Consider the following 72,089-nt stretch of genomic DNA (forward strand, 5'->3'; position numbering starts at 1 on the left):
GCAATTTCCTTAAAAGTACTCAAATAAACTGCCTTTATTTAACCAAGGGACGCACTGTTTTGAATTGACTGCTGAAACTTTTAGAATGCTTAACCAGTACTCTGGGCAAATATCTATGACTGCCTCCAAGATGACCTCAATTGTGAATACACTTAGAATAAGATAAACGCACTTAGAAAATTCAGTTCTTTCTAAACATTAGCCGTCATATTTTAAACTGGCCACCATAACCATTTAAGAACCTTTTCAAATGACAGTGTTACATGTGTTTAATGAGACTCGATAGTTTGCAATGGAATAAATGTCTTTTTTAAAAACACCCTCAGGTTGGATTGTGTATAGTTTAGATATAGGAAAATTCACACTTTTTAGATATATAGCACCAAGGGTTTCCACAAATGGGATGCTTTTCTTGTGATTCCTACAGTTAGCAATTAGCACAGTGAAGACCTCCAGAACTGAATAGAGAGAAACAAGCTTGGAATCAATGATAATATAAAGCAAACATCTCTGCATGCGCTGTGTGCTCAGGCAGTGGGGTATGCCCTTTATATGCATAATCTCAGCTCCTTCTCCCATTTCTATGTGAAATTTTCTTTTACAAGTCTCTGTAGATGAGAAAACTGAAGCTTGGAGAAGTTTGAGTTTTTTGGCCAAGGTTACCTATTCAGGAGGTGGCAGGCTACCAAGCAGGGAGAAATTCCTGCCTCTGTCACTGAGTTGTTTTGAGATTTGGGGAAATTCCTTTGACCTTTTAGGGCTTTTCTCATTTGCATAAGGAGAAGGTCCTACTAGTCTTCTGGTCCCCCAGATGTCATTGGTTCCTTATCACAGAGAGCTCCACCATCTTGGATCTCAAGCGGAAGTAAAACATCTGACCATCTGTAGCCCCAGGGTTGACGGTCTCAGACAGCAACCTCAGAAGTTAAAGAAACGAGTAATAAAACCACACACAGTTGGACGGAGCTGTCTGCACCCAAGCAAATCTGGTTTCCTTGTCATCAGCAGTTGGCACGGGGCGAGGACAGTGCCATCTAGGGGAGGTCAGGAGGTCAGAGAAACAAATGGTGAGGAAGTCCATTCGGCCTCTGCCCAGCAGAACAATGGGGCCCCTGTCCTCTGCCCTGGCTTCTCTGGTCTTGTCACATCTTCACAGACCACGAATAAAGGGATTGGAGTTGGCCGAGCCACCCTCATTCTTTCAGTTCTCAGTTCTGTGGTTGCCAAACCATCCTCCGGCACATCACCCCAGTAGCTGTCTGCTCCCACGTCCCTCTCTCAAGTATGAAAGTTCGTTATTGCCCAGTCACCTCTGAGAATAGGGGGAACAGGAGACTGGAGAGCTGGAAGTAATGTGTGCCTCTTCCCTCTGCTTCAGTAGTGAGTCGGGAGACCTACTTTCGAGTTCTGACTCTGCCACCCAATGGCTGTGCACTGGGGCACTCCAGTATCTATTATGTATTTAATTGTTGTTTTTAAAAAGGGGGCTGAAGTCAGGAAGTAAACTGTATTTCCTCTGTAACAGTTTGTTTCTCTTTGGGGTGTTGATGCTGAAGGGTCTGGGGAAGAGTTTTGTTTCTTCCTGATCATTCTACATCTTGTGCTTCTCTGTGCCTTGTACTTTAGTGCAGCTTCTCGTCTCTGACCTTGCCAGGGGGCTTGAGGGATCGGAGTTCTCCCACCAGGGACTGAACCCAGGTACCCTGCAGTGGAAGTGGAGAGTCCTAACCACTGGACTGCCAAGACTTTCCCTAGAGCAGACTTTCATGTAGAACAACACAGCATCAAGCCATCTTGTCGTTATTCAGTCGCTAAGTCTTGTCCAGCTTGTGGCCACCCCGTGGACTGTGGGCTCCTCTCTCCTCCACTGTCTCCCACAGTTTGCTCCAACTCATGTCCACTGAGTGAATGATGCCATTCAACCATCTCATCCTCTGTCACCCCCTTCTCCTTTTGCCACCAATCTTTCCAATGAGTCGGTTCTTCACACATAAAAGCCTTGATGTGCTTAGTTGCTCAGTCGTGTCTGACTCTTTGCGACCCCGTGGACTATAGCCCACCAGGCCCCTCTGTCCATGGAATCCTTCAGGCAAGAATACTGGAGTGGGTAGCCATGCCCTCCTCCAGGGAATCTTGCTGACCCAGGAACTGAACCCTCCTCTCTTGCATTACACGCGGATTCTTTACCAGCCAAGCTACTGGGGAAGCCTTGAGTGAGTCCCAAAGCATGGCCTCCTGGCACATTTTGCTTGATGACACTCAGAGTAAAGGATGCTATTTGCACTGTGCATTGAGGATAAACAGAAAAAGCAGCCAGAGGGAATCCTCACTTCCCCAGGGGCTCCAATGTCCTAAAGACTCTTTCTACCCAGTCCCCTTGAAGCAACCTTCAGGGATAAGGGGATCATTACTTGATCACGCCTACAACATCTGTGTCCCAAGGTCCACTTCTTTTTTTTATGGTTTTTTAAAAAATATTTATTTGTCTGCACTGGGTCTTAGTTGTACCTTGTGGAATCTTGTTCCCTGACCAGGGATCAAACCTGGGCCTCCAGAATTGGGAGCACAGTCTTAGCCACTGGATCACCAGGGAAGTCCCCCAATGTCCACTTCTTAAAGAGCTGTTTTGAACTTTCATACAAATGGACAAATGTGATGAATGATCATGTTGATGTGAGTGAATCCTCTTGCCTTCCTTCAATAGTCACCACAGGGGACATTGCCAAGATTATATTATTTATAAAAATAGTACAAGGACATATCTGAACCAATGGTGAAAGTAGACTTGCTTTTGGTCACACAAAAGGGGGAGATTTGAGTTACACAGTTACTGATATTGGTTTGTTGATGCCAGAGCTTTGGACTGGAATCTTTGGAAATTCCCTTGGCCTTTCCCTTGTGGTTGCAATATGGCCACAGAGAACTGGAAAATGACATTAACACCCTGTTCCAAGCCAGTCTACAGAGTCTTTCCCAGTGCTCCAACTCCTCATCAAGGACAAAACTTTCCAGAGGCCCTAAGCAGTTTCCCTTATATGTCATTAGCCAGAACTGGGACACATGGGGAGCCTCTCCTGAGAGTAGGACTGAGAAAGCAAATATCCAACCTGTTTACTAGGATGCCAGGCAGGATGAAGAGGTTTTTGAAAAGTCAGTTAGTAGTGTCTGGCTTGTCATGCAGAGCATTTCTGGTTATAACTTAAAAGGAAAATCCAGTCTTCATTTCCCAATATTATCCAAGCAAACTGACTGCCTATTATTAAAATATATAAACAGAAAAAAAATTTTTTAATAACAGAGCATCTGTATTTCTACAACATCTGCCAATCCTGTCGATATTTGGCAGCTTGGTCCATAATGATTTGCTCAGATTTCCTAAAATTGGAATTCCCACTTTCCCTCCTGAATGTTCCAGGGTTCTTTCAAATGCCTTCATATCTTAAGGTCATGAGGTCCCTGAAAAACTGCTTCTAGCCCCTGCTCCATCTTGCTGTTCTTTTTCCTAATTGCTTCATACAGAGACTTCTGGTACATTTATAGCTCACCATCTTATTGGGAATCAGTCTTCAAGAAATGGGATATTAATGTTTTTATTATTTTAAAGTATATATAAAAATATTTAAAAATAATATTAGCGCTAATAAAAATGTTTATTAGTTTATTAAAAACATATTTTAACATTACATATGTGGTTTCATAAATCAAATATAGTAAAAAGCAGGAGTCTCCTGCCCCACCTTCGCCAACCTCAATTCCTACTTCCTGTCAGCAATTTTCTACTCATTTAGCTTTCTTTGTGTGTTTATATCTATATCCTAAATGACATCCTTAAATTGATATTTCTGGTTACTTTTTAATGTTAGAGTCCATCTGTTGACTGAAAATAGGAGAGAATTTGACTTCTTCATTCAGGCCGGCTCGTGTGCGCTAAGTCGCTTCAGTCGTGTTCAACTCTTTGTGACACTGCGGACCGTAGCCCGCCAGGCTCCTCTCCCATGGGATTCTCCTGGCAAGAGTACTGGAGTGGGTTGCCGTGTTCTCCTCCAGGGGATCTTCCCGACCCAGGGATTGAGCCCTCATCTCCTGCATCTCCTGCAGTGGCAGGCGGGTTCTTTACCCCCATTCATTCCTGCGCCTATTTTTCTCCTCTTTCTATCCTCACTATTGGTTATGTCACCTTCTTTTCTTTGAATGCTTTTTGACTTTAGCATTCTACTCTTGCCTTATTGTTGCAAAATGTCTCTTCTCTAACAACATAAATTATTGTACGCTTGCTCTATCTCCGTCTCTCAGGGTCTTCATTTGCTATATTTGCTCCTTTCAAAGGCTTCCTTGAAACATCTGTTGATTTTTGGATGTCCATTGCTGCCACTAAAAAGCTGACCTGCAGCTTTGTGTAAACAGAATTTATTCGGTGATTAGCATCACTATATTGTGGCAGATGGGGACCCACAAGAATCGGAATCTGTAGGTCTTCTCTCTTGGGTTGGCTGACTTCCCCAAAGAGGAATTCTCCAGTCTCCTGTTGGAGACTGAAAAACCAGCTTCCCAGGATTACAGGAACCCCGTGTGGGAAGAGCGCTGTAGGAATCACTGCTCAGTATGAAGACTGTCTGGAGAAGGCAGTAACAAGCCACTCCAGTACTCTTGCCTGGAAAATCCCATGGATGGAGGAGCCTGGTGGGCTGCAGTCCATGGGGTCGCTAGGAGTCGGACAGACTGAGAGGCTTCACTTTCACTTTTCACTTTCGTGCATTGGAGAAGGAAATGGCAACCCACTCCAGTGTTCTTGCCTGGAGAATCCCAGGAACAGGGGAGCCTGGTGGGCTGCCGTCTATGGGGTCGCACAGAGTCGGACACGACTGAAGCGACTTAGCAGCAACAGCATGAAGACTGTTAGTCTGCTTCAAAGGCATCTCCCCACCCCATCTCCTCCACTGAGCTTGGTGCCCCAGAGCTCAGAGTTTCTCTAGAATTTCCAAGAGCAGAGCTTCTGTGCTCTGTTTAGGTCAGCGATGCACAAGCTGCAGGATCCAGGACAGGGAATCTGAGAGTCTGCTTCTTCAAGAGACTGACCGTTGCTCTCTGCTTTTGGTCTCCTCCACACCTGACTTTTTGTTGTTTGTTTTGTTTTTGGCCACACCACTCGCCTTTTTGGATCTTAGTTCCCCTGACTAGGAATTGAACCTGGGCCCAGGCAGTGAAAGCACTGAGTCCTAAACGCTGGACTGCCAGGGAATTCCCCACACCCGACTTTTGACAGGCGGTGCCTCCCATACCTCGGGCTTTCCGAGATTCTGCAATGGGCATCAGGTGTTTTCTTACTGGGTATTCCCCCTCAACTCTCCCTGCCACTAAATTTCTGGTATTTTTGTTCTGCCTAATCAGTTACCACTTTCCCATCTGTTTTCCATTTTGCAAAATAGTGTTGACTTCACTTTCTCCTCTTACTCCTACCCTGTTCTCTTTAACTTCTTGACTTTTCACCATTTTTATTTTTTTTTTATTTCTCATGTCAGTATGGTTGGGGCTTCCCTGGTGGCTCAGAGGGTAACGCGTCTGCCTACAATGCGGGAGACCCGCATTTGATCCTTCTGTTGGGAAGATCCCCTGGGGAAGGAAATGACAACCCACTCCAGTACTCTTGCCTGGAAAATCCCATGGATGGAGAAGCCTGTTAGGCTACAGTCCATAAGGGTCTCAAAGAGTTGGACACAACTGAGCGACTTCACTTTCTTTTTCTTTCAGTATGTTTTCATGAAAGAATAAAGATTAACACAAGCATTCAATTTAAAGTATATTAAAAAGCAGAGACATTACTTTGCCAACCAAGGTCCGTCTAGTCAAGGCAATGGTTTTTCCCGTGGTCATGTATGGATGTGAGAGTTGGACTGTGAAGAAAGCTGATCGCCGAAGAATTGATGCTTTTGAACTGTGGTGTTGGAGAAGACTCTTGAGAGTCCCTTACACTGCAAGGAGATCCAACCAGTCCATTCTAGAGGAGATCAGTCCTGGATGTTCATTGGAGGGACTGATGCTAAAGATGAAGCTGCAATACTTTGGCCACCTCATGCGACGAGTTGACTCACTGGAAAAGACTCTGATGCTGGGAAAGGTTGGGGGCGGGAGGAGAAGGGGACGACGGAGAATGAGATGGCTGGATGGCATCACCGACTCTGTGGACATGAGTTTGAGTGAGCTCCGGGAGTTGGTGATGGACAGGGAGGCCTGGCGTGCTGTGATTCATGGGGTCGCGGAGAGTCGGACACGACTGAGCGACTGAACTGAACTGAACTGAACTGAATGTTTCATTTTCAGGTGTCCAATTTCAGCTGGGCATATGCCCACTTAGCTATTTATGAATATATCTGAGTGTGTGTATGTAGGAGGGCTTCCCAAGTGGTGTAGTGGGAAAGAATCCGTCTGCGATGCAGGAGATGCAAGAGAAGTGGGTTCGATCTCAGGGCCAGGAAGATCCCCTGGAGGAGGAAATGGTAGCTCACTCCAGTATTCCTGCCTGGAGAATCCCATGGACAGAGGAGCCTGGTGGACTACGGTCCATGGGGCTGAAGAGTTGGACACGGCTGAGCAAGTAAGCAGCAGCAGTATGTATTTAGAGACAAGAAAAATATATGTCTATATCTTGCATGAGAGGGAGACTATACCTTCCAGTTTCCCTTGTAGCCTGCTGTGCCAATATTGTGAAAGTGGAAATGATGTGTGTACAGCTGAGTCTTGGCCTTCATGTACAACTCTGTGCTTATCTGCCGTTTTTCCCATTGGCTAGAATGTGGATGAAGCAGCAGCCAACCTCATCATGCAGACAAGGATGAAACCCTAGGGGATGGCGGTCAAACAAACGGAAGCAACTTGGGTGTTTGAATGAATAGAGCCAGCATCCTGGGCCATTTACCTCCAGGCTATTATGTGAGAAAGAAATTAATTTCACATTGAGGCTTCTGTAATTTGAGGTCTCTTTGCTATGGTCACGCAGCCTGTACTCTAATGCAATCCCACTGACTGGTTCACAAAGCAGATCCATGGATAAGCTGCATATCCATTGCCTCGGGTTTTTAGAAATATACAGAATTGGGCTTCCCTGGTGGCTCAGTGGTAAAGAATCTGCCTGCCAATGCAGGAGACATGGGTTCCATCCCTGGTCTGGGAGGATCCCACGTGCGACAAAGCAACTAAGCCCGTGCCCCACAACTTTTGAGCCAGTGCTCTGGAGCCCAGGAAACACAACTACTAAAGCCTGCATGCCCTCGAGACAGTTGTCCACAACAAAAGGAGCCACTGCAATGAGAACCCCGCACACCTCAACTAGAGAGTAACCCCACTCGCCACAACTAGAGAAAATCTGTGAGAGCAACAAAGACCCAGCAAAGCCAAAAATAAAAACAAATAAAAGTTAAAAAAATTTTTAAAGGAAGGATCGGATTATTTAGATATGGGTATATTATATTGGTATTGTTGTTTAGTGGCTAAGTTGTGTCCAACTCTTTCATGAACCCATGGACTGTAGCCTGCCAGGCTCCTCTGTCCATGGGATTTCCCAGACAAAAACACTGGAACAGGTTACCTTTTCCTTCTCCAGGGAATCTTTCTGACCCAGGGATCAAACCTGCATCTCTTGCATTGGCAGGCAGACTCTTTACCAATGAGCCATCTGGGAAGCCCTAAAGGCTGAGTAAAGACTAAAAACCAATAGTACATATTATTATATTAGAATTATCTCATATTAAATCTATATGTACATATTTTAATATTTATATAGAAATACAGGCAACATAATTATAAAATTAACTATGAAGTTCAAAAGAGAATAGAAAATGAACATGTAACATTTTAGAGAATAATCATTAGATCAAGGCACCTAATACATCACTCTGCTGTTTTAACTAGTATCAGAAGGCAATGGCACCCCACTCCAGTACTCTTGCCTGGGAAATCCCATGGATGGAGGAGCCTGGTGGGCTGCAGTCCATGGGGTTGCAAAGAATTGGACATGACTGAGCAGCTTCACTTTCACTTTCCACTTTCATTCACTGGAGAAGGAAATGGCAACCCACTCCAGTGTTCTTGCCTGGAGAATCCCAGGGACAGGGGAGCCTGATGCACTGCTGTCTGCGGGGTCACACAGAGTCAGACACGACTGAAGCGACTTCGCAGCAGCAGCAGAGTAATTTTATCTCTGAAGTTTTACGAAGTTAATGCAAACAGACCTTTGAACAATTAGGCAAAATCTTTGTTATGGAAAGAAGAAAGTGTCAGTTGCTCAGTCATGTCCAACTCTTTGCAACCCCATGGACTGTAGCCCACAGGCTCCTCTGCCCATGGAATTCTCCAGGAAAGAATAGTGTCTATAATTTATATAGTTCCAGACTGTTCTAAAGTTTTCTCATGTAGAGTCTGATCCAGTTCTGCAGTCACTGCAGGGCAATTTGAAACAAAATATGTAAAATATATAAGGTTTCCTGACCTAGGAAATCAGCAATACAGATTTTCTGAATTAAAACTATCTGGTAAACTTCACTCTGTTCATGACAAAGAACAGGGTTGGGAAGCAAGTGTTTTTGTTATCTCAGGAAAATTAACATTGGCTTGATAGATTGAGCATGACGGCATTTTTCCAATAATCTGTACTCATGGTACGGGGCCTGTTTGCATTAGCACATGGTAAGCCTTCCAAAGTTGTTTGTACCCTCCTCTAACCCAGGGGACTGGGGTCCTTTTTTTGTATAACCCGGAAGCTAAGGATGATTTCCACAGTTTTAAATGGTTGGAGTAAGCTCAAAAGAAGAAGAAGATTTCAGGAATACTACATGAAATTCAAATTTCATTGCTCTCAAATGAAGTTGTATTGGAACACAGTCACATCGATCCAAGTACATTTTATCTGTGGCTGCTTTTTGCATTGTATGACTGAGTTGAGTATTGTGACCAATGACCTGCAAAGCCTAACATATTTACTGTCTCAGTCTTCAAATTTTGCTGACTCCTACTCCAGAGAGTAGAAAGTGAATACTCACTTTCCCAGGAAGATCCCCTGGAGAAGGAAACGGTAATCCACTCCAGTATTCTTGCCTGGAGAATCCCATGGACGGAGAAGCCTGGTTGGCTACAGTCCACGGGGTCGCATAGAGTCGGACACGACTGAGCGACAGAACGGAACGGAACGGAAGAGATAACTTGTAAGGGAGTGGGGGAGGGGGGATCATGTGAGCTAGTTCTGACCAATGAAATAGCCAGGAAAGTTTGCAAGAGGGGTTGTAGAAAGATAGTGCAGATTCTAATGAAGCAAAAGAAAAAGTTGGCACCTCTCTCCTTCTTCCTGACTTAAACACGGATGTGATGTCTGGAGCTGTGACAACATTTTTGTCACCGTGATGACACCAGCATGAGGTTGACGGCATTTTTATCTGTTATATTACTTTTTATGTTCAAAAATCTAATGCTTTCTTGGGTCTCTGGCATTGGAATTGATTTGAAGCAGCCTATGGTTTTTCTAAACCCAGTTTCAACAATTGTCAACAAGGGAAAGAATAACTTAGATGGATGTTTCCCATGAGAAACTTCATTCCTTTATGAATTTGATTGTGGTCACATTACCAGTTGAGGGGAGTTCAACTTTAGCCCAAGTTAAATCTGCCAAGGTACTTGGAGTGGGAAGGATATAAAATGTTTGAGAATCTGTGTTCCAAGATTAAATGTGCTCGTTTAACAGTGGCAAAGATGTAAAAGCATCAGTCATTGCTAATTCCTACTAATTCTGTAAAGAAGAGATAATTTTATTATTATAAGTGAATTGTAATTTGATTGCTAAGTCATGTTTGACTCTTTACAACCCCATGGACTGCAGCTCACAAGGTTTCCCTGTCCTTCACTATTTCCTGGAGTTTTCTAAAATTCATGTTCATTGAGTCAGTGATGCTATCTAACCATCACAGTATAAGTGAATACTCAGCTGGAATTTTATATTCTTATATTTAATTCTCCTTTTTATTGTTTCATAAGTCACTATTTAGATCATTAAATCTCTAGCAGAGTTATTCCATCCATAGCCCTTCCCAGAGCAAGGTAAAAACAAATAAGTATATAAGATTTATTATGAAATTATATTTATTTATTTATTTATTTTTGGGTGTGGTCTCTGCTTTATTTTTTTTTTTTTTTGAATAGAGGAAAATTTATGCGTCGAACCTGGACTGGTCACTTATGATAATATACATGCTACAATTCCATTCTCCCCAATCATTCCACCTTCACCCTCTCCCACAGAGTCCCAAAGACTGTTCTAAATGCCTATGTCTCTTTTGCAGTCTCTTATACATATTATACATATAATTTCATATTATGAAATTATATTTAAATTAAACAAAATATTTTAAAACTGAATATAAATATATAAATATTTATGTATTTGACACATACAAGGCAGAACAAAACAAAATATAAACTTTGAGCAAATGCTATGTAAAGATTAGGCATTTTCTGATGTTTCATACCTCTAAGAATACTATATCTTGAGTTTCAAAAGTCCCAGGGTCTAGGCAGCCATTCATTAAACTATTTTAGAAGTCCATAATAAGAGAAAATAATTTATCCTTGTGCTGAAGCTGAAGCTCCAATACTTTGGCCACCTGATGTGAGGAGTCGACTCATAAGAAAAGACCGTATGCTGGGAAAGACCGAAGGCAGGAGGAGAAGGGGACGACAGAGGATGAGATGAATTGAGCAAGCTTCGGGAGTTGGCGATGGACAGGGAAGCCTGGCACATTGCAGTTCACGGGGTCGCAAAGAATTGGACAGGACTGAACGACTGAACTGAGAAAGAGAAACTGAAGCTCAGAAAAGTTGGTCACAGTCACAGAGGCATTAATTTTGAGGCCACTTGGACAAAAGAGGGAATTAAGGGGAATGCATGACAAAAATCTCCCTCAAATGTGTGGTGACCTTCCAGAGCCTTAAGCCTATCATTCACACTGAATTCCCAGAGCTGGGAAATTGCAGAGTATCATAGGCTATGTAGCTAAGCTGGAATTATTCATTTTCCAAAAACTGGTTTTTCTTCCTTTTTTAAAAATACTTTTTATTGGAGTACAGTTGATTTACATGTTGTGTTAATTTCAAGTGTGCAGCAAAGTGAGTCAGTTACATACATATCTACTCTTAAAGATAGTTTTCCCATATAGGCCATTACAGAGTATTGAGTAAATTTCCCTGTGCTGTACAGTAGGTCCTTCTTGGTTACCTATTTTATATACCATAGTGTGTATATCTCAATCCCAATCTCCAAGTTTATCCCTCCTCCCCCATCCCCGTTCACCCCAGTAACCATAGGCAAAGATTGGTTTAAAAGTTGCTCTCTGCAGCATTAAAAAACAAAAGCCCTCCCTACTGTCCCTCTGACAGGCCAAGGAAACCACTAACTCTGCCTTGCAGCCGACCATGGCCAGCCACCCACTCGGCTTGGGGTTGAAGGGTTCTCACTGCTAAAACCAGGGAAGTCCCAGCAAACTGTGACAAGCAGGCCACTCTTCCGTGACTCCTCTGCCTGAGATTCCCCATTGTGCTCACCTAGATCATCCTCAACCTTGCAAGCCCAAGTCGATTCCATCCCCTCCATGTCTCCTCCCAGATCCCTCAGCCACAACTCATCTCTCTACATGGCCAAAGCTCTGGGCTGGTGTTCATCTTGTGACCTCTGCTTCCCTCTCTCTCTCCTGTAAGATTGTTGTTGTTGTTTAGTCACTAAGTCATGCCTGACTCTTTGTGACCCCAGGGACTGCAGCACGCCAGACTTCCCTGTCCTTCACTATCTCCCAGTTAGCTAACTCATGTCCATTGAGTCAGTGATGCTACCTAACCATCTCATCCTCTGTTGCTGCATTCTCCTTTTGCCCTCAATCCTTCCTAGCATCAGAGTCTTTTCCAATGAGTTGGCTCTTCGCATCAGGTGGCCAAAGTATTTGAGTTTCAGCTTCAGCATCAGTCCTTCCAATGAATATTCAGGGTTGATTTCCTTTAGGATTTGCTTTGATCCTGATTTGAGACTGGTTTAATCTCCTCTCTATAAGATACTTTCTTATTATAGCCCCCAAGAGGGCAAAACATATGTCTTGAGCTTTAGTTCTTTATACTGAGTCAGTGGTTGATCAACATTATCAGATTGACTGGGAAGATGTTCAGAACTGGGCCCCGAGCATCTTCCTCTATGCTGTACCCAGACTTCTTGCATTTGCTGGCAGAAGCACACCTTGAAGCCAGGGCCTTGGCCCCTCCACGAAAATCTCAGAATTGCCAGAAGACGCAGGAAATTCCAATTGAATCTAGTAACCACAAACAAAGCTGAAAGTAATTCTTCAGCAGATTCTTGCCAAATAATTCTGGCAGAGAATAACCCTGATGGAACTCAGTAATTTAGCAGAAAACACATTACATTCCCCAGATAGAGGATCAGACTGAAGTCACTGTGTCCCTCTGTTTCTAGAGCCCAGGGCAAAGAGAAATCACAGACAGGATGGAAGAGAAATTTCTCCTTTGAAATAATGGCCCTGGGGCAGTTTCTAAGCCTATCAAGATGTGGAAAGAAAAATAATATCTGCAATAAAGTCGGGCCAAAAGAATGTGGTAACAGTTTCAGAGTATTTCGAAAGTTCAGTACCGATAACTCCTTATGAAAACAGGTTTCTCAGGCCACAAATGACCACTCGGGTAAATGACCACTGCTTTGCAAAAGCTCTGTCATCTAAACATCTAAACTCAGCAGTTGTAGTCAAATTACCCTGATGGTTTGCATCATCAAACTCAACAATAACTGCATGAATACATAGTTCTAATGCTTACATTGCCTAGGCAGACTTAAACAGCATTTTATTATTCTGTTTTCACTTGACTATTTGATCTTTGGGCTAGTTGCTAATATCATCTGTCTACTTGGTTTAGTACTGAGGGGAAAAATAGGTTTTTAGGGTCTCCTCTAACTTCCAGCTAAGATTTTCAACTGTCTAGATACCTAAGTAAGAGACAGTGGATTCGTAATAGTAATCAGGTAAAGAAATAGCAAAGATCCTTATCCTGGTGGTCTGGTAGAGTTAATAAAAGGTGAACTGCTAATGAAGGAGTCAATCCTGACATCATCAGGAGAGGGTAAAGAGGAAGATAAACCTTCTTCTGGTGGGGCGTCATTTTTGAAATAACACTGTTCCTGTCACCTGTTACTGAAAGTCTCCAGGACAAGGACATGCCATGAAATGGAATGTGAATGTCCTTTAAAGTGAAATTTATCATCATGAGACATTCTCCTCCTCCATGCAGTCCTCCTCGCTTTCTTATTGACTCTTCCTTATTTTCATGGCCCTTGACCTGACCTCTGACAAAAAGGCAGTTTCTTGGATGCTCTTTGCAAGTTAACTTACACTTGTCTTTCTCTTCTTTTACTTTTCCCTGGATTACGGACAAAGTAGAAGCCATAAGCCATAAAGCTGAAAAAAACCTGAGTGACAGAGGAAGATAGAAAAGGGGAGGCATGTGGGTGGATGTCTGATCAAGGTCTTTCCCTGGCTGGGACGGTCACCCCCCACTCTGGAGCTGCAGTGCTATTCAGCTGAAGGTATGTGCTTGTCCTGAAACAACAGAGTGTGTTGCTTCCTCCAGGAACACTGGAGTGTCACTATGCTTTATCTCCTGTGTTTACTCATAATAATAACTTCACTAAGATGGCTGGATGGCATCACCGACTCAATGGACATGAGTTTGCGTGAACTCCGGGAGTTGGTGATGGACAAGGGAGGCCTGGCGGGCTGTGATTCATGGGGTCGCAAAGAGTCGGACACGACTGAGCGACTGAACTGAACTGAACTGAAGTTCAATCTACTATATATTATTTGAAGTCAACTCCATTTTAAAAAGTATAGCTAGTTTCCAGATGAATCACGTTTGCTCTTATTCCGAGTGATTTAAAATTTCCTTTCTGAGTATTATCTCAACAGCAGTAATGAAAAAAAAAAAATATATATATATATGCATCAATGTCTGTATCTATATCTATTTATCTATATAAGCCCTTCTGCAAGTTTCACTAAATGTAATATGACTTACATTCCACATGTATGGATACAATGTTATTTTAAAGTTAAGTGAATTTGAAATTACAAATTATGTGATCCTATTCTTAGAGAGTTGGTCCATCTAAGATCAAAGCCTTAGAAAGCATCACTACGAACAAAGCTAGTGGAGGTGATGGAATTCCAGTTGAGCTATTTCAAATCTTGAAAGATGATGCTGTAAAAGTGCTACATTCAATATGCCAGCAAATTTGGAAAACTCAGCAGTGGCCACAGGACTGGAAAAGGTCAGTCTTCATTCCAATCCCAAAGAAAGACACTGCCAAAGAATGCTCAAACTACCGCACAATTGCCCTCATCTCACACGCTAGTAAAGTAATGCTCAAAATTCTCCAAGCCAGGCTTCAGCAATATGTGAACCGTGAACTTCCAGATGTTCAAGCAGGTTTTAGAAAAGGCAGAGGCACCAGAGATCAAATTGCCAACATTTGCTGGATCATGGAGAAAGCAGGAGAGTTCCAGAAAAACATCCATTTCTGCTTCATTGACTATGCCAAAGCCTTTGACTGTATGGATCACAATAAACTGTGGAAAATTCTGAAAGAGATGGGAATACCACACTACCTGACCTGCCTCTTGAGAAACTTGTATGCAGGTCAGGAAGCAACAGTCAGAACTGGACATGGAACAACAGACTGGTTCCAAATAGGAAAAGGAGTATGTCAAGGCTGTATATTGTCACCCTACTTATTTAACTTATATGCAGAGTACATCATGAGGAACGCTGGGCTGGAAGAAGCACAAGCTGGAATCAAGATTGCCGGGAGAAAGATCAATAACCTCAGATATGCAGATGACACCACCCTTATGGTAGAAAGTGAAGAGGAACTCAAAAGCCTCTTGATGAAAGTGAAAGAGGAGAGTGAAAAGGTTGGCTTGAAGCTCAACATTCAGAAAACTAAGATCATGGCATCTGGTCCCATCACTTCATGGGAAATAGATGGAAAAACAGTGGAAACAGCGTCAGACTTTATTTTGGGGGGCTCCAAAATCACTGCGGATGCTGATTGCAGCCATGAAATTAAAAGACGCTTACTCCTTGGAAGGAAAGTTATGACCAACCTAGACAGTATATTAAAAAGCAGAGACATTACTTTGCCAACAAAGGTCCGTCTAGTCAAGGCTATGGTTTTTTCAGTGGTCATATATGGATGTGAGAGTTGGGCTGTGAAGAAAGCTGAGCACCGAAGAATTGATGCTTTCGAACTGTGGTGTTGGAGAAGACTCTTGATAGTCCCTTGGACTGCAAAGAGATCCAATCAGTCCATTCTAAAGGAGATTAGTCCTGGGTGTTCATTGGAAGGACTGATGCTGAAGCTGAAACTCCAATACTTTGGCCACCTCATGCGAAGAGTTGACTCACTGGAAAAGACTCTGATGCTGGGAGGGATTGGGGGTGGGAGGAGAAGGGGACGGCAGAGAATGAGATGGCTGGATGGCATCACCGATTCGATGGACATGAGTTTGAGTGAACTCCGGGAGTTGGTGATGGACAGGGAGGCCTGGCATGCTGTGATTCATGGGGTCACAAAGAGTCGGACACGACTGAGCGACTGAACTGAACTGAACTGAAGATCAGAGCATTCCTTTATTTCAGCATGACATGTAAAATGCGAAGTCAAATTTAAGATCAAGCCTCCTTCCCATTTTGAATTTTTAAAGATTTTGGTGAGCTGCAAAAGGCAAAGGAGAAGTCAAACAGGAGACACTTCTTAAATTTGGAACACATGGCAAAAATTTTAAAGTTATACTTAGGAAAACACATATACATACACACATGTGATAAATAAAGTGAATTTTAAAATAGTTTGGAAGGGGGAAGAAATAAACTAGGAGTTTGGGATTAACATATATACACTACTACTTGTAAAATAGATAACCAACAAGAGCTTCCTACATTGCACAGGGAACTATACTCAATATATTGTAATAACCTACAAAGAAAAATGATCTGAAAAAGTATATATATATGTTCATACATGTGTGTGTGTATGGCACGTATAACTGAATCACTTTGTTGTGCACCTGGAACTAATACAACACTGTAAAGCCACTTCAATTTAAAAATAATAAAATAAAATACAGTTTGAAAAAAGTGGCCTTTCCCTAGATAATGCTCGATGTAGTTTCCCACCCCCCCAAATCAAGACTTTTAATGAAATAAGTGTTCTTCATATAACATTTTAAACTTTGACAGCAAATACTAGTCCACTGATAAGCCTTTCTTAGTCCTTTCGATGGGCAGTACAACATTTTCCACCTCATAACAGGTCCCCAGGGTTGCTCTCAGCACTGAGAATGGCTCCATGCCCACTAGGTTAGGGGAGTGGCTTGGACATACAGATGACTTTAGAATAGAATCACAGCCAGGCAGACCAATAAGGAAACTCCACCATCAAATCCCACCTTCTCAGGTCACTTACAGAGTCACATGGTCAGCTGGAGACAGAGACAGCACACCCCAGGGCTCTTGAGTCCCACACCCAAATAGGCTCTGGCCAGAGGATGTGGTGTCATGTCCAAGCTCCACCACCTGCCATCAGGGTTGCCTGAGCAAAGCCCTTAGCTGCTCTGAGCCCCAGTTTCCTATGGGTTAAAAATAGTACCAATCCATAGGGCTATTTCAAGAGCTAAAGGCCATAATGCACATAAAGTACTTAGCCCTGAATCTGCTCCACTGGAGGTGATCAATAAATATTGATTGTTATCTTTATATGATAATATTTACTTAGTCTTCAGCTACAGTATTAATAAAATATTTGGAAAAATTAAAGTCAAAGCAGTATTTTACACTATAATAAAACAGCATGTCCTTTAGCCAATAAAATACTTTGAGTACTGGAAACACCTGTTTTGATAGGGAACACCAGAAACATCACAGGCCTTATAAATTTTGTCATCCAAGGTGCTGGCATCAAAGGGAGGCCATTTTATTTCTGACACATTAATAAAAGGAATTTTTGAGCTTCTTCCTTATTTTGGCAAATCTCTGATTTGAGTTTACAAAACATCTTTATTGAGACATAATTCACACACCATAGAGTTCACCTATTTGATATGTAGAGTTTAGGGGTTTTCAGAATATTCAGAGTTGTTCAACCATCACTACCATCCAATTTTAGAACATTTTCATCATCCAAAGAAGAAACCCATCACCCACTAGTGGTGATTCACTTGACTGGGAATCTATAAACTGCTTGACTAGTTTCTGAATACTTCTGGATCTGAGAAATTTCACACTTATTCCTACCACACGAGCGAGACCACAGCCGTTTCCTGGCTTGCTTCCTCTTCTCTCCCTGTTCTCTGCTCTTACCGCATCCTGCACACCTGCACTTTTCAGTTAGCCCTGCCCCTGTTTTCTGTTTTTTTTTCTTTTTGCTTTGTCTTTGGCTCCCATGAGCAGCACGGGCATCTTAGTTCCCCAAGAAAGTGTTAGTCACTCAGTTGTGTCCAATTCTTTGCCTGGACTGTAGCCCACCAGGCTCCTCTGTCCATGGAGTTCTCCAGGCAAGAATACTTGAGTGGGTTGCCATGCCCTTCTTCAGGGGATTTTCCCCACCCAGGGACTGAACCCAGGTCTCCGGCATTGCAGGCAGATTCTTTACCATCTGAGCCACCAGGGAAGCCCTCCAGGGATCAAATCCATGGCCCCTGCAGTAGAAGTGCAGAGTCTTAACCACTGGACCACCAGGGAAGTTCCTGTTTTGTTTTTCATCCCAAGTGAATTTGAAGGACTGACTCTTTAGTAGGAGAATTTGCAATGCTCACAGCTGTGTTACAATTATCCTGCTTATATTCAATCTCAAGGTCAAGTTAATTTAGCCTTGTCAAGGTGTGAACAAAGGAAAACCACTTCATCCAGGTGAAACACCACACTCACACAACTACAACTTGGGCATGAAACACATTTATTGGTCAAAACTTTACAAACAACTTTTAAAAAGCACACAGCCACATGTCCAACATAGAAAATATAAAAATTTATCATCTCCTATAGGATTTAACATGTAATAAATTGTTACTCCCTAGTATTGAATGATAGAGAGGAGGCAGTCTCAGAGACATTTCTCTGGTTTTTACTTAGAGACTTAAATTATTTCTTAAGAAACACCATAAGTAGAAGTCACTGCAATGCTGGAGAAATTTTGGTAGCACTCTGTGTTTTATAAATACCAGGAAAGTGAGACAATTGTTTGAACTCACCACATGTCTTGGGGGAACACAATCAAATGAGGAAAGTACAGGAAAAGTCAGGAGGTAAATCTGCATCTCCAGCTAAATGTCATCATGAAGACAGAAAAATGGCCAGGAAGGGACCACAGAGATAGAGCCAGAAGAAGCCTTGGAGACCATTCACTCCTAACTCCATTTACATAGGAACTCAACGATCCCAAGTCACTTAGTCAGTTAGTGGAAGGCCAGAGACTAAAGGGTGATTTGAACATGGAAGCCTGGAGAGTAGAAAAGAGTGGGATAGTTATTTCCTCTGGTTGTATCAATATGACTGCACCTCAGTAAATGAGGGCTTGAAATCCAACCAGAAAGACCTGAAACTCCCAATTGGTCTGCAAATAGAACAAGGGAGAATCATGCAAACCCTTGGGAATACAAGGAAAGTCAGATTTATCTTTATTCTTATTAGAGCCTAAGATAATTCTTAACCAGAATTTAAGAGCTATTAAAAAAAAAAAAAAAGCAGCTGTGACAACCCAGCTGGATGAGGCCAGAGCCAGAATGGACTCAGGGCTTGGAGCTGACCATGAGGTGACAGAAGCCCTGTTTGCACCTCTGAATAATGAGCTTGCTTTGGCCGCATTAACAATCACAACGCGGCTGATAGGGAAGATCTTTGCAGGGTCTGTCACTCACCCTGGGCCCAAGACACCTTGCCCCATCCTGCAGCTCCGATACATGAGGCTCCAGGGCCCAAGCTCGCTGTTGGAAACTTGGACTTTGCCCAGACACATCACCAAAATAGCTCTTGCAAAAGGGAAAAATCAACAATGTGGTGTACCAGCCTCAAGAAAGAAAACTGTTCTCCATCCCAACAAGACAGAGCTTGCTGCCGAGTTGTTAATCCCTTGCCTTAAGTGTATTTTTAATCCTACTCTACTTTTTTGGACACTTTTGGTTTCTAGGAGAATTCTTGGGTTTACTAAACAACAGTCACGGGACGGTGGTACCTCCTGTTCAACCTAGAACATGGATGGAGTCAGTTCCCGTCTGTATTCAGCCTCACTGGGGTTCAACTGCTCCATCTGCGGCAGGAGAAACTGACAGACTCTGCAGTCCCTTCTGGCTCTAATACTTGGCTCTCATGGCACCATCCATCCGACTTCCAGGTCAGTGCCTCAATCATTCATGCAGAAACAGCAGTAGTCTGCTCTCCTGGGGCCAGGATCAAAACATACACAACACAGAGATTCCACCACCTAGAAAATCCTCACCTAGGAAAGCCTATCTGTGGATTGAGATAACCTTCTTTTTCTCATATAATACATTAAGGCATCAGCTGATGGCATTTGGGAAAGATTAATTAAAATAACGAAAATACAAGTCATGAGAGAAATCCCTTAGTTTTAAATATAAAGAATTGCTTCTGCGTTTTCCATCCCAGAGAAACAGGAGCAACTACTTGGTTATATTGACGTTTGCCTTGTTTTTCTCCTTTAAAAAGATATACAAATTCTACTAGAAGGAACTCTCCTTAGCCACACAAATAGACATTTTATCATTTAATTTAAAAAACAAACATAAGAATTAACAACCTAGCACCACTGGGGAAAAAACTGACACATCCCATTAACACTGTCTCTTGTTTCAGAGGAAAAGAAGACAGATAATCTGCCCCAAACGTGTTTTCTGATTTATCACAAATTTGGCAATCTGCACCAGTGAGGTAGTTCAGAAGAGATGCAAAGTTACAGAAGTAAGGACACTGAATCTAGGCCCCACCTCCTGTGTGTCCCATAACAGAAATGGAACTTCTACTGGAAGTAGGGATTTTACTCTTAACCCTACACACACAGTAAAGGATCACTTATCGTCAGTGATTTACAGAGACTTTGTTTTCACAGTCATGGTGAAAGGTTTGTATAAATCATGGAGCTTCCCTCGCCCTGGTTCCCCTTGAAACAGAGCAAAACTGGCTGGCTTTCATAAGCACCAAAGCTCAGCCTTCAATGAGTGTAACAGACCCAGCTGGGTATAGACTTCTAGCTGCAGGACAAAGGAAATGACTCAGGCTGTACGTGGTGTCCAAAGGAAATGGGAGAAAGAAATGTCCAGATCAAACAGCATAAATGCACATTTTCTTAAGGCAACAGGCCCTTCCAGCGTCCTGGTTATTTTTCTTCTTGTTTTGCTATTTAAATTTTATGGGCATTTTACACATTAGATCTGGAGAAGGCAATGGCACTCCACTCCAGTACTCCAAGCCTTGTGTCCATTCTGGCTCTGGCTTCATCCAGCTGGGTTGTCACAGCTGCTTTTTTTTTTTTAAATAGCTCTTAAATTCTGGTTAAGAATTATCTTAGGCTCTAATAAGAATAAAGATAAATCTGACTTTCCTTGTATTCCCAAGGGTTTGCATGATTCTCCCTTGTTCTATTTGCAGACCAACTGGGAGTTTCAGGTCTTTCTGGTTGGATTTCAAGACCTCATTTACTGAGGTGCAGTCATATCGATACAATCAGAGAAAATAACTATCCCACTCTTTTCTAACTCTCCAGGCTTCCATGTTCAAATCAACCTTTAGTCTCTGGCCTTCCACTAATTGACTAAGTGACTTGGGATTGAGTTCCTATGTAAATGGAGTTAGGAGTGAATGGTCTCCAAGGCTTCTTCTGGCTCTATCTCTGTGGTCCCTCCCTGGCCATTTTTCTGTCTTCATGATGACATTTAGCTGGAGATGCAGATTTACCTCCTGACTTTTCCTGTACTTTCCTCATTTGATTGTGTCCCCCCAAGACATGTGGTGAGTTCAAACAATTGTCTCACTTTCCTGGTATTTATAAAACACAGAGTGCTACCAAAATTTCTCCAGCATTGCAGTGACTTCTACTTAAGGTGTTTCTTAAGAAATAATTTAAGTCTCTAAGTAAAAACCAGAGAAATGTCTCTGAGACTGCTTCCTTTCTATCATTCAATACTGCTACTGCTAAATCACTTCAGTCATGTCCGACTCTGTGTGACCCCATAGACGGAAGCCCACCAGGCTCCCCCATCCCTGGGATTCTCCAGGCAAGAACACTGGAGTGGGTTGCCATTTCCTTCTCCAATGTGTGAAAGTGAAAAGGAAAAGTGAAGTCGCTCAGTCATGTCTGACTCGTAGCGACCCCACGGACTGCAGCCCACCAGGCTCCTCCATCCATGGGATTTTTTAGGCAAGAGTACTGGAGTGGCTTGCCATTGCCTTCTCCGATCATTCAATACTAGGGAGTAACAATTCATTACATGTTCTTTGTGCTATACAGTAGATTCTCACTGCTTATCAATTTTACACATAGCAGTGTATATACCAGAGAAGGCAATGGCACCCCACTCCAGTACTCTTGCCTGGAAAATCTCATGGATGAAGGAGCCTGGTAGTCTGCAGTCCATGGGGTCGCTAAGAGTCGGACACGACTGAGCGACTTCACTTTCACTTTTCACTTTCATGCACTGGAGAAGGAAATGGCAACCCACTCCAGTGTTCTTGCCTGGAGAATCCCAGGGACGGAGGAGCCTGGTGGGCTGCCGTCTATGGGGTCACACAGAGTCGGACATGACTGAAGGGACTTAACAGCAGCAGCAACACATTAGATCAGCACCTTTAAATTGAAGAGATCTCCATCAAATCATACTATAGAATACAAAATATTGCTCACATTGTGTTGTAGAAAAAATTCCTATCAAAATATTCCCTTCCCATCTGTAGGACTATATGGGACTTAAAACTATGCTTTGAGTTTAAGAAACGGCTTCTGGCCTGGCTGAATTAAGACCTCTGGAGACCCTAAGAAAGGAAGAGATAAACTCCCTAATACACATCTAAAAATAAGATTTTATGTGTGCCAAAATTAAAGAGACTGATGTCTAGATTCTTTAAATAGCAAAATTCTAGGTAAATTAATCAGAGCAGACATAAATTATCTCCTTCTCAAAGTGGGTCTTTTCTTAGAATAGGTTTCATCTTCTGGTATAACTTTAAAAATTCCTCACATTATGGCAAAGTTTGTTTGTGTGTTCACCTAGAAATACATCCATTAAACAAGCATTTATTTCATGTGTACTAAGTGTCATAAGTGGACTCAGGCCCACAGGAGACATCCATGAACAGGAAGGACAAGGTTCCCACTCTTGGACCTGACATTTTGGTTTAGGGAGAATCACCCAACCCGAGTCAACCGTGAACTGGTCACATCTCACCAGAAAAGACACTTTCTCTCAGAGCTTGTCTTACTTGAAGAAGCTGTAAGGGGAGAAAATTAAAACCCATGTATTACCATGAAAACCTTTTGGAATTTCAATAGCTTGTGTGTGTGTTAGTCACTCAGTTATGTCTAACTCTTTGCCACCCCATGGAGTGTAGCCCACAAGGCTCCTCTGTTCATGGGATTCTCCAGGCAAGAATACTGGAGTGGGTTGCCATTCCCTTTTCCAGGGGATCTGCCTGACCCAGGGATCAAACCTAAGTTTCCAGCATTGCAGGCAGATTCTTTACCATCTGAGACATTAGGGAAGCCCCTCAAAATCTTAAAACCCATCAAAAGCATGTTTTCCAAAAGACCTCCTTATCTGTAGCAAATGAGCATATTTCTAAACAAATGACAATGATGAATATTTCTGAGTAGGATGAGAAAAGAGAAGAAATGCTCTCATCCACATGGGTTTCCATATGGTGGATTCATCTTATTTCCAAAACAGCATAAGAATTCTGCAGTGTTATATAAAAATGCATTGGTTGATATGACCTAAAGGATCAAATGATCTAAGTGTTAAAAGTAATATTATTCACTAACAAATGGTCTGTTCAAGCAGGAAAAAAAAAAATGATCTTCTCCAGCTCTATTCGGGAAATTATTTTACACACTTGCTCATAAATGCCCCAGCTGTGCTGAACAACACCTGTCACACTCAGTGAAAACACCACATTAAATTACTGTGATAGTCAATAAAAGGGTCTAATTAGCTTTTAAAGCTGTTATTGTTTTTAAGCACATGAATAATTCTAAACCTTTTCTTAACTTGTAAAACAATTTTTACCTTCCTACTTAAAGACACTTAAAAGGCTTATCATCACCTCTGACCTTCCCCTATAGTCACCCACTGGATTATTATTTACCACAGATAAATATCAACATCTGTCACCATACATAATATTTTACAGTTGCAAATTTGATTCCATTGTCAAAGAAAAAATTTTATTTAGAATATCTTTTCTTTCAATGGGTTGTTCTCTCACTCTCTTGCATGTCTTCTAAGATGACAGTTATTTAAAAATGAGAGTTTTATTTTCTGGAATACCATACTTCCCTTTGTGTTCTTCAAATAATTTTCTCAGCTCCTCCATGTAGGTCTGATGCAACTCCTCAATCTGCTCTGAGGTTGGGTGCAGGGTCTGATGAACAGGGATTGGCCGGCCAACTGCAAAAAACAAAGAATGCATCGTTAAGTAAGAAACCAAAACCACTCCACCACGGACTACCACCTCTAATGGACAGCTCTAGAAAGATCTTCCAATCAGAAGCTGTCAGGCCTGCCAGCTCCCATCCCTTCTTCATTTTACTGGCTGCCTGCAGTGGTCACACCATCTCTTCTGGTGACAAATAAAGAGACTTCCTTCTCCGCACGTGCTGGATTGTCAGGGCACTGGTGGTTTTGACTTGAAGTCAAATGAACTACTGTGCTGGCTGCAGCTGTGGGGCGCAAGCACATGGCTGTGTGTGCACGTCACCAGCTCTCTCCCTCTGGTACAGCTGACAGCCAGACCACAGTGCTCTATTTTCACTGCCCGGGGAAGTCTTGACTCATGAGCCATCAACCCTCTAATCTGGCTCTTTGTAATGTCATCCTAAAAAATGAAAAGAATATACATCTTCACTGCCAAGTCTCTGGACTAGAAAACACACCTAATCACAAGGGTCCCACTGTGTGTAACAGCACAAAACAAAACCAAACAAAAAATCTTCATAGAGAAAATTATTAAACAAATCACAGACCATTCATTCAACGGAATTCTAGGCAGCAGTTTTTTTTGAAAACTGAAATAATATTTTTGAAACCATGTATGGTGACAGATATTAAATAGACTTACTGTGGTGATCCTTTTACAATATACACAAATATCAAACTAACACTTGAAACTAATCTGTTATATGCAATTACATAGCTTAATGTAAAAAAATGAAATATATATGTGTTCATACACATATGCAAAAGTTTAAAATGCAGGAGGAAGGGGAAAGTTGTAAAATAATAATATATCATAATCCTATTTGTTGAAAATGTTCTATATCTAGGTGTGTTATAAGCTTTTAGTCTACTAAGAAAGTCAGCCAAGAGACACTGCTAGCCCTTACATGGAGGGAAGAAGGGAGAGCTGGGGGACTTATATTTTATCTGCATTGTGTCAATTTTCTACAATGAGAAGGCACTAGTATTACCTGTATAAATAAAAAACGGACTAATTCTTTTAAGCCTAGCATTTATATAATAAATAACTTTTACCTCACTTGTCTCAGATTTTTAAAGACTAGATACACGTGGCTCTGCCACCTGCTCTTCAGTCCTCTCTGCTGTGCATTGAGCCCTCTGCTGGCCTGATGCTGCTACTAATGCCAAGAGTTGCAAATGTACAGGATGGTCAACGTCAATGGCTGAGCAGCAAACTGCTTATTACTTTTCGTCAGCTTTGGCATGAGGTCTGCTGCTAAGTCACTTCAGTCGTGTCCGACTCTGTGCGACCCCATAGACAGCAGCCGACCAGGCTCCGCCGTCCCTGGGATTCTCCAGGCAAGAACACTGGAGTGGGTTGCCATTTCCTTCTCCAATGTGTGAAAGTGAAAAGAGAAAGTGAAGTCGCTCAGTCGTGTCCGACCCTGAGCGACCCCACAGACTGCAGCCTACCAGGCTCCTCCGTCCATGGGATTGGGGCTGTAATAACAGAATGGCACTTGCAGGGCTTCCTTTGCCTAAGTGGAGTCTCCTCATGCTACCTCCAAGGCTCAATCCATGTCAGTAACAAAGCGTGATTAGTTAAAAAGAAACCAGAGAAAGAGGAAGTGATAAATAATAGCAGAAAGAAGTATGATAACAGTATGGGAGGTTAGGGAGTTCAAGGAAGGGAATGATACAGACACAAACACACACATATGTATCATAATGCATCATATATTAAGATCTATATCTATATTTATATACAAGGTTATATATAATCTATCCATCGTGTGTGTGTGTGTGTATCCTCACTGCAACATTAGTATTCTCAAATTCCTATATTTTTAGCTAGATATAGCCTCAAGAAGCTCATATAGAGTTTTCCTCGAAAGCCTGGATGTCAAACATATATAGTAAGCATCAGTCCTTTGTGATTCAACATAACAGTATCACCGTCAGTTGTGGTTGCCTTTCCCCCCACCCCCACATGGTTTGTGAGATCTTAGCTCCCCAACTAGGAACTGAACCCAGGTCCAGGGCAGTGAAAGCACCAAGTCCTAACCAGTGGGCCACCAGGGAACTCCCATGTCAGTTGTGGTTGAAATACAGACTAGGAGAGGCTGAAAATTGATGCAAACAGGGGCTGGTGTTGCACAAGAGGCACCAGGCTAGACCACATCCAGGGCTAACTCCCCAGCAGGTTCACCCAGCTAGTAAGTAACTTCCTCTCTGACCTTAATTTTCATATGTATATGTATCGGATAAATCAAAGCTATGATTTTTCCAGCAGTCATGTATAGATGTGAGAGTTGAACCACAAAGGCTGAGTGCCAAAGAATTGATGCTTTTGAATTGTGGTGCTGGAAAAGACTCTTGAGAGTCCTTTGGATAGCAAAGAGATCAAACCAGTCAATCCTAAAGGAAATCAACCCTGAATATTCATTGGAAGGACTGATGCTGGAGCTGAAGCTCCAATAATTTGGCCACTTGATGTGAAGAACTGACTCACTGGAAAAGACCCTGATGCTGGGAAAGATTAAGGGTAGGAGGAGAAGGACAGGGACAGAGGCTCCAGGAGACAGTGAAGGACAGGGAAGCCTGGCGTGCTGCAGTCCATTGAGTTGCAAAGAGTCAGACATGACTTGGTGACTGAACAACAATAGGATACAAGAATAGGTGATCTTGAGGCTTCCTTCTAGCTCTAAGGCTCCCTTCATGGCTCAGACAGTAAAGAATCTGCCTGCAATGCAGGAGGTCCAGGTTCAATCCCTGGGTCAGGAAGATCGCCTGGAGAAGGGAATGGCTACCCACTCCAGTATTCTTGCCTGAGGAATCCCATGGACAGAGGAGCCTGGCAGGTTATAGTCCATAAGAAGGCAAAGAGTCAGACACGACTGGACAACTAAGCACACACACATTTCTAGCTCTAATCTTTGTTGTTGTTTGATTCCCCACCCCCCAAAAAACCTGAGAAATTCACATGCATAGTGAGAAATCTACCTGTAAATCTACTAGCAAATTTGTGGTTTCATAGAAATGGTTTGTTTTCTAGTGAAATTATCACAGAGAGAGATTAAATGCAACTATCCTGGGTGGGAGGGGGATTTATGGTGACACCGGGTCTAAGTGGTCTGAGAAGATGAAGTCTTTCACTTTGCTCCTAGATTACTCAGATTGTTGTTCAGTCTCTAAGTTGTATCAGACCCTTTTTGTGATTCCATGGGCTGTAGCCTACCAGGCTCCTCTGTCTATGGGATTACCCAGGCAAAAATACTGGAATGAGTTGCCATCTCCTTCTCCAGGGGATCTCCCTAACCCAGGGATCAAACCCACGTTTCTTGCATTGGAAGGCAGATTCTTTACCACTGAGCCACCTGGGAAGCACTTACTTCAATTAGGACTTGTGAATTCTGAATTATTGAGTCCTATGGCAACCCACTCCAGTGTTCTTGCCTGGAGAATCCCAGGGACAGGGGAGCCTGGTGGGCTGCCATCAATGGGGTCGCACAGAGTCGGACACGACTGGAGCAACTTAGCAGCAGCAGCAGCCTACAGTTCATTTCAATCCTGTTCTTTTCCTACTAATAATTTTATTATACTTCAAAGAGCTCGAATATACCCACATACATTGAATTTATCATCGTAAGACTTTTCCCTTTAAATTGTGATTGTCTTTTTCTTATTTAACCTCTGAAGAAAATGAGATGCTGAACATTTCCAAACTTCATACACACATACACAAAAACAAACAGAAACCGAAGGGAATTAAGATTTAAACCCAACACTTTTGCCCCTCATTACTAAACTAATCCAAAATTGGATTGGAGAGTAAGAAACCTTTCTAATTACTTTTTAGGGATAAGAACAGAGGTAACAAAAGAAAAACTTGCAAATCTGAGAAGCACCTTCGGAGCCCTAGAAGATCAGAATTCCCTCTTTTCAGAAAAAGGAGATTTTTACTACTAAGGAGAAGAAAGCTGTTTCAACATAAGACTGGGTTAGTTGCAGACTGCTGCATGACTCCCTCTTTATAACACAAAGGAAAAACCAGCTGCATCAGTTTATTCTGGAGGTAGAATTCATTGCCCTGGAAAAAATCAGCTAAAATCTACTTGTGGCAGAGTTGGGAATCAACTCTCATTTGTGTTTTGGTACTTTTAATAGCTGGCATGCTCCTTTGTTCCATTTTCCAATTCCATCAAACAGTTCAGGATTAGTTATGTCTTTATTGCCTTACGTAGCAGTCTTGCTCTAATTTCTGTGATACTGTGCTGTATTTCCCTAGATGAAGAATAAGCAACTTCATGAGTTGTTGTATTTTCAGCTGGAAAAGAGCTTGGAGATGTCCATTATTTTCTTCTCATTGAGGCAGAGAGTAGATCTTTCACAATAAGGAGTCTTTGTTCTGTTTTTCTGTGATTATGAAAATTCTGTTGAGTTTCTCTCTCTAATGATCTCAACATAGGAATTCTTTTTTCTTTTTATGCTACACAGCCATACACTAGAGAGAGAGCAGGCAGAGAGCTGGGCAGAGTGGGGTTGGGAAGAGTCAAAACCTGGGTTCAAGAACAACCTTTGGCTTATAATGGAGTCTCATGCCCAATGTAGGCGTCTGTGTGTGTGTATGCATATATATACACATACAGACATAAACATACATTTACATTTACTGAGCACTTAATATGTTGATCGGGGCACCATACCAATCCCCTTATTACTATCTCTCAGGTGGCACAGTGGTAAAGAATCTACTTTCCAATGTAAGAGAAGCAAGAGATGCAGGTTTGATTTCTGGGTCAGGAAGATCCCCTGGAGAAGGAAATGGCAACCCACTCTAGTATTCTTGCTGGAAAATTCCACGGACAGAGGAGCCTGGTAGGCTACAATCCATGGGGTTGCAAAGAGTCAGACAGTACTGAGAGACTGAGCACAACAACAACAATCCCTACTTTATAATTAAAATTTAAATTAGGTTCCTCTTTCTTTCTATTGGGTTGGCCAAAAAGTTTGTTCAGGTTTTTCAGTACGATGTTATGGAAAACCTTAAAGAACTTTTTGGCCAACCCGATATTTCAGAAAAATCCCTTAGCCTTTTTATCCCTCATAGTAGAATAACTATTTGAAACGAAATGGACTACTTTTGTCTTCAAGTGGGCTCCAAATCAGTTTTATTTAAATAAGGTACATTCCTTTCTCTAACTTTTTTTATAAAAAAATAATTCAAACTTATATAAAAAATAATACAATAAGCACTTGCATGCCCTTCCTCTAGACTCACCAATTTCAAACATTTTACACATACACATACACAGTATGTATATAGATATACACATGTATTATTATTTTGGTTTTTGTAGAACCATTTGAGAATAAGTCATAGACATCATTGACTCGATCATGCTCACGCCATAAAGACAAAGAAAAACTGCTCATCCCATAAAGACAAAGAAAATTTTAAAAACTAATCCAGTTTAAAGTAGACTAATGAAACGACTGAACTGAACTGAATGAAACGTGAAAATTAAATGCAATGTATGATCCTGCTTTGGGAAAAAATACTGCCCTTCACCAAAACCCACAACTAAAAAGAAAGTGATTGTGGCAACTGATGAAATTTGAATACGGAGTGTACACAGTTAATAGCATTTAACTGATGTTAAATTCCTGTATCCTACCGATACTATGAAAGAGAATAATCTTGTTCTTAAGAGAAATACATAAAGTAATGAGGGACAAATGGTCATGTTGTCTGCACTTACTTAAATAGTTCAGTGATAACAATAGTATAAAGTGTATTTGTGATATTATTAGAGAGAGAAAAAAAACTGTAGCAAAAATGTTAACACACGGTGCGTCTAGGAGAAAGGAACACAGGAGTTCATTCTACTACTCATGAGATTTTTCTGAGCATTTGAAATTTTTCAACGTGAAATTTTAAAATTAAAACCAACATCTACTACAACACATGAAATTTCCTCTTTTAAATATCAAGTTTCCCTTGTATTTTACTTTCTTGCCCAAACAACTTTCCATCACATTACTGGTACTGGCTCTACAACTTGAACTTATTAGTAAATTGAGGGACTTTCCTGGTGGTCCAGTGGTTAAGACTTTGCCTTCCAGTGCAGGGGGTGAGAATTTGATCCCTGGTCAGGAAGCTAAGATCCCACAAACCTCACAACCAAAAAACCAAAAACATAAAAACAGAAGCAATATTTTAACAAAGTCAATAAAGACTTTCAAAATGATCCACATCAAAAAAATCTTAAGAAAAATAACACACGTGTGTGCATGCTCAGTCATGTCCGACTCTTTGTGTACTGTAGCCCAGCAGGCTCCTCTCTTCATGGGATTTCCCAAGCAAGAATACTGGAGTGGGTTGCCGTTTCCTTCTCCAGGGGATCTTCCTGACCCAGAAATCGACCTCACATCTCCTGTATTACCTGGCTGGTTCTTTACCACTGAGCCACCTGGGAAATTGATTTAAAAATTTTTGTTACTATGTACTTGTTTGATTTCTGAAAACTTGAGAATTACAATCAGACAGGCCTCACTAAAGACTAGTTTGTTGATTCACAAATGTGTCCTGAGCTCCTGCCCTGAGAGCACTGGGGACACAGCAAACAGAGTAAAATTCCTGTCGCCTGGAGCTCCATGAGGCAGAAACAAAGAAAAGGCAACATTCTTGCAAGGAACTGGGACTGTTTACAGCTGTTCTTGAAGTCTAAACTCACTTCCTTTCTCTCTCCCCATTGTCATGATATATGGGACATTGAAATCAGCTTCTATTACTATGTAATAAAATACAACATATGTAAACAGTCTATCCTACTTTGACAAACTGATAACTCAGATAAAATGTGTAAATGACATACTACTTGTGACACATGTACAGAAAATACATGGTGGTTTCTTTATAAATTATGTCCAATGAGAATGACCCATGAAAAATCATATCATATAATTTCCCTCATATCCCCCAAAATACCAGTGACCATACTTTGCACATAAGGGATCAAAACTAATATTATGACAAAAAAATGGAACCATTTATCTTGAAAAATATAACTGCAAGCTTATCTCAGTATTCCTATTACACTGATTAATCAACTGTTAACATTCCATTTGAGTTAAAAACAGCATTTTAAAATATGTCATGTGACTGCATGAGAAATGCAAAGCGTTATAAACTGATGGCAGTAAATTCCCATTCCATGGGGATAGATCTAAAAAAATGCTGGAATTTCATTTAACGGGCCATTCATGGTGACATTATTACTTCCATTTCATATGTGTATCTAGTTTGGCTAATCTGCTATTAGCAATCGACTCAGCACTTTCTCCTTTTCCACTCTCCAAACCCCTTTTCAACCTCAGGAGCAATTACTTTCCTCCTCTGTTCTTCTATTAACATGGTCGTTACCCTCCTCCCCCATCTCAATGCCCCCAAAACCCAAACATGCCATTTTTAAAAGGAAAATCAGTCTGTGAGAGAGTGTTCAGTTGATGTAGTCATGTCTGACCCTTTGTGTCTCTCTAGACTGTAGCCTGCCAGGCTCCTCTGAGATTCTCCAGGCAAGAATAGTGGAATGGGTTGCCATGCACTCCTCCAGGAGATCTTCCCAACTGAGGGACTGAACCCACATCTCCTGCATCGCAGGCAGATTCTTCACCCACTCAGCCACCTGGGAAGCCCTATATTAGAACACATATAAATATACCTAGTTGGGGAAAAAAATGCTTTGTGGGTAGAAACTGATGCCTGTGTGAACTAAACATGATGAAGACATCTATTATACACAAAATTTCACAAGAGACTCTGATGTAATGTATTCAAAGACTTGTTATGTTATCATCTTCTAGTACAGAGAAATAGATTCATCATAGTGTATTAGAAGCTCTGCTTCTAAAATTGGATTCTATTTGGAGTGCAACAACAATATTTTTGAGAGTAGTTGATTCCCATTCAAATGGAAAACACAGTCATTTCATAAATAAAAAGCATACTGTAAAGGAAGGTCAAATAACACCGATAGGACTATTACTTTAGGAAGGTCTTACTCAAAGCTACTTCAGTAACAATAGACATAGCTCAAAGTAAGATAATCCTTTCGCTCAGTTTAACAAGCCTCCAGTATTTGAGGTACATACCAACAGTGTGAATGGGCTTCCTATAGGGCATCAGGCCAAAACTGTACTGAAAAATTCCTCTGGCGTGGAACAGTGGCAAAGCAAATCCCATGATCTTCTGTAGTTTCTCCTGCACATTCCGAAGCCATGATCCTTCGGGGTTGCTAACTTGTTTAAATAGTTCATTTTCCCCAAAAGAAAACACTGGCACCAAATAAGCACTGGAAATAAAAGGAGGAAGAATAAGCATTTTCAATGAAAAGGATTTAAATATTTCATTTAGCTCAGCTGGCCTGCAACAGATTCCTCACGATTGTTTCATGTCCCCAAGCCTCCATGGAGTGCTGAGTTTATGTTCCATGTATTGCAACTGACTTACTCCTGAAGTCCTTTGGAGAGGTACCTCAGCAGTCTTAGTGATTTGTGGAATTTTATTCTATAGAAAATCAAGGTTCCAGGAAGGTTCCTTTTCATTTATGGTTTTGGCCCTGGTTCATTTGTTCATTTGGTTGGAAATCTATACTGTGCCTATGAAATTTTGTATTTTGCTTGTTCTGCTCTTATAGACAAGTTGAATGGCTGGATGCCATGACACTGAGTTATCTTACAGGGAAGGTTGTCTTCTATTTCCCATAAATATTCACATCTGTATTCATCGGAAGGTCAGTGACGAGGTCTGTCTTTAAGGGCCAGAAAAATTTCTTCTTTGAGTTCACTTAATAATGGGTTAGCTTCCCTGACCCAGTTGCCTGAAATGAAAAGCCACTTACCCGTGGGTCAGAGCAATTTTCACAAATCCCTTCCGCTGGCGGATGAACAGAGTGAACTTTCCAGGATGGGCATCCAGTGATTCCTCTGCGCCCCCAAGCACAATCACTGAGATGTTTCCACCTCCCTCTTTGCTTAACACGTGGGACACACTTTTCTTGGAAACAGAGACTGGCCCTTAGTGAATAAAACAGAAGGTGAGAACTAATTGCCCTTTAACATTCTGATCTTAAGAATCTATGGCAACAGTCCCCATCCTTTTTGGCACCAGGGACTGGTTTCATGGAAGACAATTTTTCCATGGGCTGGGGGGGAATCAGGGGTGGTTTGGGGATGATTCAAGTGCATTCAGACTGGTTCCAAATAGGAAAAGGAGTCCGTCAAGGCTGTATACTGTCACCCTGCTTATTTAACTTTTACGCAGAGTACATCATGAGAAACGCTGGGCTGGATGAAGCACAAGCTGGAATCAAGATTGCCGGGAGAAATATCAGTAACCTCAGATATGCAGATGACGCCACCCTTAAGGCAGAAAGTGAAGAAAAACTAAAGAGCCTCTTGATGAAAGTGAAAGAGGAGAGTGAGAAAGCTGGCTTAAAGCTCAGCATTCAGAAAACTAAGATCATGGCAATCGGTCCCATCACTTCATGGCAAACAGATGGGGAAACAGTGGAAACAGTGGCAGACTATTTTTGGGGGCTCCAAAATCACTGCAGATGGTGACTGCAGCCAGGAAATCAAAAGACGCTTACTCCTTGGAAGGAACGTTATGATCAACTTAGATAGCACATTAAAAAGCAGAGACATTACCTTGCCAACAAAAGTCCATCTAGTCAAATCTATGGTTTTTCCATTAGTCATATATGGATGTGAGAGTTGGACTATAAAGAAAGCTGAGTACCAAAGAATTGATGCTTTTGAACTGTGGTGTTGAAGAAGACTCTTGAGAGTCCCTTGGACTGCAAGGAGATCCAACAAGTCCATCCTAAAGGAGATCCCTGAGTGCTCATTGGAAGGACTGATGTTAAAGCTGAAACTCTAATACCTTGGCTACCTGATGCAAAGAACTGACTCAATGGAAAAGACCCTGATGCTGGGAAAGATTGACAGCAGGAAGAGAAGGGGACGATAGAGGATGAGATGGTTAGATGGCATCACTAAATCAATGGACATGAGTTTGGGTAAACTCCAGGAGCTGGTGATGGACAAGGAGGTCTGGCGTGCTTTGGTCCATGGTGTTACAAAGAGTTGGACACGATTAAGTGACTGAACTGAGCTGACTGAACATTTATTGTGCACTTTATTTATAGTATTATTACATCAGCTCCATTTCAGATCATCAGACATTAGAACCCAGAAGATGAGGACCTCTGATTTACGGCACTAGCAAATATTAAACAAAATTTCCTACACTGCTTACTATGTGGGCACAATTGCACTCATCTCACACACTAGTAAAGTCATGCTCAAAATTCTCCAAGCCAGGCTTCAGCAATATGTGAACTGTGAACTCCCAGATGTTCAAGCAGGTTTTAGAAAAGGCAGAGGCACCAGAGATCAAATTGCCAACATCCGCTGGATCATGGAGAAAGCAAGAGAGTTCCAGAAGAGCATCTATTTCTGCTTCATTGACTATGCCAAAGCCTTTGACTGTGTGGATCACAATAAACTGTGGAACATTCTGAAAGAGATGGGAATCCCAGACCACCTGACCTGCCTCTTGAGAAACCTGTATGCAGGTCAGGAGGCAACAGTCAGAACTGGACATGGAACAACAGACTGGTTCCAAATAGGAAAAGGAGTGTGTCAAGGCTGTATATTGTCACCCTGCTTATTTAACTTATATGCAGAGTACATCATGAGGAACGCTGGGCTGGAAGAAGCACAAGCTGGAATTAAGATTGCTGGGAGAAATATCAATAACCTCAGATATGCAGATGACACCACCCTTATGGCAGAAAGTGAAGAGGAACTCAAAAGCCTCTTGATGAAAGTGAAAGAGGAGAGTGAGAAAGTCGGCTTGAAACTCAACATTCACAAAACTAAGATCATGGCATCTGGTCCCATCACTTCATGGGAAATAGATGGAAAAACCTTGGAAACAGTGTCAGACTTTATTTTTGGGGGCTCCAAAATCACTGCAGATGCTGATTGCAGCCATGAAATTAAAAGACGCTTACTCCTTGGAAGGAAAGTTATGACCAACCTTGATAATATATTAAAAAGCAGAGACATTACTTTGCCAACAAAGGTCCATCTAGTTAAGGCTATGGTCTTTCCCGTGGTCATGTATGGATGTGAGAGTTGGACTGTGAAGAAAGCTGATGGCCGAAGAATTGATGCTTTTGAACTGTGGTGTTGGAGAAGACTCTTGAGAGTCCCTTATACTGCAAGGAGATCCAACCAGTCCATTCTAAGGGAGATCGATCCTGGGTGTTCATTGGAAGGACTGATGCTAAAGCTGAAACTGCAATACTTTGGCCACCTCATGCGACAAGTTGACTCACTGGAAAAGACTCTGATGCTGGGAAAGGTTGGGGGCGGGAGGAGAAGGGGACAACCGAGAATGTGATGGCTGGATGGCATCACTGACTCTGTGGGCATGAGTTTCAGTAAACGCCGGGAGTTGGTGATGGACAGGGAGGCCTGGCGTGCTGTGATTCATGGGGTCGCGGAGAGTCGGACACAACTGAGCGACTGAACTGAACTGATGTGGGTTTATAATTTTTCCATAGCCAAATTTTTGATAATAGATTCCATTAATAAGATCTAACATTTTGGCAGGTGATGGGTTAGGTCTTTAAAATGTCACTTGATTATTACTAAGTCTCCAGTTATTTGAGTAAGTTATGTACTGCTGAATTCTACAGACTCCACTCAAACTGCATTTTAAGTAAAAGGTGTCTCCTGAAGTTGTTCAGTGCACAGCCTGCACAGCTGTATGTGGTAGTCGTGATCATTACCCTGGCAGATCCTTGCTCAGAACCAAACAATATACCCTCCAAGAGGTTGCACTGATCTTTTGCACACCAATGATTTGTTTTCAGGTATTCTATATGGATTTTTATTTCTCAAGTATGGATTTATAATGTAAATGGTTTCAAAAAAAATTGAGACATCTGACAAATAACCTGTATCAATGGCTAAATCTGTGCATGATTCCAAAATGTCTAGTTTGACTTGGTGGTAAATTGTTTAAGACATAAGTTACATAACTGTTCAGTCTTTATATGAGGCTTTCCCATGTAAAAATAAGTTTAAAGACTCCTTTTCAGATTTTAAAAGCACAATGTACTCTTGGAGGAAAATACTATGAACTCTTGAAGAAAAAGAATAAAGATGAAAACACAAACAACTTGTGACCCATAATTCAGAGACAGTCCCCTCTTAATGTCTTATTGTTTCCTTCCATTCTTGATTTTATCCTTTTTTACTTTAGTCATAAAAGAATGTGCTAGCTTTATCAAGACATAGCACTTCATCTCTTAAAGGAAATAACATGCTCATTTTACTGTGTATTTCTATTGCTGGGGGAATATAAAATAAAGACAGGATTCTGAAAAACCAGCTACTCTCTGCAGAGAAGAAGCAGAGGAGAGTGGGTTAGAGGGTGGAGAGCCTGGGCACTGAGGGGTGTGAACTCTCGCTGAGTTCAGGGCACGGCCGTTCTTCTATGCGCGCCCTGAATGGGCGCGGAGGCATCACTTCCACTGAACAGAGCCCCTTGGATTTTCAGACACCTGGCAGTCCTCTCTTGACTCTGTCCATTTCTCAGTTTCCTCCTGAGGCGTCCCTTCTTCAGACCATGCTTAAAAGTTGGTATTTCTCAGGGCTGTTAGAGACTAAATGTTTATATTCCTCCAAAATTCATATGTTGAAACTCGAACCCCTAATAGGATGGTATTAAGACGTGGGGCCTTTGGGAGATAATTAGTTCATAAGAGTGGAGGCCTCCTGAATGGGATTAATGTTTTTTATTCTTTATTTATCTATTCTAATTAATGAATTTGGCTGTTCAGGATCTTAGTTGCAGCACTCAGGATCTTTAGTTGTGGTATGAGAACCCTTATACGCCACATGCAGGATCTTGTTCCCTTCAGTTCAGTTCAGTTCAGTCGCTCAGTTGTGTCCGACTCTTTGTGACTCCATGAATCACAGCACGCCAGGCCTCCCTGTCCATCACCAACTCCCGGAGTTCACTCAAACTCATGTCCATCGAGTCAGTGATGCCATCCAGCCATCTCATTCTCTGTCGTCCCTGTCTCCTCCCGCCCCCAATCCTTCCCAGCATCAGACTCTTTTCCAGTGAGTCAACTCGTCGCATGAGGTGGCCAAAGTATTGGAGTTTCAGCTTCAGCATCAGTCCTTCCAATGAACACCCAGGATTGATCTCCTTTAGAATGGACTGGTTGGATCTCCTTGCAGTCCAAGGGACTCTCAAGAGTCTTTTCCAGCACCCCTTCAGTTCAGTTCAGTTCAGTCGCTCAGTTGTGTCCAACTCTCTGCGACCCCATGAATCACAGCACGCCAGGCCTCCCTGTCCATCACCAACTCCCGGAGTTCACCCAAACTCATGTCCATAGAGTCAGTGATGCCATCCAGCCATCTCATTCTCTGTCGTCCCTGTCTCCTCCCGCCCCCAATCCTTCCCAGCATCAGACTCTTTTCCAGTGAGTCAACTCGTCGCATGAGGTGGCCAAAGTATTGGAGTTTCAGCTTCAGCATCAGTCCTTCCAATGAACACCCAGGATTGATCTCCTTTAGAATGGACTGGTTGGATCTCCTTGCAGTCCAAGGGACTCTCAAGAGTCTTTTCCAGCACCCCTTCAGTTCAGTTCAGTTCAGTCGCTCAGTTGTGTCCAACTCTCTGCGACCCCATGAATCACAGCACGCCAGGCCTCCCTGTCCATCACCAACTCCCGGAGTTCACCCAAACTCATGTCCATAGAGTCGGTGATGCCATCCAGCCATCTCATTCTCTGTCATCCCCTTCTCCTCCCCCCTTACCAAGGATCAAACCCAGGACCCCTGCATTGGGAGCGTGGAGTCTTAGCCACTGGCCACCAGGGAAGTCCCAGGATGAATGTTCTGACAGGAAGAGGACAAACCTAGTTTGTTCTCTCTTTCCACCATGTGAAGATACAACAAGATGGCTATCTGCAAACCAGCACATGGGCCATCACCAGACATCAGATCGTCCCAGCCTTCAGACTGCGAGAAATAAACTTCTGTTGTCAAGCTAATCAGTCTACAGTATTCTTTTATGGCAGCTGATGTCTTTAACCTCATCTCTCCACAAGGATTCAACCACCACTTGTGTGCCGAGTTCTCCCAAACCCATCTCCAGGGAGTTTTTCTCCTGAGGCCCAGGCCTACACCTCCTGTCATTCAAAGGATATTTCTACCTCACCAGCTTAGAGACACCTCAAACTCCATGCTTCCCAACCCAGTGCCTGAAATTCTTCCACAAAGTTGTTTCTCTCCCAATATTATTTATCAAAGCGATTGGGACTATCATCTATCCAGTCCCCCAAGTCAGAATGTAGGCTCCTTCCATATACAGTCCCCTCTTTTCAGCCACCATGTTCATTCATCACTCACTCATTCATTCAAAAACACTGAACATCTGCTACAGGTAGGACATTGTGCTAGATGCTGATAAGACAATGAAACACAACTGCTGCCCTCATGAGGCTGAATCAGTCACTAAATATCATTGCACTGTGTGTGTGCTCAGTCATGTCCAACTCTTTGCAACCCCATGGACTGTAGCCCACCAGGCTCCTCCAGGCAAGAATCCTGGAGTGGGGTGCCATTTCCTCCTCCAGGGTATCTTCTCAACCTAGAGATTGAACCTGCTTCTCTTGAGTCTCCTGCATCAGCAGGTGAATTCTCTACCACTGAGCCCCCTGGGAACCCCAAGTTTTGTCAACTCTATCAACTATTTTTCATATTGATTCCTTGTTCTCTAGTTCCACTACCACAGCCACTGTGCCAGTTTAGCCCTTATCACTTGTCCCTTGATGACTGAAATAGGCCCTTTCATCTTCAGTCTCCAGGCTCATCTCTAACTTATCTCCAAGCTGCTGCCTATATGACTTACTGTGCAAAATCCTATCAGGTCCCTACTTTGTTCAAATCCCTCACAAGTTCCTCATGGCTAAGCTACAAGAAAAAAAATCTAAAGTGTATATATTATAGATAAGGCTGCTATGATCTGATCTCAACTGCCTGCTCACCCTTAATGAGTAGACATAAAACCTTGAAACACATCGTGTACTCCAGCCAACATCTGCTGAGTAGAGATTTACCAAAATGCACCAAGAGGAATGGCATGGACATAGGACTTGCAAAGACTTATAGCCACAGAAATCTTGGTAAGAGTAAAATACCATCAGCAGAGGATTTCTGAAATGCAATGGGTTACTTAGGACTTCCTAAGGTAGAGAATCTCAGTGGTAAAGAATCCACCTGCCAATGCTGGAGACGTGGGTTCAATCCCTGGGTTGGGAAGATCCCCTGGAGAAGGAAATGGCAACCCACTCCAATATTCTTGCCTGGAGAGTCCAATGGACAGAGGAGCCTAGCATGCTGCAGTCTATAGGGTCGCAAAGAGTTGAACACAACTTAGCGACCAAACAAGAACAATGGGTTCCTTACTAAGTGAGGTCTGGGGCACATGGCTGTCTGTCTTTCCCCCTCAGAGAGGCAGCCACCAAGGCAGGCGCAGAGTAGAGGGGCAGCTTTGGACCAGGGGCAGTTCTAGGAGGCCAGTTCTATGAAGGGATGAGAACTCCCTAAACTTAGAGACAAGGACAGTCCAAACTTTCCCTGGCTACAAGTTTGGATGTTTTTATTTAGCTTTAGGACATTACAGGTGACAGCAACAGGGAAGATCTCATGATGTCATGAGCCAGTGACAGTAGACCAGCTTCATCTCAAATGCCAGTTCTAGAAAACAACAGTGGGACCACGTGGACAAAGACCCTCTCATTGGTTATTTGTAGTTGACATGGCCTCCGAGAGGGTACACCTACCTCTCTCCTGCCACAAATTTGCCACACCTGCTTCCAAGTATACTACCCAAACCCACCTGTGGCTATACTTCGAATCAGCAAACCGTATAATGTAAATAGGGCTTGCCTACTGGCTCAGATGGTAAAGAATCTGCCTGTAATGCCTGAGATCTGGGTTTGATCCCTGAGTTGGGATCCCCTGAAAAAGGGAATGGCTATCCACTCCAGTATTCTTGCCTAGGAAATCCCATGGACAGAGGCGTCTGGCAGGCCACAGTCCATGGGGTCACAAAGAGTAGGACATGATTGAGTGACTAACACACACACCTAATGTAAATATATTTCTGTGATTTTTTGAAATTAAAAAAAAAAAAACTTTTCCTTTTAACTTTCTTCCTTTTATAAAACTCTAACCCAGCATCTGCAAAAGAGGAAAGAAGGGATTTTTTTTCCCCACTTAGTTCAGGAGATGGGGGATAGTGCGCCCTCTAGTGGCCAGATGCAGAGACAGCCTAAGCTGGACACAGCCCAGGGTTACATGTGTGAAGGTCCATAAACAGAACCTGGAAACCCAGGCAAGGATGTTTAGTGATTTCCAACAAGCTATCTAATGACAACAGAGAGTTGAGAAATTAATAAGAAGTAATCAAAACCTGGAAGACCATGAGCAATTCTAACTCTGAATAAGTTCTGATCCTGAAATTACAATTTTCCCAAGAGATTATCCATTTTTCATTATGTCCAAGAAATGCAAAGACAATAATAATTAACCTACACAATGATCATAAACATAAAGCTCTTTGTAAGTTACTATAGCTGACGCTTAGTAAATTGGTCAAGTTGGAAAACCAAATAAATTGAGCCTACTTATTAAGTTGAAATAAGAGCTATTAACACAATCTTAGACTTCTGGACACACTCATATAATATCTTTACAGAACTTTTACTGAATTTTATTTTCAGAATTGGGAGAATTATGGTTTCCCTAATCTGAAAGTCTTCCACTAGTTCAGAGTAGCAGAGTAAAATTTCTGAGCCAAGTTGTGCTTAATCTGGGAGGAAAAAGATAGCAGATTCAGTGTGTTTAGCTTATAAATTGCCATTATTCCAATACACATTGGAGTACATTTTCAATTTCTAATATTCATAAAAGCAGACAAAGCACCTCTCCAAAGGTACCATTTATTACTTACTTGCTCCAAGCATGATTATTTCTTTCTCATCTGGATACACAAAATGCATTCATTAATTTATACTTTCATTGAATTAACGTCTATTGGACATTCCTAAATCCCAAGTACTATGCTAGATACTATGCTAGTTACTTACAGAATTATGGGAGTGAAAAATACATAGTCTTGTGGCTCAGACAGTAAAGAATCTGCCTGCAGTACAGGAGACCCAGGGTCAGGAAGATCCCCTGGAGAAGGAAATAAGGAATTGGCAACCCACTCCAGTATTCTTGCCTGGAGAATCCCATGGACAGAGAAGCCTGGCGGACTACAGTCCACGGGGTCGCAAAGAGCCAGGTACGACTAGGCGACTAACACTTTCTTTCTGTCTTCCTGGTGTTTCCAGTCCGGTGGGGGAAAGCAAGAACCATCCAAACAGCATATGAAGTGTGAGACAGGGATAAAGACACAGAGTTGTACTCTAAGAAACCATAAACCTGGTTGGCTTCAGAGAGAACATTTCGTGTGGTCCTGCCACCCCAGAACACTGTGGAAACAGTGATCTGCCTTCACTTACCACTACTCATCAGATATTCCCGGAAGAGCGGACACCGGAACCAATACGGCAGCACGTGAAGATAGGAGGTAAAGCCGGGAAACAGCTCCTTGAAGTCGGAATAATTTGTACAAAAGTTTCCAAAGGCTCCAACCACAAGCACTCCATGGGGGTGAAACCCAAATATGTAGTTGTGACTCGGATCCAAGTCCCAGGTTTTGATGAGCTACAGTGTGTTTATGTTGACATAAAAAAATAAAGTGTTACCCGATTAGTTTCCAATAAGAAACAAAAGGACGCAGTTCTACATTCAAGAGGAAATGGGAAACTTGACTCGTTTTAGTTTCCTGGGATGGTGTGTGTTAGTCTCTTAGTCATGTCGCACTCTTTGCGACCCTACTGATTACAGCCCACCAGGCTCCTCCATCCATGCAAGAATACTGGAGTGGTTTGCCATTCCCTTCTTCAAGGGATCTGCCTGATCTAGGGATGAACCCAAGTCTCTCCCATTGCAGTTTCTTCACCATCTGAGCCACCAGGGAAACCCTCCCTGGGGTAGACCTGTATTCACATTTTTCAACTGTGTCCTGAGCCCTTCACACACAGCCTTTTAAATTTTGTCAATTTAGCTTAGACTCCATTTAGTAACTTGGGCTGAATGTCAGGCTCTCTTTCTCTAAAAAGGAAAAAGCTTGAAAAATATGTGATAAAAACACATTTGCATGTTTTTCTCAGCTCAAAACCATACTATGTAAAACAGTTCTACTCACATGAATTGGAAAATAGTCCTTAAAGTACCTCCAAATGGTCCAGCTTCTGACCCATTCGGATCTTCTGCCTCCTTGCTCTGGGGTTTGCCAGTCAAAGTAAAGCCATGTCAAGTAAGGGAGGTAGAGGAACCAGTAGTTGCGTATGATCAGGAACACGATAATTACGAGGCATACCTGAGCTGTAAGAAAGGGGAAGACCTCAGGAACTGGGGTCCGTTAGAATCTGCCCACTGTACATGCAATCACTGGTTCAAGGTGGTGGTGTTGTTGTTCAGTCGCTAAGTTGCAGCCGACTCTTTGTGACCCCCTGGACTGCAGCATGCCAGGCTCCTCTGTCCTCCACTACCTCCCAGAGTTTGTTCAAATTCATGTCCATTGAGTCAGTGTTGCCATCCAACCAACTCATCCTCCGTTGCCCCCTTCTCCTCTTGCCCTCAATCTTTCCCAGCATCAGGGTCTTTTCCAGGGAATCAGTTCTTTGCATTAGGTGGCCCAAGGTAGGAGGATCTAATACGTACAAAGTAAGTTTAACTGAGCCTCCATTCAACTGAGGCAATGTGACAAGACAGGAATGGTATAGTATGACTTAGCATTTCCTGGATGTATAGTATATGGAAACTTCAATGTTATGGGCTTCACCAAAATATTTTTAAGTTTAATCCTCATATAGCCACAACATCATAGAAGCAGCTGGAACATTCCTAATGTCGTTTCTTTCTTTTTTTCCTGGGCTTCAATTTCTTTGCTTTTTAAAAGTCTAGAAAGCAATTTTTCACAAAAGGGTATAATTTAGAAATGAGATACATTTTTTAGCTTTTTATTGTCACATATAGTTGATTACCAATGTTGTGTTAATTTCAGGTGTGCGGCAAAGTGATTCAGTCACACATATACGCGTCTGCATGCTTGTGCGTGCTTGCTAAGCTGCTTCAGTTGTGTCCAACTCTTTGCAATCCTATGGACCACAGCCCACCAGGCTCCTCTGTCCATGCAATTCTCCAGATGAGAATACTGGAGTGGGTTGCCACTTCCTCCTTCAGGGGATCTTTCCAACCCAGGGATAGAACCCTCATCTCTTATGTCTCCCACACTGGCAGGCAGGTTCTTTGCCACTAGCACCACCTAGGAAGCCCAATACTTGTGTCTATTCTTTTTTCAAATGCTTTCCCTTTTTAGTTTATTACATAATACTGAGCTAATGTAGTTTTTATAGTAGGGAAAATTGCAGCTTAAGGACGTTAAGTGAATTGCTCAAGACACACAAATTGTAAGTGGCTGACCCATGCAAATTCAAGGTCCATTCTCAAAGCCCATGACCCTACACCACCACCCCACTGCACCCCCAACGTGGAGGAGCTGTCATTGACAAGACGGATGCAGAAGAGTTCCTACTACAAGTGTTCACCTTGATTGAGCCGTTATTCATCATATGCCCATGAAAAGGGCACATTCCACTGAGAAATTTCATTTTCAGGAACTCTATTGGCAGAGATAGAAATAAAATAGGAGAAACTCTGTGCCTTAGCTCACCTACCACTTCTTGCAACATTTCTAATTATTTGTGCACCTAATGACGTAGACTCAAATAGATAAAGCAAGATCTGATAAAACTTGACCTAGGCAATAGTGACAAGAATATTTGCCTTTAAGTAATACATTAAGCTAACCTACACATTTTCTTTTTATGTCGATGCTGTGCATGCATGCAAAGTCACTTCAGCCATATCTGATTCTTTGTGACCCTGTGGACTGTAGTCCACCAGGCTCCTCTGTCCATGAAATTATCCAGGCAAGAATACTGGAGTGGGTTGCCATGCCCTCCTCCAGGGGATCTTCCCAACCCAGGGGTCAAACCTGTGTCTGTCTCCTGCATTGGCAGGTGGGTTTTCTTTACCAGTGGCGCCACCTGGGAAGCCCACATGTCTATGTTGTGTGTCAGATTTTTTTTTAATTATAAAAAGGAAAAGATATCAATGGGGAAGAACACAAAGACTTAAAGCCTGGCACAGAGTAAATGCTCAAAAAATGCCAGCCATTGCTACTACTCTAAGGAGGATCATTGCCTCTTCCTTCTTTATTACGTGCTGAGTCACTAATCTCGTGCCGACTTTATCTCCCAGTTCCTATCCATTCTCAACTTTGTCCCAGTGGTTGGGGCTCCACACTTGCCCTGCCACAGTATGACCAAAAAAAATTAATAAACAAAAGGAGAACAATAAGAATAATAAAAGAACATGATGGTGAGAGCAGCTGTTTTGCCCCTTTCCTATTCTCCCGGTTCTGTTCCCTTCTAACCTTAAAAGAAACTAATTATAGGAATGAGATCACTAAGCCATTGAAACTAACTCCAGACTTAGGCTGTTCTGAATGCACACCATGCTTTGCCTAACCTGTTGACTCTTTCCCTAGATAAAAAGAAGTGGAAATGAAGAATTATACAGTTAACAAAAAGACTAGCTCTCTGCCCCCAAGCAATACTGCAGGCAGATCATACAGGCAAGATAGTATCTGAAGAGTCAGCCAGCCTGTGCTCATGAAGAATGATGTAGAACTCAACCTCCTGCCTGGATGATTCACTGGTATGCTTCCCTCTCCCACATTTTCCCCTTTAAAAATCATCATGGCTGAGCACAATCTTCAGAGCTGGTCTCTGGACATGAATCCACTTTCTCCTAGGTGGCTGGCTTTCCTTATTAAAGAAGCTTTCCTTTCTACTGACATTTGTCTCTTGAATTATTGGCTTACCAGCTGAACCCAGGTTTGGTAAAAGTGGCATATAGGAAACTCCCAAATAAATGTTACTTATCAACCACCATTAACTATTTGAGACCTTTATAAATACCAGTTTCATATGGCTCAATCCAGTTTTTTATTTATTTCCCAGTGCATGTATTATCTTGACAAAATTTTTAAAAACAGGTAAATAGGAGGAAAGGAATATGACAAAACATTTACAATAGGTATCTCTGGGTGAGAAAATGGACTTTCTCTAGTCTCTTCTAAAAGTTCTTCTATGGTTTCTAATTTTTCTAATAACTAGCATGAATTATCTTATAATCAACACTTCTTTTTAAAATTAAATGATTCCACTAAAGGGAAAAAAAGTAAACAAAACACTGCAGAATAAGTCTACTTATGTAAGAATATTTTCATCTTTAACATGATTTTATTAAATTACCATGAACAAATCTCATCAGAAAAACACTGTGAAAACTTGTGGAAGTTTATTTATTTGCAATAAATAGTGACCAGTGACCAATATTAAGAAATTATTTAAAATATTTAACTTGTATGGGTATCACTTCCATTCATATCTAAGTTTTCATTTGCCCCATAAAAACTATTTCTATACTTATTTTAGCCATTTAACATAGTATAGAGAAAGAAGGGAAGTCAGAGGCAAGCAAATCCTTTAGCACATCACATTCTTTTCCTTTTTATTCCTGAGGCATTGTGTTTCAAAACATCAATTAGTGCCATCTGCTGAGTATAAGACTGTAATTTTAACATTCCTCTAATTTTTAAAATTCTTGCTTTAAGAAAACGTGACTTCCAGAGTGTTTTAGGATGAGGATGGTGCTAAAATGCAAATCTAAGAACCCCTCAAAGAATTTTGCAGCCTAGTATTCCTCATATGTGGGTCTGCTCCATACTGCCTTTAAAAAGTATCGACTTATAAGGATTCACACTTTTCTTGGTTAAAGATGAATTCATTATTGGAACATTTTCTTTGCCTAATGAAGTCAAATTATAACAAGAATTGAGTTGAAACCAGTCCCATTTTCCTACTATTTAAGAAAGCTTAAGAAGCTTAAGGACAAAAGAAACATAAATAATTTGTATAGCTACAAATTAAAAACCACAAAGATAATCCATGATAGAAGAGGCAAATAGTGTTCATGCAAGTCCAAGAATCTAGTCCAAATCACTAGAGTGAACATTAAAACGTGCTCCCTCAAAATCTTCTAGATTAAGGGAGGCTAAAAAGATGTAATTTAATACATGTAGATTCTTTTGCTATAAAGGACATTAGTGGGGCAATTGGTGAAATATGAATAGGGCCCCTGGATTAGGTCACAGTTCAGTTCAGTTGCTCAGTCATGTCCGACTCTTTGCTACCCAATGGACTGCAACACGCCAGGCCTCCCTGTCCATCACCAACTCCAGAGTTGACTCAAACTCATGTCCATTGAGTTGGTGATGCCATCCAACCATCTCATCCTCTGTCGTCCCTTTCTCTTCCTGCCTTCAATCTTTCCCAGCATCAGGGTCTTTTCAAATGAGTCAGTCAGGTCACAGTACAGCATCACTATTATTTTTTGGATTTGGACACAATCACAGAAAACTAACCAATCTGATCACATGGATCATAGTCTTATCTAACTCAATGAAACTATGAACCATGCTATGTAGGGCCACTCAAGACAGATGGGTCACGGTGGAGAGTTCTGAGAAAATGTGGTCCACTGGAGAAGGGAATGACAAACCACTTCAGCATTCTTGCCTTGAGAACCCCATGAACAGTATGAAGAGGCAAAAAGATGTGACACTGAAAGATGAACTCCCCCGGTTGGTAGGTGCCCAATATGCTACTGGAGAAGAGTGGAGAAATAACTCTACAAAGAATGAAGAGGCTGAGCCAAAGCAGAAGCAATGCACAGTTGTGGATGTAACTGGTGATGGAAGTAAAGCCTGATGCTGTAAAGAACAATATTGCACAGGAACCTGGAATGTTAGGTCCATGAATCAAAGTAAATTGGCAGTGGTCAAACAGGAGATGTTGAGTGTGAACATTGACATTTTAGGAATCAGTGAGCTAAAATGGACCCAAATGGGTGAATTTAATTCAGATGACCATTACATCTACTACTGTGGGCAAGAATCCCTTAGAAGAAATGGAGTAGCCATCATGGTCAGCAAGAGTCTGCAGTACGTGGGTGCAATCTCAAAAACAACAGAATGATCTCAGTTCACTTCCAAGGCAAACCATTCAATATCACAGTAAACCAAGTCTATACTCCAACCACTAATGCCAAAGATGCTGAAGTTAAGTGGTTCTATTAAGACCTACCACTAACATCAAAAAAAGATGTCTTTTCATCATAGGGGACTGGAATGCAAAAGCAGGAAGTCAATAGATACACCTGGAAAAACAGGCAAGTGTAGCCTTGGAGTACAAAATGAACCAGGACAAAGGCTAACAGAATTTTGCCAAGAGAACACACTGGTCACAGCAAACACCCTCTTCCAAAAACACAAGAGAACACTCTACACATGGACATCACCAGATGGTCAATACCGAGATCAGACTGATTATATGCTTTGCAGCCAAAGATGAAGAAGCTCTTTTCAGTCAGTAAAAACAAGACCAGGAGCTGACTGTGGCTCAGATCATGAACTCCTTATTGACAAATTCAGACTTAAATTGAAGAAAGTAGGGAAAACCACTAGACCATTCAGTTCAGTTCAGTCGCCCAGTCGTCTCCGACTCTTTGCAACCCCATGAACCACAGCATGCCAGGTCTCCCTGTCCATCACCAACTGCTGGAGTCTACCCAAACCTATGTCCATTGAGTCAGTGATGCCATCCAACCACCTCATCCTCTATTATCCCCTTCTCTTCCTGCCTTCAATCTTTCCCAGCATCGGGGTCTTTTCCAATGAGTCAGCTCTTCTCATTAGGTGGCCAAAGGATTGGAGTTTCAGCTTCAACATCACTCCTTCCAATGAACACTCAGGACTGATCTCCTTGAGGATGGAGTTTTCCAAATTTCCTGGCATATTGAGTGCAGCACTTTCACAGCATCATCTTTTAAGATTTGAAATAGCTCAACTGGAATTCCATCACCTCCACTAGCTTTGTTTGTAATGATGCTTCCTAAGGTCCACATGACTTCGCATTCCAGAATGTCTGGCTCTAGGTGAGTGATCACACCATTGTGGTTATCTGGGTCATGAAGATCTTTTTTGTACAGTTCTTCTGTGTATTGGATCTCCTTACAGTCCAAGGGACTCTCAGGAGTCTTCTCCAACACCACAGTTCAAAAGCATCAATTCTTCGGTGCTCAGCTTTCTTTATAGTCCAACTCTCACATCCATACATGACTACTGGAAAAACCATAGCCTTGACTAGACGGACCTTTGTTAACAAAGTAATGTCTCTGCTTTTTAATATGCTGTCTAGGTTGGTCATAACTTTCCTTCCAAGGAGACCATTCAGGTATGACCTAAATCAAATCCTTATGATTATACAGTGGAAGTGACAAAAAGATTCAAGAGTCTAGATCTGATAGAGTGCCTGAAGAACTATGGATGGAGGTTTATGACACTGTACAGGAGGCAGTGATCAAGTCCATCCCCAAGAAAAAGAAATGCAGAAAGGCAAAACGGTTGTCTGAGGAGGCCTTACAAATAACTATGAAAGAAGAGAAGCGAAAAGCAAAGGAGAAAAGGAAAGATATGAGTATCTGAATGCAGAGTTCCAAAGAATAGCAAGGAGGGATAAGAAAGCCTTCCTCAGTGATCAGTGCAAAGAAATAGAGGAAAACAATAGAATGGGAAAGACTAGCGATATCTTCAAGAAAATTAGAGATATCAAGGGAACATTTCATGCAAAGATGGGCTCAATAAAGGACAGAAATGGTATGGACCTAATAGAAGAAGAAGATATTAAGAGGTGGCAAGAATACACAGAAGAACTGTACAAAAAAGATCTTCATGACCCAGATAACCACAATGGTGTGATCACTCACTTAGAGCCAGACATCCTGGAATGCGAAGTCATGTGGACCTTAGGAAGCATCATTACAAACAAAGCTAGTGGAGGTGATGGAATTCCAGTTGAGCTATTTCAAATCCTAAAAGATGATGCTGTGAAAGTGATGCACTCAATATGCCAGGAAATTTGGAAAACTCAGCAGTGGCTACAGGACTGGAAAAGGTCAGTTTTTATTCCAACCCCAAAGAAAGGCAATGCCAAAGAATGCTCAAACTCTCACACAATAGCACTCATCTCACAGGCTATCAAAGTAATGCTCAAAATTCTCCAAGCCAGGCTTCAACAGTACGTGAACTGCTAACTTCCAGATGTTCAAGCTGGATTTAGAAAAGGCAGAGGAACCAGAGATCAAGTTGACAACATCTGTTGGTTACCAAAAAAGCAAGAGAGTTCCAGAAAAATATCTACTTCTGCTTTACTGACTAGCCTTTGACTGTGTGTATCACAACAAAGTATGGAAAATTCTTCAAGAGATGGGAACACCAGAACACCTGACCTGCCTCCTGAGAAATCTGTATACAGGTCAAGAAGCAACACTTAGAACAATAGTGTCCAATAGACATGGAACAACAGACTGGTTCAAAATCAGGAAAGGAGTATGTCAAGGCTGCATATTGTCACCCTGCTTATTTAACTTATATGCACAGCACATCATGAGAAATGCTGGACTGGATGAAGCACAAGTGGGAATCAAGATTGCCAGGAGAAATATCAATCACCTCAGATATGCAGATGACATGACACTTATGGCAGAAAGTGAAGAAGAACTAAAGAGCCCCTTGATGAAAGTGAAAGAGGAGAGTGAAAAAGTTGGCTTGAAGCTCAACATTCAGAAAACAAAGATCATGGCTTCTGGTCCCATCACTTCATGGCAAATAGATGGGTAAACAGTAGAAACAGTGTCAGACTTTATTTTGGGAGGCTCCAAAATCACTGCAGATGCTGATTGCAGCCATGAAATTAAAAGACGCTTACTCCTTGGAAGGAAAGTTATGACCAACCTAGATAGCATATTAAAAAGCAGAGACATTACTTTGCCAACCAAGGTCTGTCTAGTCAAGGCTATGGTTTTACCAGTGGTCATGTATGGATATGAGAGTTGGACTGTGAAGAAAGCTGATCGCTGAAGAATTGATGCTTTTGAACTGTGGTGTTGGAGAAGACTCTTGAGAGTCCCTTGGACTGCAAGGAGATCCAACCAGTCCATCCTAAAGGAGATCAGTCCTGGGTGTTCATTGGAAGGTCTGATGCTAAAGCTGAAACTCCAATATTTTGGCCACCTCATGTGAAGAGCTGACTCACTGGAAAAGAGTCTGATGCTGGGAGGGATTGGGGGCAGGAGGAGAAGGGGACGACAGAGAATGAGATGGCTGGATGGCATCACCGACTCGATGGACACGAGTTTGAGTGAACTCCGGGAGTTGGTGATGGACAGGGAGGCCTGGCGTGCTGCGATTCACAGTGTTGCAGAGAGTCAGACGCAACTGAGTGACTAAACTGAACTGAAACTTGTGGAAATCATTCTGCAACAGAGAAATCAAATCATTACGTTGTATACCTAAAACTAATACAATGTTGTAGGATTGAAAGACAAGCACTTAACATTTAACTCAAGGAAAGAATATTTGATTTCATGACTAAATGAAACAATTCGCTATTTTAAAAATATATATTTCAAGTGCTATTGTTACAGCTTAAACTCATTTCCTGATGGTGGAAAGAAAAATGCATTCCAAGATCTTCATTTAGAGATTTTAAAAGACATAGTTAATAAAATTTCTGTCACCATTGAAAGGAGATATTACAACTCTTTAAAATAATTAAAATAGAAAGAAATAAGTGTTTATCCTTATCTTCCCTGTAAGAAAGGAATTGTAGGGTAAGCAATGGCCATAGATGATTAGGAAAAATTATTCCTGGTGTAAATTCTAGCTAATATGTGAAGAAAGAATGAGACAATATGAAAATTACCATTTTGTATTCCCAAATAAAAGTTAATTTAGTCAAGGATCATTAACAGAGACTAGGTGAAAGATCAACGGTCAATGGGAACTTTTATCCGCAGCATGTCAATTACCAGCCCTCACATTACTTCCTACCTGGACCCACTGACCAGTCTTAGACACTAATAATGGGACAACTGGACATTACATGGATCTGATAATGCGACCTGAGCACCCAGCAACACCTTGGAATAGGACGGGCAAAAACGTTTCACCTAAATCAAGGTTTCAGCTCCAACCTCCATTTTAGAAGAAATACAGAGACTGATGCTGAAGCTATAATACTTTGGCCACCTGACGTGAAGAGCCGATTCATTGGAAAAGATCCTGATGATGGGATTGAAGGCAGGAGGAGAAGGAGATGAAATGGTTGGATGGCATCACAGACTCAGTGGACATGGGTTTGAACAAACTCCGGGACATGGGGAAGGACAGGGTAGCCTGGCGGGCTGCAATCCATGGGGCTGCAAAGAGTTGGACACAACTGAGCGATTGAACAGCAGAGAACTGAGGAAGAAGTTTCCCCTCCAAAATAGCAGAGGAACACTGAAGGTATCTTGCAGAACAGATAACCTGGCTTCTTCATTGCTTTGCTGACAAAACAAATAGGGCAACACTGTTCTAAATTAAAAGACATTTAAAAACTAAATGCAACCCAGGGGGTTTGTTTGGATCCTGATTCAAACACCAAAAGAGTTTGAATTCAAACACCCAAAAATCACCCACCAAAGTGTATTTCTGGCTCAATTTTAGGAAAGATGAATATTAAGTTGACTTAGACGATTTCAAGCAATCACTGTTAATTATGCTACATGTAAAACATAATTTTATAATATGTAGACTAAAATATTTTGGATTAAAATACACGGTTTGCTTCAAAATAGTCTTGCAAAATAGATAAAACTAATATAACATATTGTTAAAATAATTGTAAATCCAAGTAATGGGTATATGGGAATTCACACATTTATCTCTACTTTTCTGTGTGTTTGAAATTTTTCATAATAAAATTTCCAAAATATACAATATAAAAGAATAGTGCAAATGTCAAATGTGTGCAATAAACGTATTTAAATTGTCCGTCAAGGCTTACAGACTTCAAGAAGGAGCTTATGGTTTGGTTATCTGGTTATAGGGTGGGGCTGGGTGAAGATAGAATCATAGGGTGAAAGGATAATTAGGGAGCTTGGAGGGGACATGTACACACTGCTGTGTTTAAAATGGACAACCAACAAGGTCCTGCTGTATAGCACATGGAACTCTGCTCAGTGTTATGTGGCAGCCTGGATGGGGAGTTTGGGGGAGAATGGATACAAGTGTGTGTATGGCTAAGTCCCTTTGCTGTTCACCTGAAACTCTCACAACGTTGTTAATCAGCTACCCCAATATGAAATAAAAAGTTAAAAAAGAAAAAATCTTGTCAAGCCACTGTAGTCTGATTCAAATTAGGAGTGGTGGGCCATGTCCAATCCACTCACATGTGGTACACGGAGCTCTACAACTCACCTTGTGACCTTGAATAATTAATACACCTCCAAGCTCTATCTTTGGAAAATGAGCTCAGGGTAGCCCCTACCTCTAGGGTTGCTGTGGGGATTTACCGACATGAGTTAATACAAATAGGAGACGTGGGTGACAGAGTGAAGATGTTCGACCAGTATTTATGCCTTCCCTGGGCCAGGCACATGCTGGGTGCTCCCTCACTGAGCCTATGGACTGGGATGTGTCAGGGAGGAAGACATTTTCCCCTACCTTCCTAGGTTCTTCTGGCTGGCCTAAGAATTAAATTGATAGGAGATAGATTCATCGGAGAAAAAAATCAAACAAAATTTTAATAATATGGATGAAAGGGGGGACCCAGGAAAACAAAGTAACTCGGCTGAAACCCTCACCTTAAATACCATCACCAGCTAAAGACAAAAGAGGATGTTGAAGGTATGCAGGATCAGTTATGGGAGGTTATCAGGAAAAAAACAAGGGTAAGATTTTATGCAGGTATAAATCCCTCCCTTCTCCACTTGATCAGTTTCTAGAGATTTGGTCATCCTCTTTTCTACAGCAAGGGACAAACGACTACAAATAGAGATTCCCCTTATAAATGTGAACATTACTTACAAAAGGGTAACTCCTGCTGGGTTTTCAAAGTTTTTTATTTTGTCTGTCTTTGTTTTGTTTTGTCTGCTGCTTTTTAGAAAATAACCAGTTTCAAATAATTAATAAACCAAAGAAACATATTTTAGGGTGACAAATTCTGCTTACCTACGGATGGCAATACAGACCTTTCTCAAGTAGCCACAGACATACACAAATACAAGCATCGGCAAGGGCCGTGGAAGAAAAAGACAGCGGGCTATCAGAGATGTGCTGACAGGTGAGTGAGGTCAGTCTCCAGGTTCAAGACATTAAACTGGACAGCAGAGTGGTTAAAGCAGGGACGCTGAGTATTCAGATTTGCCCCCAACTCCTCCGCCTCCTACTAACCCGTGAACCATTCACTCCACCTCTTGGTTCCTTCATCTGTACAATGAGTGCAAGAAGGCACAGTCCTTATGTCATAGAGCTGTGGTTAACAGTGTATGGTGCTTAGCACTGTAGAGGTAGGCAGCACGTGCCCATTTGTAGTTGGCAGAATAGCACCTGGCACACCAAGGCCTTGATAAGTGTAGCTATTATCTCAATGGTACTTTGACCAAGAGCAAAACAAAATATAATGCTGTCTCAACAGTCTGGCCTAGGAGGACTTAATGAGCTAAGGCTTTCAATTTTCTCTTTTAGTAAACTCAAGCTGTACTTGGGAGAATTTATTTTTTAAAAAAATCCCCATGTGCAGGTTCCATTCTGAAATAAATGAATTCAAAATTCTTAGGGAGAGACCATGGGCATCCTATTTTTTTTAAGAAATTTCTCCAGTCATTTTAATTGCAGATTGGGTTGAGAACCGTCAATCCAAGACACTCAAAATGTAAGACTGTTCAAAACTGTAAACCTCCACAGTGCAATGAGTTATTACTGTTACTGTGGCCTCCAGTGTACAACCCATGGTCTTAGAGCATACAAATAAGTAGTCTTTTGAAGCGGCTGTGTGTGTTAGTCGCTCAGTCCTGTCTCAGAGGTTGCTGCTGCTGCTGCTGGTTAGGTTCCCAATAATTCCAGTGCTCTCATACCACCCCCCTTTACCTTGATCCCCTCAACCCATTTACTCCAAGAGCAGAACAAACATCCGGAGGAAAGGCGCACAGGTAAGTCCCCTGCCCCATCTAGTGACTGGCTCCTGTGCGTTCTTACCTGGGCTTAAGAGCCGGCTAGGACAACATTCTCCGGGGCTGAATTATTTACAGGCAGAGGCCACCCAACCCAACCAGTGTATGGTGCATCCGCAGCAAGGTACCTTTCCGCATCCCGGAAACCTTTAACACGGAGAAGCTAACCCAGATATTTGTCCTTAGGGTGGGGAGAAGGAAGGGATCAGTTTTCAGATCCTTGGGCATTGAGTCCATTTCCGAACCCGTAATTCAAGAAAACGAGTTTGTCTACTTCGAGAGGCTTAAGTGCCATGTCCTCCAGCTCGCTTGGGTCGTGGTTCCGTTTGGATGTAAAAACCCACGTGTCAAAACCCATCGAGCCGTAAATCTGGGCCTTTTACTTGGGGTAAAGGTAAGCCTCGATTTTTAAAAACAGCACTGGGGAAAATTAAGTCGGCAATCAGTCGTTCGCTGCGAGCTTCACTTGAAAAGAGGAATCAAAGAGGAGAACCCCAAATTAGCTCCCCACGTCCCGTGTGACCTGCCAGATTAGGCTTACAAAGGCAGTGGGCTAGAGGGTCTAAGGACGTCCTTGGACTTTCCAACAACGACGGTCGGGAAAGGAGCAGACGGAGCCCCAAGCACCGCGCAGTTTCGCCTGGATCTTGAGCGGCCTGGCGTCCTTACCGAACAGCAGGAAGGACAGCACAAACTGCAGCACCGCCGCCGTCTGCAGCCGCCGCGCCAGCGGGATGTTGAGCGGCGCAAACTCGACCTTCATGGCCCGGCCGTGACAAGCGAGGGCGGCGTGGAGCGCTGCGCCTGGGACCTCGCTGCTCCGCTGCGCCTGCAGGGTGTGAGCGGCCGCCCAGGCCAGCGCCCAGCCCCCGGGCTCAGAGGGGGCGGCGACCGCCCGGGACTGGGCGAGGACTGGACTTGGTCTTGGGTGGGAGGGCGCGCCGGGGGCTGAGGCTGGGGGCTGCCAATCACGAGCGCCGGGGCTCGGGAGCAGCTGCGGCGCCCGGGGCGCATTGGCTGACTCGCCCGGGAGCCGAGGAAAGAGCGCAACGCTGGGCGCAAGGGTCGGCAAGCGAGGTCAGCTGGCCACCTGCCCGAGCCCGGCAACTCGGGTTCCTGCAATTAGCCTAGAAGCCCGGGGCTCTCCACCGAACCCTGACCGTTGCTCAGAGATCGATTACTGTGCACCCAGCTTCAGCATCCGCCCTTAAACCCACCTCTTCCTCCTAAAGTGTCTGCAGCTGGGGAAGGGTTAGGCTCTCCCACCAGCAGGAGGTAGGAGCAAGAATTAGCTTCTCTGGAGCTTGGTACCCATCTGTTTATTGGTCTGTGTCCCCCACACCACCCCCAGACTCTGGGGGATTCCTCACCTTTGTGTCTCAGATCCCTACACCTATCCTGGAAACCTTTCGCTTACTCATTTAATGGACATTTACTGAATACCTACCACTTGCCGGGAACCAATCTGGGCGCTGAGGATACACTAGCTCATTCACAAATTCTGCTCTCAGTACAAATCGGCGTTGGAGGGTGGGGGTGGGGCGGGGAGAGAAACAAGAAAAAATAACCACACCCTTGGGTGTGTAATTGCAAAGTGAAACCCTACTATGAATGAATGAGAAGGTTCTAGGACTTAGACTGGAGGGTCAGTCTCAGAAGAAGTGACCTTAACTTTAATTATAAACGTGAATCTAACTCAAGCAAAGGGAAGCACATGTGCAAAGGTCCTGTGGCTGAAACTAAAACCAATATAATGGAAACTCAGGGAACAAGGAGATTGTAGTGAAATGACTCAAAAACAGTGGTCAAGAATCAGATCCTTGCAGGCTGTTTAGGGTTCAAGTCTTTACCCTAAGATTTGCCACGGAAGGATTCCATTTTTGATATGTTAAATAAATGGAGAGATTCTAAATTGTGCCTCGGGCTTCCCTTGTGGCTCAGTGGTAGAAAATCTGCCTGCCAATACAGGACACACAGGTTGGATCCCTGGGTTGGGAAGATCCCCTGGAGAAGGAAAGGGCAACCCATTCCAATATTCTTGCCTGGAAAATCCCATGGAGAGAGGAGCCTGGTATGCTATAGTCCGTGGGGTTGCAAAAGAGTCAGACACGACTTTGCAACTAAACAACAGGTTGTGCCTCATCCTATGAGCACACACTACATTTTCTTTATAAATCTTACTGTAGAGTTGACCAACACCAAGTGGGAGGGAGCTGTCAAGTCGTTGCCAGAGGGAGTTTGGAACAGGGCAAGTCAACATAGTTGACTACCAATCCCCCCACCATGCCCCTTTCTCCTTCAACATTTTAATAGAAAGTTGGATAAAAACAACAACGCCTGAGTAGTTCAGGGGAGTAGTTTGTGACTTTTTGTATGCAAAACTTTCTGGGTTTTTTTTTTTCCTAATTGAGAAATCACTTTTTTTTTTTTCTGCCCCATTTTCTTTATTTCAAGCCACAGGTCTACTTGGAGGGTCATGCAGCAAGTGGCTTGTAAATAAAATCAGTCTATGAATATTGTCAGCACATTAAGAGACAGAATCACTGAATTCTCTCCTTAGGTCAAGATCTTTGGGATCCAGGAGTTGGTATTATTTACGGCACACCTGAGAGGTACCTGGCTCCGATTAACATTACCATGCTACTCACTACAAAAAAGCCCAAGGGTAGACTACTGAAGATGCCAGTGTCACCATTTTCTGAAGACTTAGTGGTAGCCCAATCCATGGACTTCATCACAGCTTTCTTCCATGTGGAATAACGAATTTCGCTCTCCTTGGCATTGATCTGAGGTTCAAACCGCTCCATCATGACAGCTGACAAATCCTCAGGCTCCAGACTCCACACGCCGACCCCTTCTGCAGCCCCTGCTGCCATGGCAGCTCCCAAGGCAGTTGTTTCCGGCATCGACGGCTTCACTACCGGGATATACAGAATGTCGGCTTGCAGTTGCATCAGAATTTTGTTGTTGGTCATCCCTCCGTCCACCTGCAAGTGACTGAGTGGAATTCCACAGTCGCGGTTCATGGCATCCAGAATTTCTCGGGTTTGGAAACAAACAGCTTCTAGTGCAGCAAAAGCAATATGGCATTTATTGGTGAACTGAGTGAGCCCACAGATGATCCCTCTGGCACTGGGCTCCCAATAAGGGGCATATAGGCCTGAAAAGGCTGGGACGAAATAGCAACCATAAGAGGTACCTACTTCTTTGGCAAGTTTTTCAATTTCCTCTGAGGTCTTTATAATTCCAAGATTGTCCCTTAGCCAGCGAACAACAGCACCGGCTATAGCTACTGAACCTTCCAGTGCATAATATACTGGTTTGTCTCTGCCAAGCTTGTAAGCCACTGTGGTCAGAAGGCCATGTTCAGAAAATACACACTTATGGCCTGTATTGCATAGTAAGAAACAGCCTGTTCCATACGTGTTTTTGGCTTGTCCATCCTGGAAGCACAGTTGTCCCACCAATGCAGCAGACTGGTCCCCCAGACACCCCGATATGGGCACACCTTCCAAAGACCCAGTTTTCATTAGGCCATAGATCTCAGAAGAACTCCGGATATTTGGAAGAATGCTCATTGGAACTTCAAAAAACTCACAGAGCTCTTTATCCCATTCCAAAGAGTGAATGTTGAAAAGCATTGTCCTGCTTGCATTTGTTACATCTGTACAATGGACACCTCCATGGACTCCTCCTGTCAAGCTCCAAATAAGCCATGAATCAATGGTCCCAAAAAGCGCTCTATCTTCTTCAACTGCTTTTTGAACTTTTCTCACGTTGTCAAGGAGCCAACGAAGTTTCACTGCGCTGAAGTAAGTGCTCAGTGGAAGGCCCGTCTTGGTCTTGACGAAGTTGTTATTTACTGGAATGCTTTTACTAAGACTCTCAACGGTAGACTGGGTTCTCAGATCGAGCCACACCACGGCATTGTAAAGCGGTTCTCCAGTTAACTTGTCCCAGACTACAGTGGTTTCCCTCTGGTTACTGACACCAATAGCTTTTATGCTGGAAATATCAATATTGAGCTGTCCAAGTTTCTCACACGTTTTCTCTATACACTCATAGACGGACAGCAGGATTTCCTTAGGGTCTTGTTCCACCCATCCTTCTTTAGGAAACTCTTGTTTTATTTCCACTTGATGATGACTAAGTAGTTCGGCTGTTTTTGAATTGAAAACCAAAAAGCGCGTCGAGCTGGTGCCCTGGTCCACTGCTCCCACCAACGGCCCCAAAACTGCTTTCTTCGTGGCTGCCATGAAACTAGCTTCGGTCGGCGGGCGGGCGAACGCGTCCCGTTTCCCAGGTGACGGCGGCAGGAGGGGGCGGGGAGGACGGCGAGCCCAGAGGGCCAAACAGCGCGCAGCCTCAGAACGCATTATCTGCACCAAGCTTCTCGCCCCGCCCCTTCCACTTCTAGGCTTCTTTCCTGGACCTCCCACCCCAGCTACTGGGAATGTTATGCGTGTACACCGTGTCACACATTCTGCAAAGCCCTTCACCAAACAGAGCGCATGGTAAAGCAACCCTGTGAAATTAGCTCATTTGTCAGTTAATGAAGGCCAGGGTCAAAGTCAAGCAACTAGCAGAGTGACAATTCAACTTTGTTTATAACGTAGAGAGGAGAGCCCTCCCTTCTTCAGTTGACCCAAACGTGGAACAAGTATTTATGGAGTACTTGCTTGGCACCAGGCATAGCCCTCGGTCCTGATAACCCAAAGGTGAATGAAGACACGGTCGCTGAGACTGAGAATTCACACGCATTCATTCATTGACTATTTATGGAAAGGCGTCCACGTGCTAAACACTAGGTGGGGTATGGGGATGGGCTGAATAAGAAAGGTCTCTGACCTCACAGGGCTCAGAGTCTAGTGAGAGAAACAAAATAAACCAAATGCGTGCTAGTCCCCAGAAAGACATAAACAAGTCCTAGTGATAGAGGATGAACACCTAATTATTTTTTAAATTAATATATTTATTTTAATTGGAGGCTAATTACTTTCCAATATTGCGGTGGTTTTTGCCATACATTGACATGAATCAGCCACGGGTGTACATGTGTCCCCCATCCTGAACCCCCCTCCCACCTCCCTCCCCATCCCATCCCTCAGGGTTGTCCCAGTGCACCGGTTTCCATGCCCTGCTTCATGCACTGAACTTGGACTGCTTCTTTCACATATGGTAATATACATGTTTCAGTGCTATTTTCTCAAATCATCCCACCTTTGCCTTCTCCCACAAAGTCCAGAAGTCTGTTCTTTACATCTGTGTCTCTTTTGCTGTCTTGCATATAGCGTCGTGGTTACCATCTTTAACACCTAATTATTAATAGAAGAGATTGGAAGTAACAAGAGTGGAAGTAGGGAGGCCCTAAGGAGGCTATTGTGAGAATAGAGGATGCTGGGTTGGCCTACTGTGTTAGCAAATAGAGATGGATTTGACATAAGCTTGAGAGATATAAAGACTGACAGGTTAATTGGATTCACAATCTATTAGTAGGTAAGACAAGCTGGATACCCAGAATTCCTATTCCTAGTCATTTGGAGTTCGTTTTCCTGAATTATGCTCTTGTCACTTTCCCAGATCCCTCAGCAAGTAGAAAAGAACTGTCATATCCCATCACAACTCATTTGAGCAAAGTAGGGACCCGTGAAGGTCTATCACCACTTTAATTAGCAAATAAATCATTCATTCACTTGTTTAACATTCAACACACTTATTTTGTACATATTGTGTACATATTGTGTCCCAGGTTATTGGAGTTAAATGGTGAGAAAGTTTTAATTCATCAAGCTATTCAAAACAACTTTTCTGTATGAGTTTTGTTGATCTCTAGAAATAAAACTAATAGGTAAACATGAACCTCAGACATTATTTTTCTAAAATAAGCATTTTGTGGAATAGGGAGCTTAGGGCAGAGGAGCTGATTTGTCCGTGGCACCCCAGCTAGTTACCGGCAAGGAGTAGACCAGATATCTTTATGACTGCACTAAAACGGATGAAAAGTGATGTCCTGCGGGATCATGGGTTTCAAGCTTTGACTTTAGCAGGGTTTTTTTTTCTTTTAAATCTTCAAATAACTCCAATTTATAAAAGAAATCAAAGTAAAGCTGCTTTTACTGGAAATGAACTGGGACCCTGACTGCCACTTTGTCAGTATCTTCCTCCTTCCCAAGGTAACTGTATCTTTAGCAAAATGAAACTAACTCCATCAGATAGTTACAGAGCTGAAACCATTCGGTGTCATTTTGAGGGGCTCCAAAGAGTTTTAGTACCACAGTCCCTTATGTCTCAGCACAGAAAGAATTCAGCAAGAGGCAAAGTGATGGATAAGAAGTGATTTATTAGAATAGGATGCTTGTGAGGCTTACAAGCGGGTAGGAGAGGAGGGGTGCCACACCCCCCAGAACTTACTGGGCTACAGTTTTATAATCAAAGAAAAGTGGGGAGGGGGAGAAGAACTTCTTTGTCTTTCTTGAGTAGGCATCATGCTTCCATTATCAGTTCCTCCTCCAGGCTGAGAAGGGGAGTTTTGGTGTCCCTACATGTCAAGCTAGGTTCACAAATTATTGTCTTTAATATGTAAAGATAGTGTGTCCTAACTTACTGAGCTCACTGGGCAGGATGTGGGTCTCATGCCACCATGGTTTTATTGTTTGGGGGCATATCTCGTGTTTCTCTTGCATGGTCTTGTTGTTAATCAGGTCTGCTTGATTTTGTACTTAAGCAAACCTGCTTTCTCTTTTTTTTTCTTTAATAATTTTATTTATTTGTTTTTGGCTGTGCTGTGTCTTCGTTGCTGTGAAGGCTTTTTCTCTAGTTGCCGTGAGCGGGAGCTACTCTCTAGTCATGTTGTGCTGTCTTCTCATTTTTGTGGTCTCTCTTGTTGGGGAGCGCAGTCTTAGTTGCTCTGAGGCATGTGGGATCTTCCTGGACCAGGGATTCAACCCATGTCTCCTGCATTGCCCGGTGTATTCTTTACTGCTGAGCCACCACAGAAGCCCAAACCCGCTTTCTTGAGTAATCATTAATTTACAGGAGTCTCCCACACTTTTTCTGTTTTACCGTACCCAAATGGGATTAACTCTTTAATCACCTACTCCGTCCCATTCAGAATCTCCAAGGGACTGGCAAAATGGGTTGAAAACCACTTTGTGCATGTGCGTATGTGTGTGGTGGTGGGGTGGTAGTAGTGGGTCATTTAACATTTGGAGAAATACACAGCTTAAACAGGGTTGCAGTTAAGTAACTGTATGTGATGTATCAACTTGACTCAGTGCTGACCATCTAGAAGGTTCTGTCATTGTCATGCATGTGGGCTCAGTCGTGTCTGACTCTTTGAGACCTTATGGACTATAGTCTGCCAGGCTCCTGTGTCCAAGGGATTCTTCAAGCAAGAATGGGTTGCCATTTCCTTCTCCAGGGGATCTTCCTGACCCAGGGGTCAAACCTGCGTCTCTTGCATCTCCTGCACTGGCAGGAGGATTCTTTACCATTGAACCAGTATCTCACCAGGTACTGGGCTACATGCTTCATATGCTGTGTGTGCTTTAAGCCTCATAACAGCTCTCCAGGGTAATACTATTATTCCTTTTACCAGTAAAGAAAGTGAGGCTAGAGGTCAAACTAATTGTTCACCTAGTAGGTAGTAGAAGTGAGTTTCTGTTGTTTGAAAATGGGTTTGTCTGTTTCTAGAGCTTGAGCAAATAACTGCCATGCTAGGCTCCTCCTCAAACGATATCACAAGGAAGGAAGGGAATGTTGTTGAAACCAAGAAATAAGTCACTGAAGAGCAAGTGGAAGAATGCAGAGGGCCAAATTTGTCACAGTTTGGGTTAGGGTTAGTTAGTCATTCAGTCAATAGTTATTTGCCAGTCATATTCTATGTGCTTGGCATTGGGTATATTTGAGTGAATAAAACATGCATAACTTTTCAATAATTCAACAAAAATTTATAAAGCAGCTTTGCCATGGTAAATCCTGAGGTGGCCATTGTGTTGGAAATCAGCTGTCCTGCTGGGAGCCAGCATGCGAGATCCCACCCATGACAAGGTCATGAGGAGAAGACCTGACAAGCAAGGCAGATCAGGACTTCAGGGATTCTAAAAACTGCCCCAGCGCTCACCTTAAAGATGATATCTGTCTTTCTGATGCTTATCTTTCTGACTGCTGTCTTTCTGACTGCCCCTTAATTTCTGTGACACAGGCAGAAGGCCTTCCCCGATCTCTTTCCAAATAAAATCAACTTGTTTATGCCCTTGGCACTAACGCACATGACTGCTCACAGCACCTTAATCATAAATAGCATAAAGAACCTGATCACACAAAAAGCCCTAATAAACACATTGCCCTTCGCGGGGTGAAGAAGCCCTAGTAGAGAATATAAAAACATTATTCTAGAAGTTGTTACTGAATCAACGTTTGCTAGCTGTGTTTTTGCTCTTGATGTAGAAATTATTGTTACTGTAGTTAGAATTTAGAATCATAAGAGTTTAGCCCTAGTGTAGAAACCATAAGACAACTGAGGCTTTTAACCAGGAATGTGAGGCAGAGGCGGAGAAGGCAATGCCACCCCACTCCAGTGCTCTTGCCTAGAAAGTCCCATGGATGGAGGAGCCTGGTGGGCTGCAGTCCGTGGGGTCGCTAAGGGTCGGACACGACTGAGAGACTTCACTTTCACTTTTCACTTTCACACATTGGAGAAGGAAATGGCAACCCACTCCAGTGTTCTTGCCTGGAGAATCCCAGGGACGGGGGAGCCTGGTGGGCTTCCGTCTATGGGGTCACACAGAGTCGGACACGACTGAAGTGACTTAGCAGCAGCAGCAGCGAGGCAGAGGCTGCCTCACCGGAGCCGCAGAGTCTGTGTGTAGTAACTAAAAAGAACTGACCATTGTGTTAAATTTCTAACATTCTGCAACCTGCTGAACCTTTACCTTATGAGATTATAACTTTTCTGTTTTCTGTTTAGCACAAGGCAAGTGGAAAAATAAGAATAGCTTACAAAAAACAGCTTTGCATTCACCTAGAATGTAAGAAAAGGTCATGAGATGTTAATAGGCCTCAAGGCCAGAAGATAATGTATTAATATCTACTATAAAAAAGACTCTAGTAAACAGAGAAGTATGAGAAAGCATTCTGGTTTTGTAAAGGGCAAACTGATGTAATGTTAAGCTGACTTTGTTCACTGCCCCCCTTTAGAATTGTACTAGTTTAGGGTATATAATGGCAACCCACTCCAGTGTTCTTGCCTGGAGAATCCCAGGGATGGGGGAGCCTGGTGGGCTTCCATCTATGGGGTCGCACAGAATCGGACACGACTGAAGCGACTTAGCAGCAGCAGCAGCAGCAGGGTATATAAACACTGATGTAAAAAAATAAAATAGTCTTGATTCAGCACTCAACCAAGGCTCGACTCGCTTTTTTTTCTTTCTTTTCTCGCTGACGCCACTCAACCTGAGGGTATCCCTGGACTCAACCAACGTGGGGACTTCGGTACTGTCCAACTTGAAGATGTGAGATTCCAGCAACCAAGTGTGGTTCCCCTTTCTAAGTCTTATCTTTAATTAAGGAATGAGAAGGTGACAGTTCAGATTGCATCGTAGGTTACAAAAGCCTACCCTTGGAAATGAGTAACTAAAAATCACTTCTTTGTTTTGTTTCCTGTGCATTTGACAATAGCTAACTTCTACTGGCAAGAAAATTTTGAAAAGACCCTGATGCTGGGAAAGATTGAGGGCAGGAGGAGAAGGGGATGACAGAGGATGAGATCGTTGGATGGCATCACCGACTCAATGGACGTGAATTTGGGTGGACTCCGGCAGTTGGTGGTGGACAGGGAGGCCTGGCGTGCTGCGGTTCATGGGGTCGCAAAGAGTCAGACACGACTGAGCGACTGAACTGAACTAGCAAGAAGAGGTAATGTTCTTCTATAACATGACATTTTACTGTAATTTAAGTTAAAATGTTCCTATTATTAGGAAAGGAAACTGCATTTTCTCTAGAGTTACTGAGAGTCATTAAAGGGGACAGTTTAGGCCACTGTTCTGGTTTTCATAAAGTACGTTCATCATAAAGGTAAATATTTCTCATTTACACACACAATACACACAGGAAACTCAGCTATCACAGTTACCATAATTCATTGAGAGTGACCAGCTCGGGTTAAAGTCAAACAGAGGACCATCACTATGGCAATTTCAATGGAATGTCCTTTAAGCAGTTATATTTCAACTCTCTTTTGAACAAAGTTCAAGAAAATTGCTTAGGACCCTGTGCTTTTTTATTATCTTCTCAATGAATTATTTTATCACTCCACCAGGGCTGAAGTATGTTTGTTCTGAGCAAAGTTTCAGGAGTCTTGCTCAAGAGAGTGAAACTTTGTAGCCACCCCATGACAATGTTGCAAAGGTTTCCTTTCTCTGTATTTTCTTGTTTCTAAGAGTCCCTTATACTGCAAGGAGATCCAGCCAGTCCATTCTAGAGGAGATCAATCCTGGATGTTCATTGGAGGGACTGATGCTAAAGCTGAAACTCCAATACTTTGGCCACCTCATGCGACGAGTTGACTCACTGGAAAAGACTCTGATGCTGGGAAAGGTTGGGGGTGGGAGGAGAAGGGGACGACCGAGAATGAGATGGCTGGATGGCATCACCGACTCTGTGGACATGAGTTTGAGTGAACTCCGGGAGTTGGTGATGGACAGGGAGGCCTGGCGTGTTGTGGTTCATGGGGTCGTGGAGAGTCGGACACGACTGAGCGACTGAACTGAACTGAACTGAAGCTGCTGCTGCTGCTAAGTCACTTCAGTCTTGTCCGGCTCTGTGCGACCCCATAGACGGCAGCCCACCAGGCTCCCCTGTCCCTGGGATTCTCCAGGCAAGAACACTGGAGTGGGTTGCCATTTCCTTCTCCAATGCATGAGAGTGAAAATTCAAAGTGAAGTCGCTCAGTCGTGTCCGACTCTACGACCCCATGGACAAGTTCTTAGGTGGTGCTAGTGGTAAAGAACCTACCTGCCAATGCAGGAGATGTAAGAGATGTGGAGTTGATCCCTCGGTTGGGAAGATCCCTTGGAGAAAGAAATGGTAACCCACTCCAGTATTCTTGCCTGGAAAATTCCATGGACAGAGGACACATGTGTTGCAAAGAGTTGGACACAACTGAGCACATTATAATAAACTATAGGCATGTAGGAAATGGCAACCCACTCCAGTGTTCTTGCCTGGAGAATCCCAGGGACGGGGGAGCCTGGTGGGCTTCCATCTATGGGGTCACACAGAGTCGGACACGACTGAAGTGACTTAGCAGCAGCAGCAGCAGCAGGCATGTACAAGTTCTCAGACTCTACATACTATTATTTTCTTTCACATTCTCCTTTGAAAGTCCCACTGATGTAAGTTCAATTGTTATCTTTCCATTAGTTAATGTTAATATATGATTTGCTCTACAAAGTAGGCACTCCCATAATTGATAGTTTAAATGATTGTAATACTATGAACAATTGGTGGTGATAGTGGTTTAGTCACTAAATCATGTCCTACTCTTGTGACGCCATGGACTGTAGCCGCCAGTCTCCTCTGTCCATGGGATTCTCCAGGCAAGAATATTGGAGTGGGTTGCCGTTTCCTTCTCCAGGAAATCTTCCTGACCCAAGAATTGAACCCAGATCTCCTGCATTGCAAGCAGATTCTTTACTGACTGAGGTACAGAGGAAGCCCCATGAATTAGAAATTATTATGGTAACCACTGCTGCTGCTGCTGCTAAGTCACGTCAGTCGTGTCCGACTCTGTGTGACCCCATAGACGGCAGCCCAATAGGCTCCTCTGTCCCTGGGATTCTCCAGGCAAGAACACTGGAGTGGGTTGCCATTTCCTTTTCCAAGGCATGAAAGTGAAAAGTGAAAATGAAGTCACTCAGTAGTGTCCGACTCTTAGCGACCCCATGGACTGTAGCCTACCAGGCTCCTCTGTCCATGGGATTCTCCGGGCAAGAGTACTGGAGTGGGTTGCCATTGCCTTCTCCGACAGTAATCACTAATGTTCATTAAATGTCCTTTCTCTTCTCATGATCCACTCCACACTTTTTTTTTGCATGTGGTCTGGACACCTATTTGGAGCCCCAACAACCAAAACAAGGGAGAATTTAGGAGAAAACAAATAGGAAGGCCCACTGCAACTGATCTGGGTCCGGACAGGCTCTTGAAAGAAGCTGTCAGCCACTCAAACAACAGTGTCTTTGGAGGTATGGCAAAGCAAACTCCATCATTCACTTTAAGTTTCCAAGAAGGTCCAATCCAATAGATGGACTTTCACTCATGTTTGTATCTTTCTGGTTGTTCATGGCTCCTTGATATATGACCTGTTGGTTCCTCTGGTCTGTTGTTAATACTGTGATTTTCCCTCTCCCAACATATGTTATTTCCCCGGTCCTGGCTGTTGTCATTTCTCCTTGGATTATTGCAATCTCCTAAGTGATTTCTGTGCCTTGAGTTTTGCCCCTTGGCCTACCATCCTTAATCCCTTCTCCACAATGTATCCAAAGTGAACTTAAGAAAATACCAAGTTAATCATGTCATTTTTCTGCTTGAAACCTTTCAGTTTCTTCTCATTGCTCTTAAACTCCAAACTCTTTCAAGTAGTTTCAGACCCTGCATTATAGGGGCTCTATTTACCTCTTGGGGCTTCCCTGATGGCTCAGCGGAAAAGAATCTGCCTTCAAATGCAGGAGATGTGGGTTTGATCCCTGGATCAGGAAGATCCCCTGGAGAAGGAAATGGCAATCCATTCCAGTATTCTTGCATGGACAGAGGAGCCTGATGGGCTACAGTCCATGGGGTCACAGAGTCAGACAGGACTGAGCATGCACACACACATACACACACGCACTCACCTCTCAAGTCTCAGCTGTGATCCTCCTCTGACCCTTACACTCCAAGCTTTCATCCTTCTGAACTTCATTCAGGTGAACAATCAAGTTTCAGGAAGAGGAGGCAGACACTTGAGTCTTACGAATAACCAGGGATTTCAGTCCTTATAGGTCTCTCTCCGCTATCTTTTCCTTGTGTCAATATCATTTTAGCTCGTTACTGATGAGTTTTCTCTGCATGATGGGAAACATACAGAGAACATACAGAAACACCAATAGCTTTAGCCTTGCACCTTGCTGTTTCCACCATTTAAAAAAATATATATGTCCCTGGTGGTTCCAAGTCCAAAATTCAGCTTACTTCAGCTGTTTACCCCTGGAGCAATTCACTGGCATGAGATACAGTGTCCCATTGCTTTAACATGGTGACTCAAAGGTTTACCCTGTGTGAAGAGAAACAAGGAATGCTGAGCAGATTATCCCAAGTTGCCTCAATCATAACCTGTTAGAAGAGAGAAGCGTTAGACTGACTGCAGTATTTCTGGCTTGGACAACTCAGTGGATGCTCATGACTCTGAAGAAGATAGAAAAAACATGGGGAAGAACAAATTTTGTGGTGAGTGGAAAGTATATGTTTTGAGTATGGCATGCTAGCCTGTTGAGACACCAGCAAGAAATATGCAGAGGCAAGAGGTCGGTAGGAGGCTAGAATGACAGCCATATCTGTTTAGGTGATAGTGGAAGTGGAGATCTTTCAGGGAGAAGATCACCAAAGACATACCTCTAGAGGGTACCCCACACTGAAAGCAGAGAAAGGGTAGTGTAGGAGATGGAAGAAGCCGTGAGAGTTAATACTGATCAAGTGTTCCCAGTGTGCCAACTATGTGTGTGTGTATATGTATGCTCAGTCGCTCAGTTGTATCTCTTTGTGGCTCCATGGACTGTCACCTGCCAGGCTTCTCTGTCCATGGGATTTTCCAGCAAGAATATTGGAGTGGGTTACCATTCCCTCTTCCAAGGGATCTTCCTGACCCAGGGATCAAACCTGAGTCTCTTGTGTCACCTCCGCTGGCAGGCAGATTCTTTACCACTAGCACCACCTGGGAAGCCCCGTGTGTAGCATGATCTGCTTCTATTAAAATTTGTACAACCATCCTATGGTTTACCTATGCAGTAGGTATTATGATTATCTTCATTTCAAAAGAAACAAAGGCTTATCAGTATTCAGTATTGGTCTAAGGTCTCAGTTAGTAAGCAGCAGATACAGAATCATAATCCGTGACTAGTTACAGAACCCTTAACATGACATTGCATGGTTTCTCACCTACGATAGTAGAAAAATCCAGGGAGTTGAATAGAGGAGTTGAGAGTTAGGAAAATTAAGAAAGGAGAATTTTAAGAAAGAGGGAATGGTCAATAATATAAAAAGTCTATTTTTTATATTATATATAAAATAATATATATATATATATAAATACAACAAGCTTATTTTTTAAAATATAATTAAAATTGACCAGTGACTTGACAATCAGGAAGATCAACCTGATGCTTGAAGAGTCTAGCAGACCTTCTTGGTTCTGTTGGATCCATCAGTGAAAACCCAAGAAGACAGATGGACTTTGGTTATGTCCTACAAGAGATTAAAAGCTCCAGGAGAATTATAGGAAAGGCATATTAGGTTTTCATCAGAACAGAACTAGTTATGGATACATAGCAATTAAAACAGGGTTGTTGTTGCTGTTTTGTTCAGTCGCTAAGTTGTGTTCAACTCTGTGAGACCCTGTAGACTGCAGCACACCAGTCCACTATCTCCCGGAGTTTGCTCAAACTCATGTCCATTGAGTCAGTAATGCTATCCAGCCATCTCATACTCTGTCATCCCCTTCTCCTCTTACCCTCAGTCTTTCCCAGCATCAGGGTCTTTTCCAATTAATCTACTTTTCACATCAGGTGGCTCAAGTATTGGAGCTTCAGCCTGAGGTCAAAGTATTGCAGATTCAGTTTCAGCATCAGCCCTTTCAATGAATACTCAGGGTTGATTTCCTTTAGGATTGACTGGCTTGATTTCCTTGCAATCCAAGGGACTCTCAAGAGTTTTCTCCAACAACACAATTCAAAAGCCTCAATTCTTTGGGACTCAGCCTTCTTTTGGTCCAATTCTCACATACGTACATGACTACAGGAAAAACTATAGCTTTGACTACACAGACCTTTGTCGCCAAAGTGATGTCTCTGCTTTTTGATACTCTTTAGGTTTGTCATAAATTTCCTCCCAAGGAGTAAGTGTCTTTTAATTTCATGGCTGCTGTCACTGTCTGCAGTGATTTTGGAGCCCAAGAAAAGAAAGTCTGCCATTGTTTCTATAAATTGTATCATCTATCATCTGAGTTTACAGCCCTGTCTCACATTCCTGGAGGCAGCAACTCAAGTTTTACTAAGCTTAATACCAGAAAGGATTTGTGGTCTCAGATTACTTAGGTTGTCACCTGGAGTATCAATAGCTAATATTCAAAAGGTATTTGGCATCTTTCAAATTGTTTCCACATACTTTGTCTCCAAACCATCCAATGAGGTCCTACGTTCACTTTATGGATGAGGAAATTAGGCTGGGGACAGACAGTGTTTGTTTTTGAAGAAGAAAGCACATACATAATATCAGCATACCGCTTTATTTTTTTTCTAATCAAAGTTTTTGCATTTCTTTTTTTTAAATTGAGGTATAGTTGATATATAGTATTATATAAGTTTCATGTGTAAAACATAATAATTCACAAGTTTTAAAGATTATGTTACATTTCTAGTCATAAGATATTGGCTATATTCCCTGTGTTGTACAAAATATCCCCATAGCTTATTTATTTAATACATAATGGTTTGTACCTTTTAATCCCCTGCCCCATCTTGCCTCTCCTCCTTTTTCTCTCCCCATTGGTAACCACTAGTTTTTTTCTCTATATCTGTGAGTTTGTTTTGCTTTTGTTATATTTACTCATTTATTGTACTTTCTATATTCCATGTTAGTGAATCATAGAGTATTTGTCTTTCTCTTTCTGACTTAGTATATACCCTCCAAGTTCATCCATGTTGTTGCAAATGGCAAAATTGCATTGCTTTTTTAGACAGAGTTGTGTTCCATTGTGTGTGTGTGTGTGTGACATCTTATTTATCCATTCATCTGTTAATAGACTAGATCTGTTAACAGATCTGTTAAAGTGTCACCTTATATGCTGCTCTAATGTGAGCCGTCATCAGACACAGCATTGCGTTTTCAGGACCTGTGTAGGAAGAATCTCAGATCTGACAACATCTCTTTCCCAGCTGCTGCCCAACCTTCAAGCATTACAGGAAAGTGGCACAATCATTTCAGAAACTTCCTCCAAGGATGTTACACGTTTTATGGGCAAAAACAATCATGATCGCCCAGATCTACACAAGCTGTGTAGTGATGAAAGAGCTAGGTTGTGTACCACTGGTTAGGCAAGGAGGAGAACCAAACACAATTGGTTTTTCCTCACAATAGAAGTAATCCTACTAATTACAATTCTGTAAAATACAGAAGGTACAAAGATGAAAGTGAGCTCGCCACCCAAGATAGCCACTGTTAACACTTTGGTGTATACCATACCAGTTGTTTTACTTTTGTTCACAGTCACATACACACATGCCCTTGAAAAATCATTTTAAGTATGTTGTTTAGAAACTTGTTTTCATAGAACACATTGTAGACTTTTAAGAATGAATCATTTTATGATTAATTATTTGGCTGCCTCAGCTCTTAGTTGCAGCATGTGGAATCTTCATTGTGTCGTGCAGAATCTTTGGTTGCAGTGCATGGACCCTCTAGTTGTGGTATGTGGGCTTCAGTAGTTGTGGCGCACAGGCCTAGTTGCTCCAAGGTATGCCTGATCGTAGTTCCCCAACCGGGGATTGAACTTGCGTCCCACACATTGCAAGGCAGATTCTTAGCCACTGGACCACCAAGGAAGTCCCTGTTGTAGACTTTTTCATGTTGAAAAATGTAGCATCATTTCTCATGTTTGCATGGTATTTTATTATATGGAGGTATCAGAATTTATTCAATCAAGTCCCATATTGTTGCACATTTGTCTCCAAATTCCCTGTATTATAAAGAGAAAAATACTGCCTTCATTATTTCCTTAGAATAATCCTAGGTGTGGAATTTCAGGGTGAAAGAGTATACATCTAAAAGTTTGATTCATATTGTCAAGCTACTATTTATATTCCTGACAGCTGTGCCTAAGAGTGGCACCTTCCTAAATCTTTGCCAGCATGAGGCAGATCATTTATTTCTTTAATCTTTGCCAGTCTCCCTGGAGAAAATATCTCTGCTTTCACTGTGGTTTTAATCTGCATTGCTTCTCCCCTCCTCACTTTTTGGTTTTTGTTTCTGTTGGTTGAATTGGTTAACATTCTTTGCCCATTTTTTTTCTATTGAAGTATCTATTTTAAATAAATTAAAGATAATACTCTCTATAATATATAACAATATGTATTATAATATTAATGATATACATAATATTCCTATTATTAAAGTAAACCATCAAATATTTATCTAAGGTCTGCTCTGTGCCAGTCACTGTTTAAAGCTCTTGGCATATATTATTGAACAAAACACAAAAGTCTCTGCTCTATAAAATTTCTGTTTTATTAGGGAAAGACATTTATATCTAATAACCATAATAAATAGTATAGTCAGGGATAGGTCTCTCTTAAACTTGTTGGAGCTGAGAGAGCTGGCGCTGCAGGAGTCTGGGGTCAAGAACACTCTAATAGAGGAAACTGCTGATTAAAAAATTCTAAGGTGGACCAGCGTCTGGTATGTCGAAATAACTGCATGGAGACTATGGTTCTTGGATACAAAAGTTCCTAAATTAACCTATAAAGTACATTAGGAAATTTACATTTCCTAGTAAAACATCAAAAGAACGTTTTTCAGATCTTGATAAAATTTAAAGCTCATGGAGAAAAAGTAACAAGA

General features: G+C 42.4%; 1 protein-coding gene and 1 pseudogene across 1 annotated transcript; both read right to left on the reverse strand.

Annotated features, from left to right (window-relative positions):
- Window positions 1-21,890: 21,890 nt before the first annotated feature.
- MOGAT1 (monoacylglycerol O-acyltransferase 1) lies at window positions 21,891-55,457 on the reverse strand. Its single transcript, XM_055398597.2, has 6 exons — window positions 54,894-55,457; window positions 42,184-42,362; window positions 41,435-41,639; window positions 32,672-32,846; window positions 31,923-32,122; window positions 21,891-23,759 (listed from the first exon to the last, which is right to left on the reverse strand). The coding sequence occupies exons 1-6, from the start codon at window positions 54,985-54,987 to the stop codon at window positions 23,605-23,607; spliced, it is 1,008 nt and encodes a 335-aa protein (XP_055254572.1). The 5' UTR covers window positions 54,988-55,457; the 3' UTR covers window positions 21,891-23,604.
- Window positions 55,458-56,792: 1,335 nt separating this feature from the next.
- On the reverse strand, window positions 56,793-58,483 carry LOC129538087 (glycerol kinase pseudogene; annotated as a pseudogene).
- Window positions 58,484-72,089: the final 13,606 nt, after the last annotated feature.

The sequence above is a fragment of the Moschus berezovskii genome, chromosome 2 (assembly GCF_049115385.1).
Source record: "Moschus berezovskii isolate FMDL1 chromosome 2, NW_MosBer_1.0, whole genome shotgun sequence".
NCBI lineage: Eukaryota > Metazoa > Chordata > Mammalia > Artiodactyla > Moschidae > Moschus > Moschus berezovskii.

Excerpts from the sequence above, each read along its gene's own strand:
- MOGAT1 (XM_055398597.2), bottom strand. The coding sequence starts at position 54,987 with ATGAAGGTCGAGTTTGCGCCGCTCAACATCCCGCTGGCGCGGCGGCTG. Across the intron at positions 41,640-42,183 it reads AGGACTATTTTCCAATTCAT|CTCATCAAAACCTGGGACTT; the intron begins GTGAGTAGAACT and ends AACACACTGTAG. Across the intron at positions 32,123-32,671 it reads AAAATTGCTCTGACCCACGG|TGCTTATTTGGTGCCAGTGT; the intron begins GTAAGTGGCTTT and ends TTTTATTTCCAG.